At 46.6% G+C, this 55,751-nt stretch overlaps 5 protein-coding genes and 1 pseudogene across 5 annotated transcripts; 4 read left to right on the forward strand and 2 right to left on the reverse strand.

Moving 5' to 3' along the window:
* The first annotated feature begins 2,966 nt into the window (after positions 1-2,966).
* LOC117193668 lies at positions 2,967-3,644 on the forward strand. The gene is made up of 2 exons (XM_033398405.1): positions 2,967-3,155; positions 3,229-3,644. Exons 1-2 carry the CDS (start codon positions 3,083-3,085, stop codon positions 3,489-3,491), a joined length of 336 nt encoding a protein of 111 aa, XP_033254296.1. The 5' UTR covers positions 2,967-3,082; the 3' UTR covers positions 3,492-3,644.
* Positions 3,645-9,613: 5,969 nt separating this feature from the next.
* LOC117193667 lies at positions 9,614-14,826 on the forward strand. Its single transcript, XM_033398403.1, has 3 exons — positions 9,614-9,862; positions 9,927-10,087; positions 14,603-14,826. Exons 1-3 carry the CDS (start codon positions 9,790-9,792, stop codon positions 14,702-14,704), a joined length of 336 nt encoding a protein of 111 aa, XP_033254294.1. The 5' UTR covers positions 9,614-9,789; the 3' UTR covers positions 14,705-14,826.
* A 6,445-nt stretch (positions 14,827-21,271) lies between these two features.
* Positions 21,272-40,321, forward strand: LOC117192843. Its single transcript, XM_033397600.1, has 3 exons — positions 21,272-21,395; positions 39,881-39,975; positions 40,049-40,321. Exons 2-3 carry the CDS (start codon positions 39,903-39,905, stop codon positions 40,309-40,311), a joined length of 336 nt encoding a protein of 111 aa, XP_033253491.1. The 5' UTR covers positions 21,272-21,395; positions 39,881-39,902; the 3' UTR covers positions 40,312-40,321.
* LOC117192842 lies at positions 21,377-21,950 on the forward strand. The gene is made up of 2 exons (XM_033397599.1): positions 21,377-21,471; positions 21,545-21,950. The coding sequence occupies exons 1-2, from the start codon at positions 21,399-21,401 to the stop codon at positions 21,805-21,807; spliced, it is 336 nt and encodes a 111-aa protein (XP_033253490.1). The 5' UTR covers positions 21,377-21,398; the 3' UTR covers positions 21,808-21,950.
* Positions 40,322-40,468: 147 nt separating the features above from the next.
* On the reverse strand, positions 40,469-41,866 carry LOC117192841 (high mobility group protein 20A-like). The gene is made up of 2 exons (XM_033397598.1): positions 41,309-41,866; positions 40,469-41,242 (listed from the first exon to the last, which is right to left on the reverse strand). Exons 1-2 carry the CDS (start codon positions 41,767-41,769, stop codon positions 40,486-40,488), a joined length of 1,218 nt encoding a protein of 405 aa, XP_033253489.1. The 5' UTR covers positions 41,770-41,866; the 3' UTR covers positions 40,469-40,485.
* A 346-nt stretch (positions 41,867-42,212) lies between these two features.
* LOC117192840 lies at positions 42,213-44,411 on the reverse strand (annotated as a pseudogene).
* Positions 44,412-55,751: the final 11,340 nt, after the last annotated feature.

The raw sequence follows: 55,751 nt of genomic DNA on the forward strand, positions 1-55,751 counted from the left end.
AACAAAATAAAGGTGGGGGGGGGGGGGGGGGGCGACAGTGATTGCAGTAAACGAAAGATGTATGTATGTACATAAACTGTTGCGTCCAAATAGCGGTTCACATATGTCTGGATGTGTCGATATGTATGTATTTATGTGTTTTTAGTTATATTTATGCAATTACTAATAAAATGCATGCAATCAAGCTCTACTATATGTATATCATACGTCTGTGCCTAGAATTGAAGGCGATGTGCAATGTTTTCAGCACAAGACACCTCAAGGAGAGATCTGAATGTCTTTTGCTCAGCCTTCAATTTTCTGCACAAATACCTCTGATTCCTCTTTTGGATCTTTGAATCCAACTGCTACTTTCCTGTCTTTATCGCAGGGCATCCCTCGGCGGTAGCAGAATTTGCACAAAAATTATTGTTGGCGCTACCGACGCGATGATATTTTACAAATTGATTGCCGATTGCACACACACACGACGCGGGCAACGAATATGTTTGCATATGTATACTGCAATTTCTTGTGTCACTGCCACTTATTGTTGTTGCCTATAATTCACTTTACAGTCCACCCGGGGGCGCCATGAAAAATTAGAACAGTTTTTCTAATCAATTACCGAAAACTTTGGGTGGCTGTAATTTAAATTATTTATTTGGCGGGGCAAAAAACTTGATACACTCGATCTAATTCAAGGTTGGCGAACAACTATATTTTCTTCACAATTCAAATCTCTTACTCTAGCTAACCTACGGTGGCAAAGCGGGGCGAATTCGCCAAGAGCGAGAGACCGAGCTTTTATTGCGCTCCCGCTTTGCCCTAGCCTAACTTACACTAGACTTCATAATTCAGATCAATAACTAATAATTGTGGCCATGGATGGAAGGTCACGCAACAACGAGTCTGGGTCGTCCAGGCATTACTCCATTAAAACCCCTCCTCACGCGACACGGAGAGCTCCCTGCCCAATAGCGTCGGTGACACATCCCAGAAGTAGTAGAGCAACGGATAATCACACGATTCACACGGGCTTATAAAACATACATATAACAAACGTCTGAAATACTACATACACATTCCATGAGAACACTCATACATGTGCACGGGTGTGGATGGATCCTAAGACTAAAGCAATTAAAAAATACTGCACTGTACCATCGTTTCATCCAAAAGAATACTAGGACTTGAGCAGAGTGGGGATGTCTACTTTGCGCAGAGCGTCTCTTGCTTTGAGGAGCATAGTATTTTGCGGCTGGCCAGTGAGGCCGGCCAAGTGATGCATATACCTGTCAATGTTGCCAACGCTCGGACCGGACGGTTCCAGCGGAGGCAATGGGACACCATTGAGGGCTGCAACCAGCTTCTGGCGCAGACCCTTCACGTACGCCTCCAGTCGCACATTCTCCTCCTTCAGTTCGGCCACCTCGCCCATCACCTTGGCATAGCCAACATTGGTGTTGTCCACGTGCTGCTCCAGCACCACATTTAAATGTACCACCTTAAATGTACGCTATAATTTAGAATTTAACCTTTTTGAAACAACCACAACAACACAACTATCAAACAAAACTATTTTCTATTTAAGTTTTAATTTATTTTTGTTTAACTTTTTTTTGCTGTTCCTAAGAAACAAATCCAAAAAACAAAACACATTAAGAAGAACGAGGTGGAACGTTGTGAGTTGCTGCGTACACCGCAACTCTACAGTTATACCCGATACTAAGTCAGTATGGCTCTCCTCCGGCAGACGCCGCTAATATTAAACGACACGACAAAGAGTGCGTGCGAGAGAGACAGAAAATCAGTCTGAGCGTGACGTCGGGCGCTGCGTAGCCACTGAAAATTGATTTCTTGCTTTTGGCTACAAAAATGATCCGATCTGATCAAGATTCAGCAATCTGATAGATATGGTCATTATCTATGATTCTGCGTTTTTAGTTTTCTCGAATGTGCAATATTGTGAATGCAACAGATTTTCGTCTTTTGTGGGGGCGGAAGGGGGTGGGGCGAAATTCTGAGATATATGTTTTATAGTGAGATCTAACAGAAGTGCGGATACCAAATTTGGTTACTCTAGCCTTAATAGTCTCTGAGATTTGTGGATGCCCCAGATTTTCGTCCTTTGCGGGGGCGGAAGGGGGTGTGGCGAAATTTGGACACGAAACGGTCAAGGTCCGATATCACAGGAGTGTGGATACCAAATTTGGTTGCTCTGGCTCTTATAGGTTCTGAGATCCTTCAACTCATATTTTGCAATTGACAAAACCGACCATGAAACCTGTGTGTTAGAGAGAGACAGAGCGAGAAAAAATGAAATTGTTTTCTTACACTCTAAAACATATAGTCATCCTCTACGATTCTGCGTTTTTGGTTTTATCGTATCTTTAAAAATGTGGATGCCACAGATGTTCGTCCTTTGTGGGGGCGGTTGTGGGCGGGGCGAATTTTTGAAATATTTTTGTAGCAGTGACATATCACAGAAGTCTGGATCCAAAACATCGTTGCTCTAGCTCTTATAGTCTTTGAGCACTAGACGCTGAAGGGGACGGACGGACGGACGGACGGACAGACGGACAGACAGACAGGGCTCAATCGACTCGGCTATTGATGCTGATCAAGAATGGACGATACACACATCCACTTTTACCACAAATCTAATATACCCCAATACTCATTTTGAGTATCGGGTATAAAAAGGCTTAAGTTCATTAACGAAGAAGTAAAACGACGAGACGACCATTTTGTTCAATAATAAAAGAAGAAACAACAAGTTTTATTTGCTGCAAGAAGACTGTACACATAGATGAATACATATATCATTTTTATTACTTTCGATTTTATTATTACTTTTCTAACACACATACTGCTCCCCTTCGAAGAATATTTTCTATTATTTAGGAAGGCCTTATTTTCAAAAGAATTTTTGTGTTGAGCTAAGCAAGACTCACACTTCTTATACTCAATTCCCCAGCATGAAAAACCAATAGGCAGCCTACTTAATCGTTACAATACATAGTAAGCCTGACCAAAAAAGTCAGTGGACGGCTGCCTCGCCCCAACAGATTTTATTTCTCCCGTAAAATACGAGTAAATCATGATTTACGGCATGCTGGTGACACTCTCGACGGCAATCTATACTACGGAGTCCACCCTTTGGCAGGTTCAACGTGAGTGTAGAAAGTGGAAAGATGATTTGGTTCGATCGTATGAGCTGTATGACTGTCTGATCTGATCCCACAGAGACCCTAATCAATTGGATGATGTCGTTTAGTCTTTTCATTTTGGGTCTGTTCTGCAAGCCGTATTTGATAGTTCCCCTGTTGGCAGCTGGGTTCTTCATGGTGCGCCGGATCTTGCTGCGGCGGGCAAAGCGGACCCAAGCCTGGAAATCGCCGGGTAACAACGAGTCTGGGTCGTCCAGGCATTACTCCATTAAAACCGCACCATCACGCGACACGGAGAGCTCCCTGCCCAATAGCGTCGGTGACACATCCCAGAAGTAGTCGAGCAACGGATAATCACACGATTCACACGGGTTTATAAAACATATAACATACGTCTGAAATACTACATACACATTCCATGAGAACACTCATACATGTGCACGGGTGTGGATGGATCCTTAGACTAAAGAAATTAAAAAATACTGCACTGTACCATCGTTTCATCCAAAAGAATACTAGGACTTGAGCAGAGTGGGGATGTCTACTTTGCGCAGAGCGTCTCTTGCTTTGAGGAGCATAGTATTGTGCGGCTGGCCAGTGAGGCCGGCCAAGTGATGCATATACCTGTCAATGTTGCCAACGCTCGGACCGGACGGTTCCAGCGGAGGCAATGGGACACCATTGAGGGCTGCAACCAGCTTCTGGCGCAGACCCTTCACGTACGCCTCCAGTCGCACATTCTCCTCCTTCAGTTCGGCCACCTCGCCCATCACCTTGGCATAGCCAACATTGGTGTTGTCCACGTGCTGCTCCAGCACCGCATTTAAATGTACCACCTTAAATGTACGCTATAATTTAGAATTTAACCTTTTTGAAACAACCACAACAACACAACTATCAAACAAAACTATTTTCTATTTAAGTTTTAATTTATTTTTGATTAACTTTTTTTTTGCTGTTCCTAAGAAACAAATCCAAAAAACAAAACACACTAAGAAGAAAAAGGCTTAAGTTCATTAACGAAGAAGTAAAACGACGAGACGACCATTTTGTTCAATAATAAAAAAAGAAACAACAAGTTTTATTTGCTGCAAGAAGACTGTACACATAGATGAATACATATATCATTTTTATTACTTTCGATTTTATTATTATTTTTCTAACACACATACTGCTCCCCTTCGAAGAATATTTTCTATTATTTAGGCAGGCCTTAGGTTAGGTTAGGTTAAGGCGGTAGCCGGGGGATAAGAGCCTCCCGCCCCCAAGCTCACTTGGACCTATAAAAGGTCCGTTGTGTTGCCGCATGGGCATGTGCCCCTTCGCGTTGCCCGAGCCGTGAGAGCATACTACTGCAGGTTAAGGGCAGTCCCATCCGGTGGCTTGGATGTATTTGGACAAGGTCCCTGGTTTGATTACGGACAGGTCCGAAATGTCCGTGAGGAAAGCGGCCCCGAGAATACGAAGACGACGATTTCCAAGGGCCGGGCAGTGGCAGAAGAAGTGGGGGACCGATTCCTCCTCCTCCTCGTCGCGACAACTCCTGCAGAAGTCGTTATGAGGGATAGGCTCGATATTGAGCCTAGAGCTTTGATAGCTGCTTGGCTGTCCGAGAAGACGCACACTAAGTGCGTATCTAGAAGTAGTTTGGAGACGATCGAAATGGCCTCCTTGATGGCTTCAACCTCCGCTTGGAACACACTACAGTGATCCGGGAGCCTGAAGCAATGACTGATGTTCAGCTCGCTGCAGTAGACTCCGCCTCCCACGCGGCCGTCTAGCTTTGAGCCATCAGTGTAGAAGTGGACCGCATTTGCAGGTCCTGGTTCGCCCATCTCCCAGTCCTCCCTAGATGGGATTGATACCTGGAAGGGCGTCGAGAGGTGATCACTGGGGATACAGTAATCTGTCCTCTCTGTCCGAGTGCCCAACCGCGGATGCTTTCCACAGTCTGGCTTCTCTCATTCTGAGGGCGGAAAGTGTTGCCACCTTCTTTCCCATGAGATCCAACGAGAGGTCCAGCACAGTATCCAGGGCTTCCCCTGGAGTAGTGCGTAGCCCGCCAGTTATGCATAGCTCTGCCATGCGTTGAACTCTGCTGAGTTTATTGAGGCATGTCCTTCTGTCCAAGGCTGGCCACCATACCACCACTCCATAGAGCATGATTGGTCGTATGATGGCGGTGTAGAGCCACCGAACTATATAGGGGGTCATTCCCCATTTTAGTCCGATGGCTTTCCAGTAAGTATAGAGGGCCACTGTGGCCTTCTTTACTCTATCCTCTATGCTCGATTTCCAATCGAGCTTTCTATCGGGGATTAGGCCAAGATACTTGGCGTTGTTGCTGAAGACTAGCGTTTCCCCACATAGTCTTGGGGGAATCAGTACCGGAACTTTGTACTTCCTAGTGAAAAGCACCAGTTCCGTTTTAGACGGGTTGACGCCTAACCCGCATTTGTCTGCCCATTTCGACATTTTCGTGAGAGTTCTTGTCATGCACTCACACAACGTCTGCGGAAATTTTCCGGAGAATGCTATGGCAACATCGTCCGCGTACGCCACCACACGGCAGCCAACCCCCTCTATCTCCCGCAGCAGTGTGTTCACTGCCACGTTCCATAGGAGGGGCGAGAGGACTCCGCCCTGCGGTGTGCCTCTGCTGACAAATCTGGTACACGTTGACGTCCCCAGTGATGCCTCAACCGTCCTGCATTGTAGCATCTGATCGATCAGGCTCACCGTCCTGGAGTCAACGCCCAGATCCGTCAGTGCGCCCGTGATGGCGATCGGAAGGATGTTGTTAAACGCGCCTTCTATGTCGAGGAAGGCTACTAGGGTGTACTCCTTAAAATTAAGGAACGCTTCGATGATCGATGTGATCGAGTGTAGGGCCGTTTCGGTGGATCTTCCCTTCCGATAGGCATGCTGGGAGTCTGAGATCAGACTGGACGGAATGCACGCCGTTAGATGCAGCCCCAGGAGCCGCTCCATCGCCTTTAGAAGAAAAGACGATAGACTTATGGGTCTGAAATCTTTTGGGACAGTGTGCGAGGGCTTGCCTGCCTTGGGTATGAATACGACTTTGGTCTGAAGCCAGGTGTCAGGAATACACCCGTGGTAGAAGATTCCCTCGTATATTATTTTGAGCCAGTTAATGGCTTTATGTCCCGCGTGAATAAGTTGGGCAGGGAAAATGCCGTCTGGCCCCGCGGACTTGTAGGGTTTAAAGCTGTCTATCGCCCAGGAAATGTTCTCCTGGCTTAGCAGTCTCAGGATGGCATTTGAGGCGACAGAAGGAAGCGCGAGGTAGTTGGGTCTGTTTTCATCGCAGCCAGGGAAGTGGGTATTTAGGAGAAGATTTAGCGACTCCTCGCTGGACGTAGTCCACGACTGGTCGGTGTTCTTCAAGTAGCCCAAGGTGGGTGCTGTCTTCGAGAGAACTCTGCGCAAGCGTGAGGCTTCTGAGTTACTCTCGATTTCGCTGCAGAACTTACGCCAGGAGGCGCGTTTGGCTTTTCTAAGTTCTTTGTTGTAGGTTGACAACTGGCCTTGTATTCGGCCCAGTTTTGCTCAACGTTTTCAGCCTTAGCTTTATTGAAGAGTCTCCGGGAGGCTTTCCGGAGTTCACCCAGTTTCGGATTCCACCATTCAGGTTTCTTCAGGCCTCTGTTCTTGCCAGAGGAGCATGCTTTGTCGAGCGCCTTATTGCAGGCGTCGGTAAAGATCTTAAGAAGACGAGTCGTGGCCTCCGTGGAGAACTCCTCCTCAGATGGGGGCTCAGGGAGAACACGACAGAGGTAATCAGAGTACCGAGTCCAGTTTGTCCGCCTGATGTTCCGGAATCGGACTGGCTTCGGTACTGAGAAGGAGAAGACAGTTTCCACGTACCTGTGGTCCGAGAAGGAGTGCTCTTCCAGGACTCTCCAGGATACAATGTTACGCTGTATCTCATGAGAGGCAAGCGTGAGGTCCAGGACCTCCTTGCGGTTTTTAATGATAAAGGTGGGATCACTACCCCGGTTTAATAAGACCATCTGAGTGGTCAGTAAGTAACTGAAAGGGTACTCACCCCTTTCGTTTGTGTCAGTGCTTCCCCACTGACAGTGATGTGCATTGGCATCGCACCCCACAATTAGGCCGATGTCCTTGGCCGAGCAGTCTGCGATTATAGCCCGGAGAGGCGCGTGTGGAGGGGGGTCTGGTTGTTCATGCCCCATGTATGCGGAGCAGATCCTCAGTGAGCGCTCCTGGCCTTCGAGGCTCACTGCGGTGTGGTCTTCATTGCTGAAATTTGGGAGCAAAAATAAGTGCAACTCTCTTTTTGCAAGAATGCAGGTACGAATTTTACCTGCGGTTTCAGCTACATATAGCTTGTAGTCAGAAGTCCTCAGACCGGAGACCCTGTTTCCGAGGATCCAGGGCTCCTGAATGAGGACTATGTCGGCTCCACCCTTGGCCAGGTGGAGCAGTAGAGCAGCGCATGCTGCCTTACAATGGTGGAGGTTTATCTGCAGGAGCGTCAACGACATTCCTGAGGCTCGCCTCCCCCATTGTTGCTTCTAGATCGCTGTCAGGGGACTCCGGCTCCTCCCCGACAACGATGTGGCTGAGACCTCTGGCTAGGTCGCTCTCGTCGAACGCGTAGTCGTCCAAGATGTCGTCCGACATCATGGACGCCGCATCCGACGCCGGGTTGTCTTCCTCGCACGAGGCCCCCTCTTTCGGGATCTCCGGCAGCTCCGGGTCTGGCTCGACCTCCGCTTGCCTGCCCTTGCGATCGGACTTGTAAGTGGATGTGGTGACCTTCTTGTAGCCATAATCCAATACACCGTCCGACTTTGCGAGGAGATCAATCGATTCCTCATTTAGGACGAGGATAATCTGGCGCCTCTGCCCTTGGATATCCTCCACCTTTGCCACCTTCCAATCGGCTGTAGGAAGGTGGGGGTTGCAGACCTGCAGTAACCTGAGGATCTTCTCAGGCTCTGCAGGCTTAGCCGAGACCCACGCTCTGGCTCTCGGGCGACTAGGGACATCTTCCCACTTCACGGCCTCCAGTTTCGCCCCTGGATAGACCTCTTTTAGGGCCGCCACCGCCTTCATGTAGAGGGCCGCAGAGCGAGCGTCTTGGCGGGCGATGGCTTTCACCCTGCCTTGATGCCACCCTGCGTCCTCACACTTTGGCGGTGGTCCGCCGTTCTCCTCCAGTTCCAGTAGGAACCGGTCCTGGAGCTCGTTCTTCACCAGGTGCCACTTATCGCGAGGGACATGGCCGTCCTCAGCGCCCCTGTCCAGGACACCGATCAGGGTGTTGCCCCTCGCCACCTCAGCGAACGACCGGTTCGTGAGGTGGGTCTTCACCAGCTTGGCTTGCTGGGCTTGGCCTGGCTGATTTGCGGGGTCCTCCGCTGAGCGTTGCCGCTTGTTGGGGGCCTTGGCTGCGCCCTTTCCGGCTTTGGCTGGCTGGAACAGTGGAAGGATTGAGCAGGCCCACAGCCTCTGCTCCTTTCCTTCAGCTGACGCCTTGAAGTTCGGGTCTTCGTTGGACAGGATGAAAGCCGCTCGTCTCCTGTCCTGGTACGACGGCTTTCCTCCCCGTGGTGCAGAGACGCTGCCCGCCGGGGCTCCCATGGGTTCTTCGGTCCTGGTGCGCTTACCAGCCGCGATTACGCTCTGCTTGGCAGCCACCCCGGTATCTGCTTCGCCCTTGGAGCCACCCGACTTGGAAGGACCCGATTGGGTTTTCGGGCCCCCCCTCGCTGCGGCTGCTGCCTGAAGACGGTGGACCGACTCAGTCTCCTTCCCCGTCTTCTTTGGACCCGGTTTCCCAGGCGCTGGGGCAGAGGGATTGGCTTGTCCCTCCGGGACTTTAAGAGGAGTACCGAGCTCCTTTGCGTCTTTGTTGGTTTTTATATATTTATTATTTGGCATAGAAGTTCCCACGAGTAGGCGGGAAGGGGATGGTCACCCGAGGCATAGCCCGCTTGCTCCGGGAAGCCTGATTTAAACTGGAGGTCGGCAGGTATCCAGAGTCCGCATATTAGCGACCGGGCACCCCCCCGGCCATGCATCCCTCGGCATATAACAGTGTCACCTTGGATTGGGGTAATTTTACTGAGAGTTTTCTTCTCTCCGCCCGACTACCATTCGCCAGCATCCTAGCAGAGACATGACCGTGCTAGGACCTGTTTCCAGCCGCCCTCACGGGAAGAGTATAGTCGCACTTCCGCCGGTGTGTACAGTTACGGCGGGTGCCGGTTCGCTCGTGCCCACCTGTATCCTATGACGCGGAGCACAGTCGCCTTGGATCCAGGGCAAGCCATGAACCCGAGGCGCCTGTGCCCCGTTCCGAGTCTACAGTTGTGACGAGCCGACCCGACATCCGTTTATCCCCCTGTAGCACCCGACGGCTGACGGCCTAGGAAGGCCTTATTTTCAAAAGAATTTTTGTGTTGAGCTAAGCAAGACTCACACTTTTTATAGTCAATTCCCCAGCATGAAAACCCAATAGGCAGCCTACTTAATCGTTACAATACATAGTAAGCCTGACCAAAAAAGTCAGTGGACGGCTGCCTCGCCCCAACAGATTTTATTTCTCCCGTAAAATACGAGTAAGGTGAAACTTACAAATTAAATCATGATTTACGGCATGCTGGTGACACTCTCGACGGCAATCTATACTACGGTGGCCACCCTTTGGCAGGTTCAACGTGAGTGTAGAAAGTGGAAAGATGATTTGGTTCGAGCGTATGAGCTGTATGACTGATCCCACAGAGACCCTAATCAATTGGATGATGTCGTTTAGTCTTTTCATTTTGGGTCTGTTCTGCAAGCCGTATTTGATAGTTCCCCTGTTGGCAGCTGGGTTCTTCATGGTGCGCCGGATCTTGCTGCGGCGGGCAAAGCGGACCCAAGCCTGGAAATCGCCGGGTAACATTCGCTTCTAGCTCTTGCTTAAGCCGGTTGTGTTTTTTTCTTGCTCCCGCATTCTCCGCCCTTTGCCTAAATATCATACAACATTGTTGTGTCTTTGTTTTGATTTATTATCGCATCTCTTTAATTTGATTCTACTTTGTGTTAACCACCAGTGTTTTGTTTGTAAACAAGTGTTAAATATAAATTCAATATTGCAACGTAACACATCGGACTCGTGCAGGCAATTTGTTATTGTTTTTTGCCCAGTCTGCTTTTCGTTATCGCTTCTTCGGTGTGCACTGTTCTCGCGCATCAGCGTTTGCATCGCCCACACTCTCTCGTGAGCATACGCGGGCTTCTCGCATTGTTGCTCTCACTCTCTCTGGATTGCCTCACTCTCCCTCTCTGTGGACTTTTCTTTTGTGTCTCTGCTTTGGTGAGTTTACTGCTCGTTTTCTGCACTTCGTTGGATCATCTGCTTTGAATTATTGCCGCTGCAGCTGATTGTCTGGCTCGCTCTGCTGTCTGCTCTCCTACTTTACCTGCGATCTCACTCCGTTCTCTTATTATTCGTGCACAGTGATTCTACTGCTGTCAATAATGGCAATCGTTTGTAGTGCAAAGAAATGTGAATTCGGTGGTGTTATCATTGGTGATTCATTTCTTAGCTGCTGGCTGTGCGCCACTTTTGCCCACATAAAATGTGCTGGTGGTGGAAATTTTGGCCGGCTGAATAATCTGATCTGATTGAGGCCGAAATGCGCACATTTATGAGACAGACTCGAACTGGGTTTCTGGATGTCCGGAAACAATTTGTGGCTCTCAACGAGAAATTTCTTGCCCTTGAATCACAGTTTCTTGGGCTCAAACTCTTGAGCGAATCGCCTAGACGGAAAATTCCGCATAATGATACCAATCTCTTGCAACCTAATCCGATTGGTACGCCTGCCTCCCACCTTCATCCATCGGAAGCATTTCCGTGTAGGCATGCCACGCCGTTGTCTGTAAATCCGCCAACGGTGGCTCCGGAGTTCTTTACACCGAGCAATGTGCTTCCTTCGAGCACCCAACTCCCCAACAGCATCAATCCCATCCCTGCAGTTTCTGTGGCCGTCACTTCTGACGCGGTGAGTGCTCCTAGTGCGGGTGTGCTGGTTGCTGACGACGTCTTGCCAATTTTTGCTCCAATTCCTGCTCCAATTCCTGCTGCAATTCCTACTCCAATTCCTGCTACAGCCATTGCTGCCAATTCCTCTGCCCTTGTACCGAGGTCTCTTTTAGGTGTGGCTCCACCATCTCGATCTCGCTCGGGACTTCAACTTAAAGCAGTGGTCCCTCGGAAAGCAATATTTGTTTCTCGTCTTATTCCTGAGGCTACAACGGAGGATGTTAAACAACATCTTGCCACTAAACTTAACACTTCGCCTGTTGATATAGTTGTGACTAAATTTTCATTTAAACATAAGCGCAACATATCATCATTTAAAATTCTTCTCCCTGATTCTTTACTATCCTGTTCTCTAGAACCGTCAATATGGCCTGAGCATACAATTGTGCATGAGTTCCTTCTCAAAGATTCGAACTCGAATCCAAGAATTACCGAACATGCTCCAAAAAACTGATGTACTATTTTTCCATGCACTATCAGAACGTTCGCAGTTTGCTGGGAAAGTTGCGTCAAATTCATACTAATAGCGCGTCCTTTGATTTCGATGCCATCGCGTTTACCGAAACCTGGCTTAACTCCTCTGTCAATGATCACGAAATTTTCATTGATAGTTACACTATTTATAGAATGGACCGCCCATCTTTTGCAGGTGGGGTTCTTATTGCCGTTAAATCTGTTTTCTCATCTGAGTTATTCCCATTCAATAACATTCATGGAATTGAATTTGTTGCAGTCAAAGTTCGTGTTGGCTCCGCATTTTTCTATTTAACCTGCTCTTACATTCCTCCCAGGTCTGATGCTGAGCTTTACTTACACCACCTTTCAGCAATTAATAATGTTGTTTCTACATTAGGGTGCAATGATCGAATTATTGTCATGGGGGACTTTAACCTCCCATTTCTTTCTTGGCTGCCTTGTAATGACGCTAACCTGTTGTTTCCCAATTGCCATAATGACTTTATCAATGGGCTAACGGATATTTCCCTTGTCCAAATTAATGCCGTTAAAAACATTAGGGACAGACTTCTTGACCTCGTTTTTGTTAACGATGGTTCTCTTGCTACTGTATCTAGAGCAAGCCCAATATCTCTCCCTGAAGATCCTTACCATCCAACTTTGTTGATATCACTGGAGTGTACACAATCTGGAGGTGCTGACAGTTCCATGGCTCCTTGTCACATAAAGTGTTTTCGCAAAACAAACTTTATTGATTTAGATCTACATCTCTCGCGTGTTGATTGGTCGTTTCTTTATTCATTACCGAACATAGATGCAACTGTTAACTCGTTTTATAGTTCTATTTACTCCGCCCTTAATACGTTTGTTCCAGATATCACTGTACCTGTATCGTCCAAGCCTCCCTGGTTCTCCAAGTATTTGTCATACTTAAAAAATAATAAATCCCGGCTCTATAAAAAGTACCAGAAGTCGGGCTCCACGTTGGCCTTAGCTCTATACTCCTCCGCTCGCTCTCTGTTCCTTGCCGTCAATAGTCAGTGTTATAATCATTACCTTTCACAATGTAGTAGTAATTTTCGTAGTGATCCTAAAAAATTCTATTCGTTTGATAATTCTAAGCGCAAGTCAAACGTTTTTCCTCCGTCCCTTCATTACCAGAACAAAACAGAAGCTTCTGCTGTTGGTATTGCAAATTTATTCGCTAACTTTTTCCAAACAACGTACTCGTCTCATATTTACAACGCATCCACTCCGTATCCGTACCAGCTACCTCAAGCTAACAGTATTTTTCTGCCCTTTTTCGAGGAAAGCGTTGTTCTTGAAGGTTTGTCATCTATGGACATATCGTTTTCTGCGGGTCCAGATAAGGTACCAAGTTGCATCTTAAAACACTGTGCCCAGTCCCTTTGCAAACCCTTGACCTTTCTCTTCAACCTCTCCTTGGCACAGTCTTGTCTCCCAGTAATTTGGAATGAGTCCTACATCATTCCGCTTCACAAAAAAGGTTCAAGATCAAACATTGAAAACTATCGTGGTATCGCAAAGCTTTCCGCCATCCCGAAGCTTCTTGAGTTCCTGGTCACCCGGCAACTGCAACATCTTTGTTGCAGCTTGATATCTCCGTCGCAACACGGTTTTTTCAGACATCGTTCAACATCGACTAACCTTCTTGAGTTTTCTAACCTAATCCACCGTGGTTTTCAAATTGGTTTGCAGACGGATGTTGTTTTTACGGACTTCAGCAAGGCATTCGATTCTGTGAACCATGCTCTGCTTATTCAAAAGCTCTCTTTATTAGGGTTCCCAACGAATCTTCTAGATTGGATTTTGTCCTATCTCTCTAACCGTACTCAACGTGTTTTGTTTTCTAACGTGTTGTCAAATACTGTTAATGTTACTTCAGGTGTGCCACAGGGAAGTCATCTGGGCCCGCTTCTGTTTATTTTATTTGTGAACGACCTTCCTCAAGTTATAACATACTCTACTACACTAATGTATGCTGATGATGTCAAAATCTGTCTTTCTTACTCTGATTGGTATTTGCACACACGCCTTCAACTTGATCTAAGTGAACTACTATTGTGGTGTTCAACTAATCTTCTTTTTCTGAACCTTTCCAAATGCAAACTTATGACATTTTACCGTCGCGCTCCTCATTTTGTCTCATATGTTCTAGGAAATCATGTCCTTGAGCGAATTTCGAGTTCAAATGACCTCGGAGTCCTTTTTGATCATAAGATGTGTTTCAACACCCATATAGCTGCAACTGTAAATAAAGCTAAGGGTGTTTTAGCGTTCATCAAGCGTTGGTCCAAGGAGTTTGACGACCCGTACGTTACGAAACAATTGTACATCTCGTTAGTACGTCCTATATTGGAGTATTGTTCTTGTGTGTGGAGCCCGCAGTATAAAGAGCAGCAGGCTGTTATTGAATCCGTGCAAAAGCAATTTTTAATTTTTGCCCTTCGGAACTTTAACTGGGACTCGGGTAGAATCTTGCCACCCTACCGGTCTAGGCTAAATCTTATTGACCTGCCATCGTTGCACCATCGCAGAATATGCAATGGCGTAATGTTCGTGCACAAGCTCCTTCTTGGGACTGTTGACTCCCAAACTCTCTTGGGTCAGATTGACTTGGCCGTTCCATCCAGACCTACCCGTACTTTTAGGCCTATCCGTCTACCCATATGTAGGTCTAATTATGCTGATCATGAACCTTTTAGGGTTTTATGCCATAATTATAACTCCCTCTGTCTAACCCTATCCCCTGAACTGTCTCTTAAACTAATTGCATGCAATATTTATAATCATTTAAATTTAGCTAACTTTTAACTTATCTTTTTCCGCCTTTAGTAACTAAGTACCATTATTAACAGATAATTTGTTAATTTAATAAATAAATAAATACAACGAGTCTGGGTCGTCCAGGCATTACTCCATTAAAACCCCACCATCACGCGACACGGAGAGCTCCCTGCCCAATAGCGTCGGTGACACATCCCAGAAGTAGTCGAGCAACGGATAATCACACGATTCACACGGGTTTATAAAACATATAACATACGTCTGAAATACTACATACACATTCCATGAGAACACTCATACATGTGCACGGGTGTGGATGGATCCTAAGGCTAAAGCAATTAAAAATACCGCACTGTACCATCGTTTCATCCAAAAGAATACTAGGACTTGAGCAGAGTGGGGATGTCTACTTTGCGCAGAGCTTCTCTTGCTTTGAGGAGCATAGTATTGTGCGGCTGGCCAGTGAGGCCGGCCAAGTGATGCATATACCTGTCAATGTTGCCAACGCTCGGACCGGACGGTTCCAGCGGAGGCAATGGGACACCATTGAGGGCTGCAACCAGCTTCTGGCGCAGACCCTTCACGTACGCCTCCAGTCACACACTCTCCTCCTTCAGTTCGGCCACCTCGCCCATCACCTTGGCATAGCCAACATTGGTGTTGTCCACGTGCTGCTCCAGCACCGCATTTAAATGAACTACCTTAAATGTACGCTATAATTTAGAATTTAACCTTTTTGAAACAACCACAACAACACAACTATCAAACAAAACTATTTTCTATTTAAGTTTTAATTTATTTTTGATTAACTTTTTTTTGCTGTTCCTAAGAAACAAATCCAAAAAACAAAACACATTAAGAAGAAAAAGGCTTAAGTTCATTAACGAAGAAGTAAAACGACGAGACGACCATTTTGTTCAATAATGAAAGAAGAAACAACAAGTTTTATTTGCTGCAAGAAGACTGTACACATAGATGAATACATATATCATTTTTATTACTTTCGATTTTATTATTATTTTTCTAACACACATACTGCTCCCCTTCGAAGAATATTTTCTATTATTTAGGAAGGCCTTCAGCCATCGGGTGCTACAGGGGGACAAACGGATGACGGGTCGGCTCGCACAACTGTGAACTCGGAACTGAGGCGCAGCCGCTCCGGTTAGTAATACCCGGTGCGGTCTGCGTCTCACACCCCCCCCTAGGACACAGAGGGTTGCGAGCGAACCGTCACCCGCCGTAACTGTGCACACCGGTGGAAGTGCGACTATACTCTCCCCGTGAGGGCGGCTGGAAACAGGTCCTAGCACGGTCATGTCTCTGCTAGGATGCTGGCGAATGGTAGTCGGGCGGAGAGAAGAAAACTCTCAGTGAAATTACCCCAATCCAAGGTGACACTGTTATATGCCGAGGGATGCATGGCCGGGGGGGTGCCCGGTCGCTAATATGCGGACTCTGGATACCTGCCGACCTCCAGTTTAAATCAGGCTTCCCGGGGCAAGCGGGCTATGCCTCGGGTGACCATCCCCTTCCCGCCTACTCGTGGGAACTACTATGCCAAATAATAAACATATAAAAACCAACAAAGCCGCAAAGGAGCTCGGTACTCCTCTTAAAGTACCGGAGGGACAAGCCAATCCCTCTGCACCAGCGCCTGGGAAACCGGGTCCAAAGAAGACGGGGAAGGAGACTGAGTCGGTCCACCGTCTTCAAGCAGCAGCCGCAGCGAGGGGGGGCCCGAAAAGCCAATCGGGTCCTTCCAAGTCGGGTGGCTCCAAGGGCGAAGCAGATACCGGGGTGGCTGCCAAGCAGAGCGTAATCGCGGCTGGTAAGCGCACCGGGACCGAAGAACCCATGGGAGCCCCGGCGGGCAGCGTCTCTGCACCACGGGGTGGAAAGCCGTCGTACCAGGACAGGAGACGAGCGGCTTTCATCCTGTCCAACGAAGACCCGAACTTCAAGGCGTCAGCCGAAGGAAAGGAGCAGAGTCTGTGGGCCTGCTCAATCCTTCCACTGTTCCAGCCAGCCAAAGCCGGAAAGGGCGCAGCCAAGGCCGCCAACAAGCGGCAACGCTCAGCGGAGGACCCCGCAAATCAGCCAGGCCAAGCCCAGCAAGCCAAGCGGGTGAAGACCCACCTCACGAACCGGTCGTTCGCTGAGGTGGCGAGGGGCAGGACCCTGATCGGTGTCCTGGACAGGGGCGCCGAGGACGGCCATGTCCCTCGCGATAAGTGGCACCTGGTGGAGAACGAGCTCCAGGACCGGTTCCTACTGGAACTGGAGGAGAACGGCGGACCACCGCCAAAGTGTGAGGATGCAGGGTGGCATCAAGGCAAGGTGAAAGCCATCGCCTGCCAAGACGCTCGCTCTGCGGCCCTCTACATGAAGGCGGTGGCGGCCCTAAAAGAGGTCTATCCAGGGGCGAAACTGGAGGCCGTGAAGTGGGAAGATGTCCCTAGTCGCCCGAGAGCCAGAGCGTGGGTCTCGGCTAAGCCTGCAGAGCCGGAGAAGATCCTCAGGTTACTGCAGGTCTGCAACCCCCACCTTCCTACAGCCGATTGGAAGGTGGCAAAGGTGGAGGATATCCAAGGGCAGAGGCGCCAGATTATCCTCGTCCTAAATGAGGAATCCATTGATCTCCTCGCAAAGTCGGACGGTGTAGTGGATTATGGCTACAAGAAGGTCACCATATCCACTTACAAGTCCGATCGCAAGGGCAGGCAAGCGGAGGTCGAGCCAGACCCGGAGCTGCCGGAGATCCCGAAAGAGGGGGCCTCGTGCGAGGAAGACAACCCGGCGTCGGATGCGGCGTCCATGATGTCGGACGATATCTTGGACGACTACGCGTTCGACGAGAGCGACCTAGCCAGAGGTCTCAGCCACATCGTTGTCGGGGAGGAGCCGGAGTCCCCTGACAGCGATCTAGAAGCAACAATGGTGGAGGCGAGCCTCAGGAATGTCGTTGACGCTCCTGCAGATAAACCTCCACCATTGTAAGGCAGCATGCGCTGCTCTACTGCTCCACCTGGCCAAGGGTGGAGCCGACATAGTCCTCATTCAGGAGCCCTGGATCCTCGGAAACAGGGTTTCCGGTCTGAGGACTTCTGACTACAAGCTATATGTAGCTGAAACCGCAGGTAAAATTCGTACCTGCATTCTTGCAAAAAGAGAGTTGCACCTATTTTTGCTCCCAAATTTCAGCAATGAAGACCACACCGCAGTGAGCCTCGAAGGCCAGGAGAGCTCACTGAGGATCTGCTCCGCATACATGGGGCATGAACAACCAGACCCCCCTCCACACGCGCCTCTCCGGGCTCTAATCGCAGACTGCTCGGCCAAGGACATCGGCCTAATTGTGGGGTGCGATGCCAATGCACATCACTGTCAGTGGGGAAGCACTGACACAAACGAAAGGGGTGAGTACCTTTTCAGTTACTTACTGACCACTCAGATGGTCTTACTAAACCGGGGTAGTGATCCCACCTTTATCATTAAAAACCGCAAGGAGGTCCTGGACCTCACGCTTGCCTCTCATGAGATACAGCGTAACATTGTATCCTGGAGGGTCCTGGAAGAGCACTCCTTCTCGGACCACAGGTACGTGGAAACTGTCTTCTCCTTCTCAGTACCGAAGCCAGTCCGATTCCGAAACATCAGGCGGACAAACTGGACTCGGTACTCTGATTACCTCTGTCGTGTTCTCCCTGAGCCCCCATCTGAGGAGGAGTTCTCCACGGAGGCCACGACTCGTCTTCTTAAGATCTTTACCGACGCCTGCAATAAGGCGCTCGACAAAGCATGCCCCTCTGGCAAGAACAGAGGCCGGAAGAAACCTGAATGGTGGAATCCGAAACTGGGTGAACTCCGGAAAGCCTCCCGGAGACTCTTCAATAAAGCTAAGGCTGAAAACGTTGAGCAAAACTGGGCCGAATACAAGGCCAGTCTGTCAACCTACAACAAAGAACTTAGAAAAGCCAAACGCGCCTCCTGGCGTAAGTTCTGCAGCGAAATCGAGAGTAACTCAGAAGCCTCACGCTTGCGCAGAGTTCTCTCGAAGACAACACCCACCCTGGGCTACTTGAAGAACACCGACCAGTCGTGGACTACGTCCAGCGAGGAGTCGCTAAATCTTCTCCTAAATACCCACTTCCCTGGCTGCGATGAAAACAGACCCAACTACCTCGCGCCTCCTTCTGTCGCCTCAAATGCCATCTTGGGACTGCTAAGCCAGGAGAACATTTCCTGGGCGATCAGAAGCTTTAAACCCTACAAGTCCGCGGGGCCAGACGGCATTTTCCCTGCCCAACTGATTCACGCGGGACATAAAGCCATTAACTGGCTCAAAATAATTTACGAGGGAATCTTCTCCCAACGGGTGCATTCCTGACACCTGGCTTCAGACCAAAGTCGTATTCATACCCAAGGCAGGCAAGCCCTCGCACACTGCCCCAAAAGATTTCAGACCCATAAGTCTAACGTCTTTTCTTCTAAAGGCGATGGAGCGGCTCCTGGGGCTGCATCTAACGGCGTGCATTCCGTCCAGTCTGATCTCAGACTCCCAGCATGCCTATCGGAAGGGAAGATCCACCGAAACGGCCCTACACTCGATCACATCGATCATCAAAGCATCCCTTAATTTTAAGGAGTACACCCTAGTAGCCTTCCTCGACATAGAAGGCGCCTTTAACAACATCCTTCCGACCGCCATCACGGGCGCACTGACGGATCTGGGCGTTGACTCCAGGACGGTGAGCCTGATCGATCAGATGCTACAATGCAGGACGGTTGAGGCATCACTGGGGACGTCAACGTGTACCAGATTTGTCAGCAGAGGCACACCGCAGTCCTCTCGCCCCTCCTATGGAACGTGGCAGTGAACACACTGCTGCGGGAGATAGAGGGGGGTGGCTGCCGTGTGGTGGCGTACGCGGACGATGTTGCCATAGCATTCTCCGGAAAATTTCCGCAGACATTGTGTGAGTGCATGACAAGTACTCTCACGAAAATGTCGAAATGGGCAGACAAATGCGGGTTAGGCGTCAACCCGTCTAAAACGGAACTGGTGCTTTTCACTAGGAAGTACAAAGTTCCGGTACTGATTCCCCAAGACTATGTGGGGAAACGCTAGTCTTCAGCAACAACGCCAAGTATCTTGGCCTAATCCTCGATAGAAAGCTCGATTGGAAATTGAGCATAGAGGATAGAGTAAAGAAGGCCACAGTGGCCCTCTATACTTGCAGGAAAGCCATCGGACTAAAATGGGGAATGACCCCCTATATAGTTCGGTGGCTCTACACCGCCATCATACGACCAATCATGCTCTATGGAGTGGTGGTATGGTGGCCAGCCTTGGACAGAAGGACATGCCTCAATAAACTCAGCAGAGTTCAACGCATGGCAGAGCTATGCATAACTGGCGGGCTACGCACTACTCCAGGGGAAGCCCTGGATACTGTGCTGGACCTCCTCCCTGTGGATCTCATGGGAAAGAAGGTGGCAACACTTTCCGCCCTCAGAATGAGAGAAGCCAGACTGTGGAAAGCATCCGCGGTTGGGCACTCGGGAATCCTGATGAGACTCCCGCAATTACCAGAGAGGACAGATTACTGTATCCCCAGTGATCACCTCTCGACGCCCTTCCAGGTATCAATCCCATCTAGGGAGGACTGGGTGATGGGCGAACCAGGACCTGCAAATGCGGTCCACTTCTACACTGATGGCTCAAAGCTAGACGGCCGCGTGGGAGGCGGAGTCTACTGCAGCGAGCTGAACATCAGTCATTGCTACAGGCTCCCGGATCACTGTAGTGTGTTCCAAGCGGAGGTTGAAGCCATCAAGGAGGCCATTTCGATCGTCTCCAAATTACTTCTCGATACGCACTTAGTGTGCGTCTTCTCGGACAGCCAAGCAGCTATCAAAGCTCTAGGCTCAATATCGTCGAACTCAGCGACTGTAAATGACTGCCGCAGGTCTCTGCACGAGATCGCAGAGCAGTTAGATCTCTTCCTTATATGGGTCCCCGGCCACAGGGACATCGAGGGGAATGACGCCGCCGACGAGCTAGCCAGACAGGGTACTACGATTCCTCTCCTACCGGAGAGGGAGCAAGTAGCGATGCCCTTGGCTACGTGCAGGCTCCTAACGCACGAATTGTTCGAGCAAAATGCCAATAGGAGAAGGCAGCAAACCGTTTCCTGTAAAGTCTCAAGATTGATATGGCCATATCGATCGAAGAAGCGCTCAGCAGAGCTGTATAGACTCAGCAGAGCACAGTGCTCTGCAGTTACTAGAGCAATTACGGGACACTGGCAGATCGGCACTCACGCCTCTAGACTGTCAATCCCTCATAACGACTTCTGCAGGAGTTGTCGCGACGAGGAGGAGGAGGAATCGGTCCCCCACTTCTTCTGCCACTGCCCGGCCCTTGGAAATCGTCGTCTTCGTATTCTCGGGGCCGCTTGCCTCACGGACATTTCGGACCTGTCCGTAATCAAACCAGGGACCTTGTCCAAATACATCCAAGCCACCGGATGGGACTGCCCTTAACCTGCAGTAGTATGCTCTCACGGTTCGGGCAACGCGAAGGGGCACATGCCCATGCGGCAACACAACGGACCTTTTATAGGTCCAAGTGAGCTTGGGGGCGGGAGGCTCTTATCCCCCCCCCTCCCGGCTACCGCCTTAACCTAACCTAACCTAGGAAGGCCTTATTTTCAAAAGAATTTTTTTGTTGAGCTAAGCAAGACTCACACTTCTTATACTCAATTCCCCAGCATGAAAACCCAATAGGCAGCCTACTTAATCGTTACAATACATAGTAAGCCTGACCAAAAAAGTCAGTGGACGGCTGCCTCGCCCCAACAGATTTTATTTCTCCCGTAAAATACGAGTAAATCATGATTTACGGCATGCTGGTGACACTCTCGACGGCTATCTATACTACTGTGGCCACCCTTTGGCAGGTTCAACGTGAGTGTAGAAAGTGGAAAGATGATTTGGTTCGAGCGTATGAGCTGTATGACTGTCTGATCTGATCCCACAGAGACCCTAATCAATTGGATGATGTCGTTTAGTCTTTTCATTTTGGGTCTGTTCTGCAAGCCGTATTTGATAGTTCCCCTGTTGGCAGCTGGGTTCTTTATGGTGCGCCGGATCTTGCTGCGGCGGGCAAAGCGGACCCAAGCCTGGAAATCGCCGGGTAACAACGAGTCTGGGTCGTCCAGGCATTACTCCATTAAAACCCCACCATCACGCGACACGGAGAACTCCCTGCCCAATAGCGTCGGTGACACATCCCAGAAGTAGTCGAGCAACGGATAATCACACGATTCACACGGGTTTATAAAACATATAACATACGTCTGAAATACTACATACACATTCCATGAGAACACTCATACATGTGCACGGGTGTGGATGGATCCTAAGACTAAAGCAATTAAAAAATATTGCACTGTACCATCGTTTCATCCAAAAGAATACTAGGACTTGAGCAGAGTGGGGATGTCTACAAAAAACAAGATAAGAGATCAATTACAAGAGAGCAGTAGTTAAAGCTTCCATTGAAGAGCTTAATGTATAATTTAGAGAAGCAGCGTGGATCTGTGGGAGTTATGTTTTAAAGCTTTACTAGAAATCATACGATTACTCCGTTAGTCGTGGAAGCTATGTGTAAGCTTTGCTTAGCATCGTACGATTACTCCGTTATCTAGGGAAGCAAGGTGTAAGCTTTGTCTAAAATCGTACGATTACCCCGTTGGTTGTGGAAGGTAAAGTTCCGATCGTAAGGGCTAATGCAAGTAATAGAACTGTTGCAGCAGACGATCGTAATTACCCTATCGTAGCGTGTGCGATGTTGTGAGCAGAGCTTTTGCTCTCACACGCCGCGCTCTTGTACTGCTCTCTGCGCATTCAAGATCGGCTCGACGGTGGAGTCGGGGAGTTTTGCTATCTCTGGCTGCGACCAGTCCAATAAATGCTTTGAAGTCGAGCACTTGTTTTTTTTTAGTCATACATTACCTGACAATTTAAGGTAAAAACCGAAACTAGAGCCCGCTGGACCGGAGTCATCATCACGTTTGTTTTTGGAAAAAGTCTTCCGAATTTTTATTGGCGCCCGAGCAGGGACATCGGCATCCAGCATTTCGTGGAAATTCGCACGACAAACCAGTGACCTACAGTGCATCTTCGTTGTCTCGGCACAAGTCATTGGTTTTTTTTGTTCTGTTGCGAATAGAGCTCTAGCTGGCTGGTTTTGTGCGACAAATTGGATTCATCTTTACTCAACAAAAAAGGAAAGTGTTCGGCTAATCTATGCCGAATTCTCAGGTATTTAGTGCGAAAAAAATTGAGTGCTAGAACCAAGCCACCATTTTGTGCGCTGTGTTTCTCTATTTGGCCACTGATCTCAATTTCATTGGCACCTCGTTGAATTGGAATACCAAATAAATAAAACACAAAATAATAAAATAAACCAAAGTGAACAGCCAGCAACATAAAATATTTATTATATGCGGAATATTGGTGGATTGAAGAAAAGTGAAAATTGATGAGGGTTTACGGTACTTGCTAATCAGACGCTCCGGTCATGCCGCTGTTTTCAATTCTCTTTTGCGAAGTACCGCTTATTGGTGCTGCCTTTACTTCGGTTGCGTTTGGTTGTGTGCATTGGCAGCATAATTTGTGTTTGTTTCGCTGCGTTAACCCTTTGAAGCCGATACATAGTTTTTTGTGGAAATTTCGCGTTCTTTCATAGTTTTTGCATACCCTACAGTATTTTGGTTAACCATTGTCTAAACCCAGTGCATTACTTTCCGACCATCTTGAAGTAAGAGAAAGCGCCAGAATGAGTGAAAAGGAAAGGGAAATTGTTACCAGGGAAGGAGGTTCAAAAGAAGGAGGGGGTCCAAAAGCCCAAAAGTTAGCAACAGCAATGCAAAGACACGATAGGGTGATGGGCGATCTAAGGCGTGTGAGAACGGCCTTTGAAGAAAAAACTATTTCGTTCGACTCTCTTCAAATTAAATGCAGACTCGAGCTGATCGAAAATTATTGTGAAAAGTTGATGGATATACAGGCAGACGTGGATTGTTTAAATCCCAACAACGATCTACGAGCATCGGTCGAGGATATGTGTGTTACCACAAAGGCTCTGTACATGTCTGCACTTAAAGAACCCGAAACTCAGCGAATACAGAGGAGGGATAGGAGTATCCAGCGTCATTCATCACATCTGCCTAAAATGAATCTCCCCAAGTTTAATGGAAAACATTCTGAATTTAAAAACTTTATAAGCCTTTTCGAGAGTTTGGTGCATAACGACCCAATATTATCAAATGTGGAAAAATTCAACCACTTACTGTCGTGTCTCGTTGACGATGCATTGGGAACAGTGAAGGCGTTTCAGATCTCTGCAGACAATTATGAGAAGGCTCTTGATAGTTTGAAGGAGGTTTACGACAAAAAATATTTTATCTTTTCTGATACTGTTTCGCAGTTGTTTGACATTCCCAGCACAACAAAAGCTTCTGCTTCATGCCTTAGGTCCCTCATTGACACGGTGTCAGCCATATATTCTTCTCTGCAGTCGTTAGGAAGTGAAAAAGACATAAATAGCGCGATGCTAATTCACATAGCGCTGTCTAAAGTAGATCCCACAACGAAGTCTCGGTTCGAAGAGCAACTGGATTACGATAAACTACCGTCTTGGTCCGAGTGCGCAGCCCAGCTGAATCGGCGCTATCAGCATCTAGCTGCCGAAGAGTCAACACGGAATAAGGGTAAAACTAAACAAGAGACAAGTAAAGGACCCACTAAATCGTCATTTTCATGTGCAAAGACGGATAGGCGAGCTTATTTGAAATGTAGCTATTGCCACGCGGGGAATCATACCATAAGCAATTGTCAATCGTTTAGTGCTCTTCCTGTTCTTCAACGGTTCGATATCACCAAGCAACTCCGACCGTGCATAAATTGTTTGAAGCCAGGTCATACAGTGACGAGGTGCAAGACAGCAAAATGTCGAGTGTGCTCTAAGCCCCATAACACTCTGCTTCATCGATACGGGGTTGAGCCACAGCAAAATGGGCCTAGTTCTGTGCCAGTAGAACATTCGTCATCGTCTGAGCCTCAGACAGCTTATTCTAGTCACGTTGCTAGTGCTAACCAGGTTATTCTTGCTACCGCTGTTGTAAAGGTGCAAGATCGGTCCGGACAATTTCAGTATGCACGTGCACTTCTAGATTCCGGCTCCCAAATTAATTTTATATCCTAGCCCAGCGCTTACGATTGCGCCGTGATGAGTCGTGCCTTAATATCACAACTGTTGGAAAAAACTCGTCCGTCATAAAGCACAAGATTCATACTTCTGTCCAATCTCGTATCAACGATCACAACTTTGATTCCGATTTTTGGGTGTTAAGGTCGATTTCCACATACCAACCCGATCATGTTGTCAATTTCGCCCAATGGAAGATACCAGCAAACCTGCAGATGGCAGACCCGCAGTTTTACAAGCCTGCTAAGGTTGACTTATTGATAGGGGCAGAAACCTTTTTTGAGTTAATGTGTGTAGGCCAATTAAAGGCAAGTTCCGAACATCCAACAATCCAGAAAACATTGTTGGGATGGATTGTATCAGGAAAATATAAGGCATCAGCACAGGATGCTGTATGCAATATCGCTGTTGGTAGCGATCATTGTTCTCTCGACTCTCTGGTGGAGCGCTTTTGGGAATTGGAACAGGTCCCAGAGAAGTCGAAGGCTGTATATACAGCTGAACAATTGGCTTGCGAACAAAACTTTAAGCAGACTTTACGCAGGCTCGAATCGGGTCGTTTTGAAGTGGGGCTGCCATTTAAAATAAATCCCAACGTGTTGGGTTTCTCGTTCGAGACGGCAAAACGCCGCTTTCTATCCCTAGAACGCAGACTTGCACGAGATCAGTATTTGCATGATCTGTATATGGAGTTTATGAAAGAGTATCTCATCCTTGGCCACATGTCATTGCTTCCAGACACTCCTCCAGGACGCCATTACTACATTCCACATCAATGTGTCCTGAGACCTTATAGTAAAACCACCAAGCTACGCGTCGTTTTCGATGCATCGAGCAAAACATCGACTTCAATCTCATTAAATGAGACTTTGATGGTGGGTGCAACTATTCAGAGGGAGCTTTACGCAACTCTTGCCCGATTTCGATTAAATCGTTTTGCGCTCACAGGTCGCCGAAGAAGACCGAAATTTCCAATTGATTCTGTGGAGGGATAAGGCAAATGTAGATGTTCAAACGTATCGCCTGAATACGGTTACTTATGGGACAGCCTCAGCTCCATTTCTGGCCATCCGCTGTCTCGTTGAATTGGCAGACGTTTATGCTGAGTCCCATCCTATTGCATCATAAGTCATAAAAAGTGACTTTTACGTCGATCATATGCTTACTGGAGCAAACAGTCTGGAAGATTTAGAACGTATTCGGCTGGAAGTGTGTGAGGTCTTAGAATCCGGGGGTTTTAAGTTGGCCAAGTGGGCGTCAAATCATCCCCAGCTGCTGTCCGATAGTGGCCAGGAGAAATCGCTGCAGTTTGATCCTTCGTCGTCTGTTAAAACGCTCGGAATTAGATGGAATCCGCAAAATGATTTGTTCCCTTATCATTTAGATGACTCATTTGATTCATTGACCCCTACAAAGCGAAACATTTTGTCAGTTGCGTCCCGATTGTTCGACCCATTAGGGTTATTATGTCCCTTAATAACGAGGGCAAAAATATTGCTGCAGCAATTGTGGCGGCAAAAGTTGGATTGGGACGAGTCGGTTCCCATGAGTTTGCACACGAGTTGGAACCACTTCAAGCAAAATTTGTTTGAATTAGACAAGATAACCATACCTCGCTACATTGGCCTTCCCACGCATAAAAGCGTTCAGATTCACGGATTCGCAGACGCATCAGGTGAAGCGTACGGATGCTGCATTTACATCCGTACCAGTGATGGTAAAAATGTCGTGTCTAAGCTTCTTACCGCAAAGTCTCGAGTAGCTCCTCTCAAAACGAAATCGATTCCAAGACTCGAATTGTGCGCAGCACTCCTGTTATCCACTTTATGGGCTCAAGTAAAACCGCTCCTGGACAAGTTCATGATCGAAAGTGTGAACTTTTGGTCGGACTCCCAAGTCACCTTGTACTGGCTGGAAAGGGATCCAGCCACGTTCGCAACGTTTGTGGCCAATAGGGTTGCTGAAATCCAGGAATCGTCAAGCGGTGTGACTTGGCGGCACGTTCCTACTGAGCAAAACCCAGCCGATTTGGTGTCACGTGGCACAGACGTAGACGGTGTAACGTGCTCATTGTGGACTGAGGGGCCCCAATTTCTGCTCCCGAATTCTGAGGAGTGGCCATGTCTACATCAGGTTGAGTTGTCCCCAGAAATGGAACGGTCGGAAAACAAGAAGTGTTTGGCAACACATTCAGTGGCAAAGTGTCAGGCCAATGATTTCATCGAGTTGATTGAAAGATGCTCATCCTTTGAGAAATTGCTTCGGATTATGGCATATGTAAACCGGTTCCTACAAGGAAGAAAGCGTAGTCGAGAGGTCGTTCTGTCAGCCAAAGAACTTAAGGTCTCATTTCTAAGGCTGGTAGAAGTAGTCCAAAGACACGAGTTGGGACCAGAATTCCACAAGCTAGCGAGGTCGGAAATCCTGTCACCGCATCTTCAACGACTTAACCCGTTCATACATACGAGCGAACTCGACGGAGTAACGCTGCGACTGATTCGAGTGGGAGGAAGGTTGCTCAACGCAGAGATTCCGTATGACGCCAAATTTCCTCTGCTGCTGTCGCAAAAGTCGCAGTTCGTGACGCTTTATCTTCGCAATTTGCATCGGACTCACTACCATGCAGGCGCCAAAGTCATGGTTTCGTTGCTAAGGCAGCAGATATGGCTAATCAATGCTCGAGATGTACAAGGATCCTGAGAAATTGTGTGCACTGCTTCCGATACAAGCCAGTCCTACAGGGACAGTTCATGGGAAACCTGCCAGCTGATAGAGTGCGAAGAGCTCGGCCCTTTTTGATTTGTGGGGTAGATTTCTGCGGCCCATTCTACGTGTCTCTCAAGATTCGCGGCAGGCCCCCTATTAAGACATATGTAGCCGTCTTCGTCTGCTTTGTATCAAAGGCTGTTCACCTGGAGCTTGTAGCAGATTTGTCCACTGATAGTTTTTTATCTGTTTTTAAAAGGTTCATCGGGAGAAGAGGCCTTCCGGAGAAGGTGTACAGCGACAACGCCACTAACTTCGTGGGCGCGAGCAAGGTGCTGAACGAGCTGCATCAAGCGTACCAGAGGGACCAGGACCGGCTCAAGGCGTACGCAGCGCGCCTAGGCGTCGAGTGGTGTTTCATACCACCGAGAGCACCACACTTCGGCGGATTGTGGGAGGCAGCCGTCAAATCAGCCAAGCAGAGGTTGGTACGCGGAGTGGGCAACGCCAAGCTCACCGCGGACGAGCTGTGCACCCACCTGGTAGAGGTAGAGGCTCTTCTCAACTCCCGGCCAATCGCGTCCCCAGGCAACGATCCCAGCGATGGAGAAGCGCTAACGCCAGGGCACCTGCTGATCGGGCAGCCGCTTCTTTCGCTGCCGCCCGAATCAGATCACGACGACAGATGCAGCAGGGGAAGCTTCGCGTACTTGAAGCGGTGGCGAATGCTGTCAGCGCTCAAGCAGCAGTTTTGGCAGGGCTGGTCCAAGGACTACCTGGTCAGCCTGCAGAAGCGTCACCAGTGGGCTGCCAAAGGGCCAGACTTGGACATTGGCTGTCTAGTGCTCGTCCACGAGGACAACACACCGCCACAGAAGTGGACCACAGGACGAGTGGTGGCCGCAATCAAGGGTGGTGCGAACACCCGCGGGCGTAATTAAACGCCCCATACACAAATTGGCAAAACTGCCAATAGACGGTTGAAGCACCGGAGGTCTTCAACGGGGCCGGAATGTTGCAGCAGACGATCGTAATTACCCTATCGTAGCGTGTGCGATGTGAGCAGAGCTTTTGCTCTCACACGCCGCGCTCTTGTACTGCTCTCTGCGCATTCAAGATCGGCTCGACGGTGGAGTCGGGGAGTTTTGCTATCTCTGGCTGCGACCAGTCCAATAAATGCTTTGAAGTCGAGCACTTGTTTTTTTTTAGTCATACATTACCTGACAATTTAAGGTAAAAACCGAAACTAGAGCCCGCTGGACCGGAGTCATCATCACGTTTGTTTTTGGAAAAAGTCTTCCGAATTTTCAAGAACTTCTGGCTAGATCATTGCTATAGTGAAGCTGTGCGAATTCGGATGTGTCTTTTTATACAAATATATATATCCAAGTAAATTTGAAAACGTTGTGCAATCAAACACGTGCCAAGTAAATTGAAGTTCTGGTGGACTGCATTATTCCTTTTGGATTAAGAAAAATAAAAGGTATTTGGACCTTACAATAGTGACACAGCTTTAACAGTCTCGTATCATAGGGCTGGAAATCTTACTACGTTCGACACTGGGAAGGACCTCGGATTTCCCAGGAACCAGCATCTACATAAAACAACGATAACTACAACCAAATAAACCAGAAAGAGCCGTCCGAAGATGTACTAGAGTGAAACCCGAAGTTATGTGGATGCATACTTGAGCTGAAGTACATTTTGGAGTAAGACGAGAAGAATGGTTTTCTTGCGAATTCGGAGAAACTAATATGCCGCACTCGTCACCCTTCTCGCTTATGAATTAAGCGCGCGGCTAAGGCTTTCGCATGTAGTTCTTCGCAGTGTGTGGAGTGGTTCTCAAACTGTGAAAATAAAACATTATTCTGCGGCGATCCACACTGTCGTTTAATAGTCGTCGTGTGAAAATGTACCAAAGTATTAGTTTTGAGTCTCGTCATGAGATTTTACATTTATTAAAGATTAGGCTACGCACTAACTATTTTTGTATTGTATAGATTTAAAAAAAAAAAAACCAATAATGTATATAATTACCCATAATTAGAAATTAGCGCAAATGAAAACCACATTTTTTTTAAGATCAGCCGTTGAGTGGCAAATCGTCGTCGTACTGGTATGGAAATGGAAAGAAAATCGGTGTTTCATCCGAATTAGAAGTGAAGACCTGTATATTCATAATTTTTCTCCCTTCCTCACAATATGTTCCTACGTCACCCCTTGAGCTCAACGGACACGCCGGATAATTCGTATAAAGTATGAGTGAGTCACGAACTTCCTTAAACGGAATTCTGGAGTATTTTCGAAATATATATGTCTTATAAAACTTCTATTCCGGTATATAAAACAACCATATCCGTGCCATAATTTAGAGCGGATCGGCTACTAATTTTACTTTCACGTTTACCTTCTAGTTATATAATTATCATATTTTTCTCTTCTTTCCAATTTAATTTCTGTTACAGCATATTCTCTACACATAAGTCCTATATACATATACACATATAACTAGGTATAACTTGCTACTATTTCCTCCTTCTTTATTTAATTACTTTATGCTAAGTTTATACTTATCTGGAAAACCATGAAGTCCAAACCCTTAAATTTTGAATTATTAAATAATAATTAGTAGATAATAATGGAACATTAAACCTTTCGTCGGCGTCGGGTGACGTGGACGCCCAGATCTGTGGTATATGACAAGAAGCCATAAGAAGAAGTCAACTAATAAGTACTGCGTCTTGTGGGCACCGGTATCATGATACTTGCATGAAAGAATTCGTGAAAAATAACAGAAATTGCCCCGTATGTAGGGCGGAGTTGAATCCGGAGGAACTTTCGTTTGATGAGAATACTCTAGCAGCCGAATTACCACCCGACATGGGTTCGGGTATAGTGCCGTTAGAAGGGGGATCCAACCCGGAGTCAAACGCTTCAGAAAGAGGACATCAAAAGTCAAGAGGGGCTAGGCCTAAACAGGGACGGGGAACTACATCGCGCAGAGGGATGCATACTAGGTTGCAGTCTCAACAATTTCGGGATAATTATTTGGGCAGTATCAGCCATAGGTCGGGCGAAGGAGATATGCCGGAAAGAACCCTTGAGGTTATACAAGCCCTGATAAAAGGTGAGCAGAAAGATATGATGGTGGAGCTAAGTTCATTCGTTAAGAATTTGATCGAAGAAAATCTAAGCGGACAATTAGGTAGGATGACTATAGCTTCAGATAGCACGCCTTTGCAAGCGACAAAGCAAAATCACGAGCCTAATATAACAGGAAACTCGTTGTCTTCAGAAAATGGAAGGGAAAGGGGATTACCGCATCCAAATGTCTCTAACAGGGCAATAGCTCCTGGGAAGGCCGCTAATATCTTAGTCAGTTGGCGACTAAAGTTTGACGGATCCAAAGACGCTATGCACGTCGACGAATTCCTGTACAGGGTTCGTTAATTTACATCCTCCACTTTAAATAACGATTACGAATTACTCTGTGACAATATGCATCTGCTTTTTTCGGCTAAAGCCAGCGATTGGTTTTGGAACTTCCATAGAAAGAACCCACAGTTTTCTTGGCAAACTTTTTCTACCTCGTTTAGACAACGATTCGATGATGCCAAAGATGATTTCGACTTGTGGGAGTTGATTAGAAAACGCCGTCAGAGAGAGGGTGAATCGTTTGACGATTACCAGACGGCCGTCGAAGAATTAGTGTCCAGGCTCTCACACGAGGTTAGCGAAAATAAGTTAGTAGACATTTTAAAACGTAACGCAAAAACGGCCCTCAGATATGAACTCTTCATAGCTCGCAAACGACGGTCAACACTTTTTCCCTTTGCTGTCTCGTCACTGACAAAACCGAAAAAGACCACGAAGACACGGTCTCTCACTGAGCAGAACACTTTTTGTCTCTTCGCTTGTGTTATGTGTTTCTGGTTTTCGGGTGAGCCCGACACACGATCGTGTCTCACAATAACAACTTAGAAAGACACTTTGGTCAAGCGCTCACAGCAAAAGTGTCTTTAGATGAGCAGAACCAAAAAAGTGTCTGAGTAAAGTGTTTTTAGTTTTTATACCCGATACTCAAAATAAGTATTGGGATATATTAGATTTGTGGTAAAAGTGGATGTGTGTAACGTCCAGAAGGAATCGTTTCCGACCCCATAAAGTATATATATTCTTGATCAGCATCAATAGCCGAGTCGATTGAGCCATGTCTGTCTGTCCGTCTGTCCGTCCGTCCGTCTGTCCGTCTGTCCGTCCGTCCGTCTGTCCGTCCCCTTCAGCGCCTAGTGCTCAAAGACTATAAGAGCTAGAGCAACGATGTTTTGGATCCAGACTTCTGTGATATGTCACTGCTACAAAAATATTTCAAAACTTCGCCCCGCCCACTTCCGCCCCCACAAAGGACGAAAATCTGTGGCATCCACATTTTTAAAGATACGATAAAACCAAAAACGCAGAATCGTAGAGGATGACTATATGTTCTAGAGTGTAAGGTCTCAACCAGATCGTATAATTATTATAGCCAGAATCAAGAAAACAATTTCATTCTTTCTCGCTCTGTCTCTCTCTAACACACAGGTTTCATGGTCGGCTTTGCCAATTGCAAAATATGAGTTCAAGGATCTCAGAACCTATAAGAACCAGAGCAACCAAATTTGGTATCCACACTCCTGTGATATCGGACCTTGACCGTTTCGTGTCCAAATTTCGCCACACCCCCTTCCGCCCCCGCAAAGGACGAAAATCTGGGGCATCCACAAATCTCAGAGACTATTAAGGCTAGAGTAACCAAATTTGGTATCCGCACTTCTGTTAGATCTTACTATAAAACGTGTATCTCAGAATTTCGCCCCACCCCCTTCCGCCCCCACAAAAGACGAAAATCTGTTGCATTCACAATATTGCACATTCGAGAAAACTAAAAACGCAGAATCATAGATAATGACCATATCTATCAGACTGCTGAATCTGGATCAGATCGGATCATTTTTATACCCAAAAGGAACAAATCAATTTGCACTGGCTACGCAGCGCCCGACGTCACGCTCAGGCTGATTTTCTGTCTCTCTCGCACGCACTCTTTGTCGTGTCGTTTAATATTAGCGGCGTCTGCCGGAGGAGAGCCATATTGACTAAGTATCGGGTATAACTGTAGAGTTGCGGTGTCCGCAGCAACTCACAACGTTCCCCCTCGTTTTTTCGTGTATATGTTTATTTATTCATGTTTTCCGCATCTTTTGGGCTATTGTATTGTAATATGTATATTTATTTGCAAAATTGGCAAACGAACATGTTCGTTTTGCTTTTCACGATTCATTTTAAGCTCCAATAGTCAAACCGTATAGAATTCACAAAAATTGATAGTTGCCATAAGCATCACACGTACAAGCACGCATACATACGCAAAAGACACTTTGTTCGTTCACTCGCGACAGATGCTCAGTGAAAAACAGGAACAAAAGAGAAGTGAAAAAATCGGTCTTTGCTTGAGCGAAGAGCGAGTTGAGCAAAAACAGATTTGATCGGGTCTTTTCAGTCCATTTTCTCAATGTGTCCGTCAATGAGAGGTTTTTATCAGACACGCCGAAAGTGTCAACAGTTATTTGCGAGCTATGGAACTCTTGCATCTCAAAATCAGCGATCGAACTGGCCTGAGAGAAGAAGTTCGCAAGCATGAAAACTTCTGTAAAGACAATCATAACCCTTTTCCACGAGGTAAATTCAGCCAACCGAATGTAGCAGAAATACTTACGGACAATGAGGATATGGAGGAAGAAGACGTTTCGCAGATTTATCGTAAGAAACTAGTATGCTGGAACTGCGACCAGGAAGGGCATCGTTTTGATGATTGTTTAGGAGAAAGGCGAATTTTCTGCTATGGGTGTGGTGCTAAGGATATTTATAAACCTCGATGCGTCAAATGTAACCCAGCGAAAAACTTGAAACGGGATGTACCGACCGGAGCCCAGTCAGTACATCCGACCAAGAACAGCAACTAAACGAAAGTAAACCAACTACCTTAAGAGGGCTTTCCGAAGGGGTAGTTGACGTAAAACCGGATATTATACTACACCAAATTTGTACAGGTATAGATGTAGCGACTCAAACGATGGAGAGCAAAGAGTTAGATTCAGAAAATGTGAATACGGGGTTTAAATTAATAGTTAAGCCCAAACGATCGACGGTCCGGAGACGAGCGTTCTGGAAAAAGGTCCAATCTGTTCGAAAACGTTTAGTCTCAGCAGTTATTCTGAGTTCAGATAACCGATTGTACACGGAGGTAATGATCGAAGGGCAAACTTATAAGGCTTTGCTGGATTCAGGAGCAACCATTAGTTGTTTGGGTGGGAGAGCAGCAACCTTTTTAGCAGATCACCCACAATCTCAGAAGTGTTTGGGAACCATACGCACTGCCAGCAACGTAGCTTGTACCGTAGTGTCCAAATTGGTGGTTCCGATTGAATTCCGTAAAATAGTTAAGGAAGTAGAGTTCTTTATCATACCAGATTTAAAGCAAGATGTTTATTTAGGAGTTGACTTTTGGAAAGATTTCGGTCTTCTATCCCAATTATTGACCCGAGAAGGAACTGTGAGCTGTTTGGAGAATAGAGACGACACGATTATGAAGGAAACGCCTAAAATGCATTCCCTAAATGAAGAACAAAGGAACCAATTAGAGGCGGTAATAAGAACCTTCCCGTCATATGAATGCGACGGACTAGGTCGTACACACCTAATACAACATTCTATGGTAATCAATGCCGAAGTACCCGTCAAACAACGACATTGGCCCATTTCCCCCGCGAAAGAGAAAGTGATGTTCGAAGAAGTAGAGAAGATGATTAAGCTGGGCGTGATAGAACCTTCAAATAGTCCATGGAGTAGCAATTGCGTCCTAGTAAAGAAAGGGAACAAGAATAGGTTATGCCTTGATTCTCGAGAGATCAACAAATATACCCGAAAAGATGCATACCCCTTCCCCATATAGATGGGATACTCAGTCGATTGCCACCTGCCAAATACATAACGGGACTCGATATGAAGCATGCTTATTGGCTAATTCCCCTAGAGGAGTCTTCACGCCAATACACCGCGTTTACCATACCTAACCGACCGCTGTATCAATACAAAGTTATGCCTTTTGGTCTAACCAATGCCTCACAAACCCTCTGTCGTTTAATGGATAAGGTAATACCTGCTAACTTGCGTACGAGAGTGTTTGTTTACCTCGATGACTTACTAATTTTATCAGACGATTTCGAATCCCATTTAATGTTACTGAGTGAAGTTGCAGTACACTTACGAAAGGCTAATCTTACGATAAACATTGCCAAGTCGCACTTTTGCATGCGTGAGATTAAGTATCTGGGGTGCATCATTGGATACGGACAGGTAAAGACGGATCCGAGTAAAATTGAAGCTATTAAAGAATTCCCCGTTCCCAAGACGGTGAAACAATTGCGACGATTCCTTGGTCTTACTGGGTGGTACCGTCGTTTCGTCGACAATTATGCAACGGTAAGTTGCGCCCTCACAGAACTATTAAAGAAACCGAAAGCGTATGCGTGGAACCCTTTGGCCAATCAGGCATTTGAAAAACTTAAACAGTGCTTGACGTCTGCTCCCATTTTGTCTACTCCTGATTTCTCAAAACCCTTTTTGCTGTTATGTGATGCTAGTACTGTAGGAATTGGTTGTGTGTTAGCTCAGAAAAACGAAGAAGGAGAAGAATTACCCGTAGCATTCATGTCCGAGAAGCTATCTAAAGCTCAGAAAAACTACTCAGTCACGGAATTAGAATGTTTAGCGGTGATAAAGGGAATTAAAAAGTTTCGTGCTTATGTAGAAGGTCAGGCATTCGAGATGATAACCGATCATGCCTTATTACAATGGCTTATGCGTCAGAAGGAGTTGTCTGGTAGATTAGCTCGATGGGCCATAAAACTACAGGGATTCTCTTTTGAGATAACGCACCGGAAGGGCTCACTAAACGTGGTAGCGGATGCCCTATCGCGTAAAGAGGAAATCACGGTTTCTGAAATGGAAGAGCAGGGTCCGATAGTTGATCTATCTGCCGCAGAATTTAAATCACCAGAATATATGACCTTAATTGATAATATTCGCGCTAGGCAAGACAAATTACCTGACTTGAAGATTCTCAATGATTTTGTCTACAAAAGAACCGAACCTGATCAGGGAAATAATGGTGTAGATAATCTATCTTGGAAATTATGGATTCCTAGGGAACTCACCCAAGGTGTAATCTCGCGGGCCCATGATCCGCCCAATGCCGCTCACAGTGGAGTAGGGAAAACCATCGAAAAGATTAAAAGATATTTGTTTTGGCCAAAAATGAACATGCAAATACGTGAGTATGTAACTCATTGTGAAGTGTGTCGTCACACCAAACACCCGAACACCGTGTTGAAACCACCCATGGGAAAACCAATGGTGTCTGATCGTCCGTTTCAAAAGCTTTATATGGATTTGCTGGGTCCATATCCCCGATCCAAGAAAGGGCATATTGGTTTACTTATTATCGTAGATCACTTCACAAAATTTCATTTCATGCCCCCTTAGGGTGTTTACTTCCAATCGGGTGTGCGATTACCTCGAAAATTATTTGTTCTGTACATTTGCAGTCCCCGAGGTGATATTAACAGATAACGGATCTCAATTCGTTTCTGGAGCCTTTCAGGCTTTTCTAACCCGCTTTGGGATACAACATATTCGTACGGCGATATATTCACTACAGGCGAATGCCAGTGAGAGACTCAATAGATCGGTGTTAGCAGCTATAAGAGCTTACATAAGCCGGGATCATTCCACTTGGGATACCAAATTACCGGAAATCAGTGCTGCTCTCAGATCCAACATTCACCAAAGCACCGGGTACTCGCCCTATTTCCTAACCTTTGGACAAAATATGATTCTGAATGGCAAAGACTATGAGTTGCTTCGCCGCTTAAGACTCTTATCGGAGGATAGCCGCATTAGTTATCCGGAAGCACTACAAATTATTCGCGAATCGGCAAAGAAAAAGGTGAAAGAGTCACATGAACAAAATGCTAGGCGATATAATCTACGCTGTCGGAAAGTAGAGTTTAAGGTTGGAGAGCCAGTACTTGCCCGCAATTTCTGCCAAAGCAATGCTATTAAAAAGTTCAATGCAAAGTTAGAGCCGGTTTTTATTTCAGCCGTGGTAGACGAGTTCAGACGAGTTGGCTCATCCTATTATCAACTGAAGAACGAACAGGGTAAAAACTTAGGAATATTTCACCTCAAAGACATACAAGTGAAACACTAGGCAACTGTCCCTTTTCCGTTTAGACTTCGCCAGTTAAAACTAGCGCTTCCTCAACTGTGGTGTAGTGGCCAGTTGTGACTCTAGAACTCCAGAGAACAGCTTGGGAAGTACGGCCCTCGCGTTTAACATTAACTCTTCTCTTTACAAAAAACAAGATAAGAGATCAATTACAAGAGAGCAGTAGTTAAAGCTTCCATTGAAGAGCTTAATGTCTAATTTAGAGAAGCAGCGTGGATCTGTGGGAGTTATGTTTTAAAGCTTTACTAGAAATCATACGATTACTCCGTTAGTCGTGGAAGCTATGTGTAAGCTTTGCTTAGCATCGTACGATTACTCCGTTATCTAGGGAAGCAAGGTGTAAGCTTTGTCTAAAATCGTACGATTACCCCGTTGGTTGTGGAAGGTAAAGTTCCGATCGTAAGGGCTAATGCAAGTAATAGAACTTCTGGCTAGATCATTGCTATAGTGAAGCTGTGCGAATTCGGATGTGTCTTTTTATACAAATATATATATCCAAGTGAATTTGAAAACGTTGTGCAATCAAACACGTGCCAAGTAAATTGAAGTTCTGGTGGACTGCATTATTCCTTTTGGATTAAGAAAAATAAAAGGTATTTGGACCTTACAATAGTGTCACAGCTTTAACAGTCTCGTATCATAGGGTTGGAAATCTTACTACGTTCGACACTGGGAAGGACCTCGGATTTCCCAGGAACCAGCATCTACATAAACCAACGATAACTACAACCAAATAAACCAGAAAGAGCCGTCTGAAGATGTACTAGAGTGAAACCCGAAGTTATGTGGATGCATACTTGAGCTGAAGTACATTTTGGAGTAAGACGAGAAGAATGGTTTTCTTGCGAATTCGGAGAAACTAATATGCCGCACTCGTCACCCTTCTCACTTATGAATTAAGCGCGCGGCTAAGGCTTTCGCATGTAGTTCTTCGCAGTGTGTGGAGTGGTTCTCAAACTGTGAAAATAAAACATTATTCTGCGGCGATCCACACTGCCGTTTAATAGTCGTCGTGTGAAAATGTACCAAAGTATTAGTTTTGAGTCTCGTCATGAGATTTTTCATTTATTAAAGATTAGGCTACGCACTAACTATTTTTGTATTGTATAGATTTAAAAAGAAAAAAAAAACCAATAATGTATATAATTACCCATAATTAGAAATTAGCGCAAATGAAAACCACATTTTTTTTAAGATCAGCCGTTGAGTGGCAAATCGTCGTCGTACGGGTATGGAAATGAAAAGAAAGAAAATCGGTGTTTCATCCGAATTAGAAGTGAAGACCTGTATATTCATAATTTTTCTCCCTTCCTCACAATATGTTCCTACGTCGCCCCTTGAGCTCAACGGACACGCCGGATAATTCGTATACAGTATGAGTGAGTCACGAACTTCCTTAAACGGAATTCTCGAGTATTTTCAAAATATATATCTGTCTTATAAAACTTCTATTCCGGTATATAAAACAACCATATCCGTGCCATAATTTAAAGCGGATCGGCTACTAATTTTACTTTCACGTTTGCCTTCTAGTTATATAATTATCATATTTTTCTCTTCTTTCCAATTTAATTTCTTTTACGCCATATTCTCTACACATAAGTCCTATATACATATACACATATAACTAGGTATAACTTGCTACTATTTCCTCCTTCTTTATTTAATTACTTTATGCTAAGTTTATACTTATCTGGAAAACCATGAAGTCCAAACCCTTAAATTTTGAATTATTAAATAATAATTAGTAGATAATAATGGAACATTAAACCTTTCGTGTTTGTCCTGAGTAGAGCCTGAGGAAGTCCGATGATCAAATAGAGATGCGCTCGATTAGGGTTATGCTGTCGATTAAACGGCATACAAAGGTAGGGAGGGTAGAGAAGGGGTCAAAGTCATCTGAGTTCCCCAAGAGCGACGGAATATAGCCTGACTATTTGTCGGTAGTCGGTTAAACAGTTAGTTAAAATTCACATTATTTTCTTTTTGATTTCTTTTGTAGAGTTCCTTTTGAACATTAAATCAAGTGTACCTAAAACATCTTTGCGAATGTGTTCGTATAGCAGATAGGAGAGTAGGAAAGATCCCACGACATTCCGGCGAGCTAGTTAGAGCATAGCTAGAGGTACACGTTCCGAAATCCTGCTATACTATTGGTGTCTGACCGTCAAAAAAAAAAGTATGTACAACCTCCATCCGTACATACACTCTCACACCTCTACGAATATGAATTTCTGGCACATTACAAGTATTGTGCGGCTGGCCAGTGAGGCCGGCCAAGTGATGCATATACCTGTCAATGTTGCCAACGCTCGGACCGGACGGTTCCAGCGGAGGCAATGGGACACCATTGAGGGCTGCAACCAGCTTCTGGCGCAGACCCTTCACGTACGCCTCCAGTCGCACATTCTCCTCCTTCAGTTCGGCCACCTCGCCCATCACCTTGGCATAGCCAACATTGGTGTTGTCCACGTGCTGCTCCAGCACCGCATTTAAATGTACCACCTTAAATGTACGCTATAATTTAGAATTTAACCTTTTTGAAACAACCACAACAACACAACTATCAAACAAAACTATTTTCTATTTAAGTTTTAATTTATTTTTGATTAACTTTTTTTTTGCTGTTCCTAAGAAACAAATCCAAAAAACAAAACACACTAAGAAGAAAAAGGCTTAAGTTCATTAACGAAGAAGTAAAACGACGAGACGACCATTTTGTTCAATAATAAAAGAAGAAACAACAAGTTTTATTTGCTGCAAGAAGACTGTACACATAGATGAATACATATATCATTTTTATTACTTTCGATTTTATTATTATTTTTCTAACACACATACTGCTCCCCTTCGAAGAATATTTTCTATTATTTGGGAAGGCCTTATTTTCAAAAGAATTTTTGTGTTGAGCTAAGCAAGACTCACACTTCTTATACTCAATTCCCCAGCATGAAAACCCAACAGGCAGCCTACTTAATCGTTACAATACATAGTAAGCCTGACCAAAAAAGTCAGTGGACGGCTGCCTCGCCCCAACAGATTTTATTTCTCCCGTAAAATACTAGTAAGGTGAAACCTACAAATTAAATCATGATTTACGGCATGCTGGTGACACTCTCGACGGCAATCTATACTACGGTGTCCACCCTTTGGCAGGTTCAACGTGAGTGTAGAAAGTGGAAAGATGATTTGGTTCGAGCGTATGAGCTGTATGACTGTCTGATCTCATCCCACAGAGACCCTAATCAATTGGATGATGTCGTTTAGTCTTTTCATTTTGAGTCTGTTCTGCAAGCCGTATTTGATAGTTCCCCTGTTGGCAGCTGGGTTCTTCATGGTGCGCCGGATCTTGCTGCGGCGGGCAAAGCGGACCCAAGCCTGGAAATCGCCGGGGAACAACGAGGCTGGGGCGTCCAGGCATTACTCCACTAAAACCGCACCATCACGCGACACGGAGAGCTCCCTGCCCAATAGCGTCGGTGACACATCCCAGAAGTAGTCGAGCAACGGATAATCACACGATTCACACGGGTTTATAAAACATAACATACGTCTGAAATACTACATACACATTCCATGAGAACACTCATACATCTGCACGGGTGTGGATGGATCCTAAGACTAAAGCAATTAAAAAATACTGCACTGTACCATCGTTTCATCCAAAAGAATACTAGGACTTGAGCAGAGTGGGGATGTCTACTTTGCGCAGAGCGTCTCTTGCTTTGAGGAGCATAGTATTGTGCGGCTGGCCAGTGAGGCCGGCCAAGTGATGCATATACCTGTCAATGTTGCCAACGCTCGGACCGGACGGTTCCAGCGGAGGCAATGGGACACCATTGAGGGCTGCAACCAGCTTCTGGCGCAGACCCTTCACGTACGCCTCCAGTCGCACATTCTCCTCCTTCAGTTCGGCCACCTCGCCCATCACCTTGGCATAGCCAACCTTGGTGTTGTCCACGTGCTGCTCCAGCACCGCATTTTGCTGTTCCAGATCCGTTTTCGTCTTGCGCAGCGTTCGCAGCTCGTTCTCCGTGCTGCGATTGTGCTCGATGAACTCGTTTGTGTAAATGGGTATCTCACCTGGCTGAAGCGGACGCGGTGCGGCGACAATGTTGAGTGCTATTGTTGCTGGAGCTTGCGCTTGCGCTTGTGCTTGTTGAGGTGGTGGTGTTGGAGTCGGCGTGCGTTTCACCTGGGACAGCGGAACATCATCTGGGTCAGGAGAGTGCTCGCTTGGCCGCTTTGTTGCTGGGGTCTTCGCTTTCGGTTTCTTTCCTTTGCCGACGCTGACATCGTTGTTGGCTACAGCTTTGGGTGTCTTCTCCTTCGAAGCACTGTCTCCTTTGGTATCTTTTTTTACCCTGGCCAACTCTTTAGCCACAATCTCGGGGTGGTCCTTGAAGAATAAGTGCATCTGCTCTTGGTATCTACAGAAAAATCGAGAAAACCCCATCAGAAAAATATCTGGTAACTGATCAAAGATCGTCACTTACAAAGCCTTGTCCTTGGCAGCCGCTTCCATGTACGGAACCTTGCGGTCTTCCGGCAGCAGGTGCCATTCCTCACCAATAATCTTCGTGTGCTCCAGGGCCGTACGCTGCGGCTGCTCGCGGCGCAACTCCTCTCGTCTGTCGTTCATGAATCGCACGTAGCCATTCAGTGGCATTTTGGGTGCTCCAGCTACATTGATGCGCCGCTGAGTGAGTTTCTTTATCTCGGGGTCCATCACCATGTCTGACTGCGGGCCCTTGGAGTTCTTATTCTTTTTATTCCCCTTGCCGGCGGGCTTTCTCTGCAGCTTCTCTCCTTCCTCGTTGTGAGCTTCTATGGGGGCCGAATCCAGCGACTGCGAGGCTGTGGGTCGTGTTTCGGGTGATCCTACGGCTTCATCTGGGACCTCCTTGCTAGGTTCGGTCATCTCTGTTTCCTCTGGTTGCCTTTTTAGGTCTTCCATGGAAATATTTATAAATAAAATTACACCTTTAATTGTTTATGCCTCAATTTTGGTTCTATAGCGTCTCGTATGATGAAAAACCGAACTTAGCCCACTTAAGCCCCCTCGATTTAAATAGTTCAGCTACTTGAGGTAAATGGCGGAAAATATTAACAATTGTAAATTCTTCTTGTAGATTCATGCCATCTTTCCTCTGAACTGAAAATAACACAATATCTTTCACCTGAACTGCGCGAAAATTAGTAAATTTGCATTATATTCGGTGGATAATTGAAATACCCCCTTGGCCTGTAATAGGTTAATCGTTCTTCGTCAAGGAAATATGAAATATGGCGTGTTCAAAAGTAATGAGATAGTGGCGCGATTCTGACTATCCATCAACCCACTCCAAGTCTTACATCATTTTGCTTTATGCGAATAATGCACTATACATCAGGCCATTATTTTGTGTTGTGGTCTTTTATATATTTTCAATATATTGTAGTTGTTATTTTTTTTTTAATGTTTTCGCATAATTTTTTGATCACATTACAAATGATTAGCCTATGTGGTTAGAGTGTGTTAAACATAAATGGAAACTTACGGATTACCTACGAGTTTCATTTAAATATCATTTACAAATAGACCCATCGACGACGAAATTCTTTCTATACAGCTTATCAGGTAAAACACTTAAATCTTAGGGCGGCCGGCCAAAATTAACAATACATATTAGAATAGAGAGAAACTTTGTGGATCCAACAGATTTTTCAATTTGAAAAACGAATATTCCATTCCCAGTTTGGGAGCTTAGATCAAGCTGGGGAACAGCTCATCGAAATTGCTTTGCCAGGCAAAGTCCTCTTCCGTGTCTGTGGGCAGAGTAAGCATCGTGGATGTGGGAGAGCCCAGTATGGACTCGTAGCCGTGATCGGAGGTGGCTGAGTGTAGAGACAATGCGGGAGATTTGGCCAATGGGGAAATGTCTTTGATGCGCGGACAGAGGAACGACTCAATGCGGTTAAAATCGCACTCGTCGTCCGAGTCGTCGGTGGCATTCACGACGTTGAGATAGACCTGCGATGGGGACGTTGCTGGCGGCGGACACTTCATAATTACATCTGTAGTGTCATCCTCAGCGCTGACGCCATCGCAGTATATCTCCTCAACGGCCTCATTGATGGGAACTGCATCTCCATCCATTACGATGGTTATTGAGTTTGTCTTGGCATCGTAGGTGCCATAAACTGTATCCGGAGTGGCCTGCACAAGTGTAGCGGCCGCCGCTGCTGAAATGGTTGCTGTAGTCGTCTTAATCGTCTTCGTCTTCTTTGGCGCTGCTGTGGCTCGCTGTGAGTTTCCATTTATCTTCAACACCGGCACATTCAGGCTCTGTTTGGGTTCGTTCGCGTCTAGGCCATCAGCTCTATGCCCGCCGGATTCCAGGCGCTCTGTTGGGGTCCCCACCATTGATCCAAGCAGTCGCTCTTGGTCGCCTGAATCTTTGGCAGCAGTTGGGCCGCACGCTCCAGGGCCAGCTTCCAGGTCTGCTGTGATATCTACGAGCAGACTTTCGGCCAGTTCTTCAAATCGCCGCGCGTCGAACTCTTCATCGTCGACGAGCAGCATGCCTTGTAGAGTAGGCAGAGAGCCACAACCTTCCAGAGCGAGGCTATGGTCTTGCTGCTTTTCAGCTCTTCCGCCAACAGACGCGCTGACGACTGTGTGTCCACTAGTGTACCCTGCGGCAGAGGGTCAGCATTGGATGCTGCGGATCCAAGGATTGTGTACGCACAGCACTCAGCGCCTGTGTTGGCATTGGAGCTGTTGCAGGTGATGTTTTTGGCGTGCTGCTGCTTCTGTTGTTGTTTCATCTCATCAAGTTCCTGACGCAATAGTTCTACTTCTGTGTCCAGCTTCTGGTTTTTGGCCAGCAACGACTCATTGATGGACTGTAGACTTTCGCATTTGTTTTGTAGTAATTCCGTTTTGTCAGTTAGCTCCTTGATCTCGTACTCCATTTCCTCCATGCGAGCCTTCTTGCGGTCGCGTGATGTTTGGGCTGCAACGCGATTCTTTAGCTTCCTGGTGAGTGAGAACAAACATGTATTAAATATTGATTTCCGTGCCGCGACCCATCGATTTCTACCACTTACTTTCTCTGTACTTTTTCCTCCCAAGTGAGGTGATCCAGGCGACGCTTCTTGCCCTTGGGTGGTGAGGCCACCAAAGACTCTTCCTCCTCCATGTTATCGTAGGAGGACGAGGCGTATCCCGAGCTCGAGCGTGTGGGCGAGGCCGCCCCCTTGAGCAGAGCCGCTGTCAGGGGTGCGGGCCGGAGCTTGGGCAACGTGGATATAGCCACGGGCGTGTCCACCGTTATCAAATAGGCATTCGCGGTCGGTGCCATATTTTAATGTTACTCGGATAAAATAATAAACTGTTGTTTAGAGTGCAACCTTTTGAGAAAGCGTTGCCGAAATAAAATTTGCATGGTTTCCGTGTGTTGTGCTCGGGCACCGAATTTTATCTGATTTTTGTTTTGCTTAGATCGTCTCGTTTGCCGTAGCCGCGCTTCTCAGCCTAGCCGTCTTCAACTTCTTCATTTCCTCTGCCTCAGGCTTTTCGGTCTCAATATCATGCAACTTTTTCATTCACCTTGTAATGCTGGACTCTGTGTGCTGTGCTTGCGTGTTCTTTTTTGGGTGGCTGGTGGGCCTTGGGTGGAAAAGCTGACGTGGCTGTTTTTGGTTGGTATACCGAAACATACGTTTCATCACTAACCATACAGTATACAGATGTGCCAGTTCATACAACGAAAGCGTCACACACTGGCTAGCGCGTTGCGTACCCCAGAGTGACGTCATCATGAGAGAGAGATCGCAGAGAGAACATCTTTGCATGTGAGAGTACACACGCAATATGTTTCGACAAAAATATGTGATTGTATGCTTTTTCAGATTTTTTGAACTCTCTCAGGTCTGGTTCTGTTTTGCCACCAGCATGTTTTAGTGTATGGGTGCACATGCATTCTCACGTACTTTGAGTGTGTGTGTTTAGTATTGCTGGCCGCTAGAACTGAAATTTGAGTTTGGTTCTTTTTTTCATTCTTTGGACGTTGACTGCATCTTTCAAGAGGCGATGCAGTTACTGCACCGTCAAGTGGCCCGTGTGACACCAACAGAAGGCTGTTACGCGCGGATCCCAGGCAAAACGCAGCCCTCCTCCCGCCCAACCGACCGAGGGGCGCTGCCGCATGACGCGCGGTGCGTAGCCGAACCAAACGCGAACATGCAAGAAAGATATGTACATATTAGACTAACATTCGAGGAAAATTATCTTGTTTTGGGTCTTTTGATGGATTGACCTACCGCCACAAAATAAATGAAGAATGGGCAGGGGGTGGGGGTATGGTACACTAGGGCGCGGGAAATGAAATAAAAGCTGTTATTTGTTTGATTTATACCACAAAATATAAAATATTACAATAATATAATTACACATTTATTTCCTTATTTTAAACATTAAGACAACATTAAGACAGCAGTAATTTTTAAAACACTCATGCAATATACGAATGTATTAAACTTTAATATTTATGTACATACATATGTATGTACATAAGATATTTTATAATTGAATTAGAAAATTTATGGGTATTGTCCATGAGAGTATTCAAGGTGCGACCGGCATCTAAATTTTGCTTTGCAGATTCCCGTCGGAAAGCGCGCGATTGACAATTGATTTGAAATATGTACATATATGTAAAACCAATTCCATTTATATTTAAGCATATTTATTTAAGTATATATATGTATGTATATATTTTCTTATATTGTGTATTTAGATACATCATTGTTTTAGTTATAATAAACAAAAAAGTCGAGAACCGACGGCGTTTGCATAATTTTTATAATTTATAATAAACCTGTTTGAAATAAGGAAATAAATGTGTAATTATATTATTGTAATATTTTATATTTTGTGGTATAAATCAAACAAATAACAGCTTTTATTTCATTTCCCGCGCCCTAGTGTACCATACCCCCACCCACTGCCCATTCATCATTTATTTTGTGGCGGTAGGTCAGTCCATCAAAAAACCCAAAACAAGAACCAAACTCAAATTTCAGTTCTAGCGGCCAGCAATACTAAACACACACACTCAAAGTACGTGAGAATGCATGTGCACCCAACACTAAAACATGCTGGTGGCAAAACAGAACCAGACCTGAGAGAGTTCAAAAAATCTGAAAAAGCATACAATCACATATTTTTGTCGAAACATATTGCGTGTGTACTAAACATGCAAAGATGTTCTCTCTGCGCTCTCTCTCTCATGATGACGTCACTCTGGGGTACGCAACGCGCTAGCCAGTGTGTGACGCTTTCGTTGTATGAACTGGCACATCTATATACTGTATGGTGGTTTCATTTTCAAAACATACCGTAAATATACCAATAAAAAAATAACCTAGCCCACTTAAGCCCCCTCCATTTAAATAGTTAAACTACTTGAGGTTGTTTGTAGTGGGGCGGATCGAGGTTAAATTATCCAACGGCGAGGTGTATGTTCCAGTTTAAACTCCTAGCAGTCGTCACAGAAAGGAAAGGCCGATGGGTTTCGTTGTGTATATATATATATACATATATTAATCATGTAGTTATTGGATATTCGCGCGGAATGTCGACAGGTTGAAGCGGGGGTGAAAACGTAACTCCCTAACTCTATGCCTTATGATGCTTTTGCTGCCGTGAGCGCCGAGTGGATCGTGGATTGTGGATCCGAGCGCCCCACCAAGCGCGCGAGAGCGAGTTGGGACCGGGGCGCACGGAGTTGGCACAGTACGCGGAAATTGTTTACTGCTGGCCTGAACATCCCCCCTTGCAGGATTGCAAAGTATAATGGGGTGGCCTATGGCTGGGCGTACGCCCCGGACCCGATCTGGAAATTAGACTCGAGAACGATGAGATTTGATCAGGACATCTATTTGTGAACTCTCATAGAAGGTCGGATCCGCCCTTGAGAGGTTCGGCAGGTCTCTCAAGAACCCTTGCGAGATCGGATGCGATGGAATATTCGCGGCCAATTCCGGAATAACGTAGGCTGTGGCATTTAGTTGTAAGCCCGGCTTAGTCGGAGAACGGATGGTAAAACTGCAGAGCTTCTTTGACTGAGCGGATACGGCATTATTTAGGCCGGAGACCTGTGCCTGGATACGTTGGAATGGCAATTTGAGCCTGAGTCGATCAGAGCGCGGGCGTGGAAAGTTTTTCCCAGGTGGCAAATATTAACGATGGCCGTGCCTAGGAGGACAGCACTCGTGCCGGAGGCGAAATACGACTGAACGTTTGGCTGGGCTTCGGACGAACTTGGATTTTGTACGCTTGGTACTCGTAGATGTAGCTCGGGCCACGCTGAGGAATTTTGTGCCGTTGTGGAAATCGCCTCGCTGGAGTTTTCTGGATTGCTACGGTCCACACTGGGCGGAATTCCCAAATAAGTGGCATAAAGTCGAATAAAGCAGATATCGAGCTGAAACTTCGTGTATTTAATAAACATAGCTGTTCGGGCCAGCCGCTGAAGATTAACCGTAACTTTAACATTATTATTGTATGAGCAGAGAGAGCCGCCTATGTTGTAAAACGTTGACGTTCTGCAGAGCTGCTGCGCTCTCCCGCTAAAGGGGCTCTCTGCCGCCGCCACATCGGCAACTACTTTGATCTGCTGCCGCCATTTCGGCAATCACTTTGATCTAACGCCGTCGTCTATAGTTTAGTTCTATGCTAACCCCTCTGCGCATTGGTTGCATATCGATCTCGCATAAAGTTTATCTGGCAATAGCAAGCAATCGGCTTCCGCTAAGCCACCAAGATTAAATACGAATTATAAAGTTTAACCCAAAATCTCTTTTCATGTTTGAAACACATAGGTGCCAAAAAAGCTTGGCATCTCATTGGTGACATTGGTGACCCCCCGACGTGATATAAAACCATTGCTTAATCGCGTTCCGTTAAAGCACTTATTATTTATACAATATTTTGTTGTTGGGTAGTTTAACTACCAACAAATACATTTGGGTGCACGTTGCAAAACAGTTTAAAGTGCAAATTCAGTGAGAGTGCGGCTGGAATATTTATAGACAAATTCCGGTACTTTAAGCGTCGAATCTCTCATTCTCTGCGCAGCTGCAGCCGCGGTTCTTGACTTTTCGTGTCTTGCATTCTCGCTCTCGCGTCTATACATCGTCGCTTAAGCGGTATTTCATTTTCCGTTGTTGTGTCGAATTGCACAACGGTTAACATGGACAACGATCCGAATACAGGCGCGGGCGGAAATATTGTGGTGGCTGATTCCAGACTGAGTCTGTATAAGCGTAAAAGTCAGTCATTATATGATCGATTGCACAGGCTTGGCGAATCCTTCGCGGGGAATAAAATCGATAAGCTGACCGCCGCGGAAGTCGAGGTGCGCCTTGATATGTTGGCAGAAATTCGAGAGGAATTTAATAAGGCCCATAATGAGTTGGAGGCTCTCGATCAAAACGAGATTGGGAGTGAGCTGCGCGAAATCTTCGATACTCTTTTCATATCGTTGAAAGCTGAGTTGCTGGCTGCTGTTGAAGTAAGCCAGCCACACGCCGCTGCCCATTCTACGACTCTGCCAAGCCATTCCGGACATAGTACCATCATCATGGCTCACAAGCAGCGCCTTCCTGAGCTGAAGGTGCCTAAATTTTCTGGTGGATACGTCGAGTTCTCGGATTTTATGGCAATGTTCAAATCGGTGATTGAAGCAGATGCGGATCTCAGTGACATCGAGAAATTCCAGCACCTGCGCTCTTGCCTCGCTGATGCGGCTTTGGATTCGGTTCGATCGTTAGAGCTCTCCAGTGCCAATTATCGTGCGGCTCTGGATATACTTAATAAACGCTTTAATAACAAAAGACTTGTTTCCAGGCACACATCAAGAAGATTCTTGGGCTAAAGAGGGTAGACTCGCCTTCTGCTAAAAGGCTTCGGGAGTTTTCGAATGCAGTCAATTTACACATGCGAGCGTTGCAGACATTGGGAACTGCTGAGGAGATTTCAGGATTCATGGTCATCAACATGCTGCTGCAGAAGTTGGATTCGAAGACGCAAACCAAATGGGAGGAGCACACATCGTCGGATGCTATACCTACCGCAGAGGAATTCTTCGAATTCTTGCAGCAACGCTCCCAGAAAATGGAGCGGTTGGAATATGCTACAGCGACACACGCTAGTAGCGATCAGGTGGGAAAAAACCATTCCTATACGCAGGTTAAGAAAACGTTTGTAGCTTCCAACTCTTCCGCCGACCCGTCTGTATGCGTCTTTTGCCACTCAGCGGGCCATGGAATATACTCGTGCAAGATATTCGGAAATCTCTCACCGTTGCTGCGCCACAAAGAAGTGAAGAAGCTTTCCCTATGCTTCAATTGTCTAAAGCCGGGGCACCGGACCCGCGCATGCAATAGTGGAAAATGTCGAGTATGCGGCGGTAGGCATCATAGTTTGTTGCACTTCGATAGTATACAGCCCACAACACAAGGCTGCCCAGGTATTACTCCTCCCGATCTGGCCGTTCAACCGGACACTCTTTCCGTTGCTCAAAATTCTGCTAGCAGCTCGTCTCTACCTTCTTCTACCTCTCTTGCTGCCCAAGGTCTTCACTCTGATGTCGTGCTTCTGGCTACAGACGTGGTTCTCGTAAAGAATCGGTCTGGCGTTTTAGTTCCTTGTCGTGCCATCTTAGATTCAGGATCGCAGCTGCATCTCGTCACATCCAGGTTCGCCCAGCAGCTTCAGCTTAGGAGAACTCAATCGTCTGCACTTGTGTCTGGGCTGGGCGATACCAGCGTTTCTACTGAGGGATCCACCATAAGCATTTGTATGTTTTCTCGCACCTCTGCTTACACAACTACACTTACTGCTCTCATCGCCCCCACGGTTACCGATTCTCAACCAAGTATGACAGTAAATGTATCCGATTGGCGTATTCCATCTAACATTCAGCTCGCTGATCCTGCATTTTTCAATCCTCAACGGGTTGATCTTCTCATTGGTGCGAGCGTTTTTTATGATCTCCTCTGCGTAGGGCAAATCAAACTCACCGATGGACTGCCTCTTCTGCAGAAGACCCGGCTTGGGTGGATCGTATCTGGCGGTGGACAGAAGGTATCAAGCTCAGCGTTTTTGGCTACGCACAATTGTCCAGATTCGATAGCTGAGATGGAAGCAAGGTTGGATAAAACTCTTCGTATGTTTTGGGAAGTCGAGAATTGTGTGGAGGCTGGGTTGAATACCAAAGAAGAAGACAACCTTTCACGGTTGCCATCCGGGGAGTATGCAGTTCGTCTGCCGCTAAATAACAATACTGAGAATTAGGAGAATCTTATGCTCAGGCTTATCGACGGTTCATCAGTCTGGAGCGAAAACTGGAGCGTAGTCCCACACTCAAGGAGCGGTATTCCGCCTTTATGAGGGAGTACATTGATTTGCATCATATGCACCAAGTCAACCCTGATTCCCGTAGTCTCTGCAAATATTTCTTGCCTCATCACTGTGTCCTAAAGGAGGACAGTACGACGACAAAACTCCGTGTCGGATCCGCAGCTACATCAACTGGATATTCTCTAAATGATGTGATGATGACAGGCCCTGTTATTCAGCCTGCATTGTTTAACATATTGATTCGCTTTCGAACATATCCAGTCGCTCTCACTGGGGACATTTGTAAAATGTACGGCTGCGTACGAGTGTCTCCACCCGACAATTTGTATCAGTGCATCCTATGGCGAGATTCCATCGAGTCCGAGGTTCAAGTCTACACATTAGACACCGTCACATACGGGACGAGGGCTGCATCATTTTTAGCGGTCCGCGCAATGCACCAGCTGGCCATCGACGAGGGTGAGTCCTACCCTCTTGGCTCAGCTGCTCTGCGGCAGGAGTTTTACGTGGATGACCTTATTTCGGGCGGTAATTCGGTCGCACAGGTCATGGACAAGATGCACCAAACATCAGCTTTACTGTCCCGTGGTAATTTTAGACTTAGGAAATGGTGCTCCAGTCACCAGGAAGTACTTGAGGGAACCCCTGAAGATGACATAGAGAAGTTCCTAAAGTTTAATTATGGAAGCGACATTGCCAAAACTCTCGGCTTAGCGTGGGACCCTGCTTCGGATCAGCTGCTTTTTGCCTTGTCCGCACTGGACACAAACTCAAAGCCATCAAAGCGGTCGGTTTTATCTACGATTGCGCGGTTCTACGACCCTCTTGGATTGATAAATCCAGTCATTGTCAGGTGCAAAATCTTCCTTCAGCAGCTTTGGAGAGAAAATTTGGATTGGGATGAAAGCCTACCCTCAGCGTTGCATTCAACGTGGATGGACATAAAGGAGATTCGGCGCAATGGTCAAGTCATGAAATCCAGTTCTATTAGTTCGCTCAACCCGTTCATCGATCATTCTGGACTACTTAGAGTTGAAGGTCGTCTTGGCAACTCATCGCTCGGATTTGACGCTCAGCACCCGCTCATTCTGCCAAAGGGACATTCCATTACCTTTGCGCTGATAAGATATTATCATGAAAGAAACCTCCATGCCGGACCTCGCGCCTTGCTATCCAAAATTCGGCTGGAATATTGGCCCATTGGAGGTGTTAAGGCAGTGTCAAGGGTCGTCAGCAGATGTGTGAGATGCTTCAGGACTATGCCGCGCATGGTCGAACACATCATGGGAGACCTACCTAAGGAACGTTTGGAAGGATCTCGAGCTTTTGAAGTCACTGGAGTAGATTACTGTGGACCTTTTTTCTACCGATCAGAAATCCGCACGAGGCCTCCGATCAAGTGCTACATTAGCGTATTCATCTGTTTCACTTCTAAGGCTATACACATGGAGCTCGTAAAGGATTTGACCACCGCATCGTTTCTAGGCGCACTAAAGCGTTTTACTTCCACTCGAGGAAGGCCAAGTCAAATTTGGTCGGACAATGCGACAAACTTCGTTGGGGCCAAGAACGAGCTTCTGGAGCTAAAGAAGCTTTGTCTGAGCGAAACGCATATGAAGGAGGTCCACGAATCCTGCTTGGCTGACTCGATCGACTGGCGTTTCATCCCACCTCGCTCTCCGCATTTTGGCGGGTTGTGGGAAGCGGCCGTGAAGACCGCAAAATATCACCTGTACCGCTCAGTTGGACCATCTGTGCTTAGCTTCGACGAGCTGCGCACTCTGATCTGTCAGATCACTGCAATTGTTAACTCTCGCCCTTTGCTCTCGCTTTCAGAAAATCCTGATGATTTAGACGTTTTGACTCCTGCTCATCTGCTTTTAGGCGGCCCCCATGAGCAAATCCTCGAGCCTGACCTAACGAAGCTGAACTACAATCGTCTGGATGGCTGGCAGCGGGTCACCCAACTACAGCAAACATTTTGGAACCGTTGGCGCGAAGAGTATCTCACTCTTTTGCAAGAGCGCGCGAAGTGGCGTACCCCCGCGCAAAACATCTGCAAGAACGACCTCGTTCTGGTGAAGGACGAAAATCTTCCTCCAATGCGTTGGCCACTGGCTAGAGTGGTCGATGTCGTTTTGGGCAAGGACGGAGTGTGTCGCGTCGCTGACCTGAAGACATCCTCAGGAAACATCAGGAGGGCCGTCACTCGGCTATGTTTGCTGCCCCTTAAGGAATCTGTTGAGAGACTAGCTCCCAACGGGGGGAGTATGTTCGGGCCAGCCGCTGAAGAATAACCGTAACTTTAACATTATTATTGTATGAGCAGAGAGAGCCGCCTATGCTGTAAAACGTTGACGTTCTGCAGAGCTGCTGCGCTCTCCCGCTAAAGAGGCTCTCTGCCGCCGCCACTTCGGCAACTACTTTGATCTGCTGCTGCCACTTCGGCAATCCCTTTGATCTAACGCCGTCGTCTATAGTTTAGTTCTATGCTAACCCCTCTGCGCATTGGTTGCATATCGATCTCGCATAAAGGTTATCTGGCAATAGCAAGCAATCGGCTTCCGCTAAGCCACCAAGATTAAATACGAATTATAAAGTTTAACCCGAAATCTCTTTTCATTTTTGAAACACATAGGTGCCAAAAAAGCTTGGCATCTCATTGGTGACATTGGTGACCCCCCGACGTGATATAAAACCATTGCTTAATCGCGTTCCGTTAAAGCACTTATTATTTATACAATATTTTGCTGTTGGGTAGTTTAACTACCAACAAATACATTTGGGTGCACGTTGAAAAACAGTTTAAAGTGCAAATTCAGTGAGAGTGCGGCTGGAATATTTATATACAAATTCCGGTACTTTAAGCGTCGAATCTCTCAATCTCTGCGCAGCTGCAGCCGCGGTTCTTGACTTTTCGTGTCTTGCATTCTCGCTCTCGCGTCTATACATCGTCGCTTAAGCGGTATTTCATTTTCCGTTGTTGTGTCGAATTGCACAACGGTTAACATGGACAACGATCCGAATACAGGCGCGGGCGGAAATATTGTGGTGGCTGATTCCAGACTGAGTCTGTATAAGCGTAAAAGTCAGTCATTATATGATCGATTGCACAGGCTTGGCGAATCCTTCGCGGGGAATAAAATCGATAAGCTGACCGCCGCGGAAGTCGAGGTGCGCCTTGATATGTTGGCAGAAATTCGAGAGGAATTTAATAAGGCCCATAATGAGTTGGAGGCTCTCGATCAAAACGAGATTGGGAGTGAGCTGCGCGAAATCTTCGATACTCTTTTCATATCGTTGAAAGCTGAGTTGCTGGCTGCTGTTGAAGTAAGCCAGCCACACGCCGCTGCCCATTCTACGACTCTGCCAAGCCATTCCGGACATAGTACCATCATCATGGCTCACAAGCAGCGACTTCCTGAGCTGAAGGTGCCAAAATTTTCTGGTGGATACGTCGAGTTCTCGGATTTTATGGCAATGTTCAAATCGGTGATTGAAGCAGATGCGGATCTCAGTGACATCGAGAAATTCCAGCACCTGCGCTCTTGCCTCGCTGATGCGGCTTTGGATTCGGTTCGATCGTTAGAGCTCTCCAGTGCCAATTATCGTGCGGCTCTGGATATACTTAATATACTGGATATACTGGCACACATCAAGAAGATTCTTGGGCTAAAGAGGGTAGACTCGCCTTCTGCTAAAAGGCTTCGGGAGTTTTCGGATGCAGTCAATTTACACATGCGAGCGTTGCAGACATTGGGAACTGCTGAGGAGATTTCAGGATTCATGGTCATCAACATGCTGCTGCAGAAGTTGGATTCGAAGACGCAAACCAAATGGGAGGAGCACACATCGTCGGATGCTATACCTACCGCAGAGGAATTCTTCGAATTCTTGCAGCAACGCTGCCAGAAAATGGAGCGGTTGGAATATGCTACAGCGACACACGCTAGTAGCGATCAGGTGGGAAAAAACCATTCCTATACGCAGGTTAAGAAAACGTTTGTAGCTTCCAACTCTTCCGCCCACCCGTCTGTATGCGTCTTTTGCCACTCAGCGGGCCATGGAATATACTCGTGCAAGATATTCGGAAATCTCTCACCGTTGCTGCGCCACAAAGAAGTGAAGAAGCTTTCCCTATGCTTCAATTGTCTAAAGCCGGGGCACCGGACCCGCGCATGCAATAGTGGAAAATGTCGAGTATGCGGCGGTAGGCATCATAGTTTGTTGCACTTCGATAGTATACAGCCCACAACACAAGGCTGCCCAGGTATTACTCCACCCGATCTGGCCGTTCAACCGGACACTCTTTCCGTTGCTCAAAATTCTGCTAGCAGCTCGTCTCTACCTTCGTCTACCTCTCTTGCTGCCCAAGGTCTTCACTCTGATGTCGTGCTTCTGGCTACAGACGTGGTTCTCGTAAAGAATCGGTCTGGCGTTTTAGTTCCTTGTCGTGCCATCTTAGATTCAGGATCGCAGCTGCATCTCGTCACATCCAGGTTCGCCCAGCAGCTTCAGCTTAGGAGAACTCAATCGTCTGCACTTGTGTCTGGGCTGGGCGATACCAGCGTTTCTACTGAGGGATCCACCATAAGCATTTGTATGCATTCTCTCACCTCTGCTTACACAACTACACTTACTGCTCTCATCGCCCCCACGATTACCGATTCTCAACCAAGTATGACAGTAAATGTATCCGATTGGCGTATTCCATCTAACATTCAGCTTGCTGATCCTGCATTTTTCGATCCTCAACGGGTTGATCTTCTCATTGGTGCGAGCGTTTTTTATGATCTCCTCTGCGTAGGGCAAATCAAACTCACCGATGGACTGCCTCTTCTGCAGAAGACCCGGCTTGGGTGGATCGTATCTGGCGGTGGACAGAAGGTATCAAGCTCGGCGTTTTTGGCTACGCACAATTGTCCAGATTCGATAGCTGAGATGGAAGCAAGGTTGGATAAAACTCTTCGTATGTTTTGGGAAGTCGAGAATTGTGTGGAGGCTGGGTTGAATACCAAAGAAGAAGACAACCTTTCACGGTTGCCATCCGGGGAGTATGCAGTTCGTCTGCCGCTAAATAACAATACTGATCGTTTAGGAGAATCTTATGCTCAGGCTTATCGACGGTTCATCAGTCTGGAGCGAAAACTGGAGCGTAATCCTACACTCAAGGAGCGGTATTCCGCCTTTATGAGGGAGTACATTGATTTGCATCATATGCACCAAGTCAACCCTGATTCCCGTAGTCTCTGCAAATATTTCTTGCCTCATCACTGTGTCCTAAAGGAGGACAGTACGACGACAAAACTCCGTGTCGGATCCGCAGCTACATAAACTGGATATTCTCTAAATGATGTGATGATGACAGGCCCTGTTATTCAGCCTGCATTGTTTAACATATTGATTCGCTTTCGAACATATCCAGTCGCTCTCACTGGGGACATTTGTAAAATGTACCGCTGCGTACGAGTGTCTCCACCCGACAATTTGTATAAGTGTATCAGCGTATCAGGCCCCTATGGCGAGAT

The sequence above is a fragment of the Drosophila miranda genome (assembly GCF_003369915.1).
Source record: "Drosophila miranda strain MSH22 chromosome Y unlocalized genomic scaffold, D.miranda_PacBio2.1 Contig_Y2_pilon, whole genome shotgun sequence".
NCBI lineage: Eukaryota > Metazoa > Arthropoda > Insecta > Diptera > Drosophilidae > Drosophila > Drosophila miranda.

Coding starts and splice junctions, on each gene's coding strand:
- LOC117193667 (XM_033398403.1), top strand. CDS start 9,790: ATGATTTACGGCATGCTGGTGACACTCTCGACGGCAATCTATACTACG. Junction 9,863..9,926: donor CACCCTTTGGCAGGTTCAAC/GTGAGTGTAGAA, acceptor CTGATCCCACAG/AGACCCTAATCAATTGGATG. Junction 10,088..14,602: donor CCTGGAAATCGCCGGGTAAC/ATTCGCTTCTAG, acceptor ATAAATAAATAC/AACGAGTCTGGGTCGTCCAG.
- LOC117192843 (XM_033397600.1), top strand. CDS start 39,903: ATGATTTACGGCATGCTGGTGACACTCTCGACGGCAATCTATACTACG. Junction 39,976..40,048: donor CACCCTTTGGCAGGTTCAAC/GTGAGTGTAGAA, acceptor CTCATCCCACAG/AGACCCTAATCAATTGGATG.
- LOC117193668 (XM_033398405.1), top strand. CDS start 3,083: ATGATTTACGGCATGCTGGTGACACTCTCGACGGCAATCTATACTACG. Junction 3,156..3,228: donor CACCCTTTGGCAGGTTCAAC/GTGAGTGTAGAA, acceptor CTGATCCCACAG/AGACCCTAATCAATTGGATG.
- LOC117192841 (XM_033397598.1), bottom strand. CDS start 41,769: ATGGAAGACCTAAAAAGGCAACCAGAGGAAACAGAGATGACCGAACCT. Junction 41,243..41,308: donor GCTGCCAAGGACAAGGCTTT/GTAAGTGACGAT, acceptor ATTTTTCTGTAG/ATACCAAGAGCAGATGCACT.
- LOC117192842 (XM_033397599.1), top strand. CDS start 21,399: ATGATTTACGGCATGCTGGTGACACTCTCGACGGCTATCTATACTACT. Junction 21,472..21,544: donor CACCCTTTGGCAGGTTCAAC/GTGAGTGTAGAA, acceptor CTGATCCCACAG/AGACCCTAATCAATTGGATG.